We start from the raw sequence: 72,089 nt of genomic DNA, 5'->3' as shown, positions 1-72,089 counted from the left end.
AATCGTACTTTTTTGCAGTATATTTCTTCAGCCAAAATGTTTTTGATAAATATTTCTGCAAAAAAAATCTTTAGATCATGCAACTTCATACCTCTATTTCAATGCTGTTAAAGGTTTGTCAAAGTTATGGAGCTCACAAGACAATGTTGTGCTAATATAGCATATTGTACAGCTCTGTAAGCACAAAATTGGCATTACTAACCTCTGTATGAAGAGGAAACACTTTTTGCTTGAGGGTTGTATAATTTTGACTTTAAAAATTCAACAAACAGCGAGGACTGTAAGTGTACAAGTTGGTGCTCTATTGGACCCCTCTTCCGAACAGGCAATATAAACTTGTCCCATATGTTGAGGTGTCTCTACATTCTTAATTTACTTATGTATTCATGAAGTGTTTTTTCAGGTGTCAAATCCTCTTACACAGTCCTTTTAGAAGCAGCCTTTTTATAGTAAATTTCAAAAAGGAAACTTTACCATGGACATATAAAATGGAAGCCGGGCCAATATAATGTGAAAAATCATTGTAAAAGGTCCTTTTTTAGGTCAAATCCTAGCAAACAGCACAGCTGTCTGGTTGGTAAGATTTCTTAGAGACATTCTGAAAGCTGACCTAAAAAAGCATTCCGCCCATTGCTTACCATTGGCTTTGTGGTTTGTAACTCCCATTTGCTTGCTTTTTATTTGCTGGTGTTATTTGTTTAAGGCTGTCCAGCATGTCTTTGTCCCTCCCGTAGAGCATAGCCTCTTTAATTTTCTCTTCCACAAGTGCTCACTTTTTGTAAACAGGCCTTTAAGTTGTGTTCTTGTCTTATAACATTTGCTGTGCATTCAAAGGCAGAGGTCAAATGCCAGGCTCTGTCTTCTGAGGGAGTTTGGTGTTTAATTATCTTTTTCTGACTTCAAATGAAAAAGATGTATCTAACAATCTGGGGGTGTAAAAGGAAAGGTTTTTTTCTAGCACACAACAGTATTTAAATGTCATTAAATGAACTGTGCAAATATTTCAGAATATATCAGAATTAGGAAAGCACCTTTTAGTAATTCTGAAGTGTGCTGGAAACAAATGTTTTAATATGATCAAAACAAATAAATACATTAGGTGATGCCATTTTCACACATTATCGTTTGTGCACTGTACAGTTTTATCAGTAAAACTGTATGCCTGTGCAAATGTAATGCTCATTTCAATTAACAATGCTATCTGTAAAGCAGTGTACTACCACAACATGCATACTCCACTCTATGACACTCTGTTCAATGTAATGCTCATTTCAATTAACAATGCTATCTGTAATAGCAGTGTACTACCACAACATGCATACTCCACTCTATGACACTCTGTTCCATTCTACTCTATGCCACTCTACACCAATCTACTCTACTCTACTGTACTCCAGTCTGCACCATTTTACTTCACTATACGCTGCTCTAGTTCACTCTTTGGTGCTCTACTCCATTCTATGACACTCTACTCAAACTCTATGCCACTCGGGTCCACTTTATGCACCTCCACTCTAAGCTCCTCCACTCTAAACACTCTATTCCACTCCATGAACTGCACTTTATGACACTTTACTCCACTCTACTCCATTCCACTCTAGGCTATGACACACTACTCCACTATACTCCACTCTACACCACTCCATACTACACCATTGTATGCCACCCCACTCTGCAGCACTTTATGCCACTCCACTCAACGATGCTTTACTCCATTCTATGCCACTCTACACACTCCACTCTACGACATTCTGCTCCATGACACTCCACTCTACTCCACAACACTCCACTCTATGATACTCCACTCTACACCACTCAATGACACTCCTCTACACTCTACGCCACTCCACAACCATCCACTCCACTCTATGCCACTCCTCAACACTCCACGCTCCAACACTCTACTCCACTCCACTCTATGATACTCCACTCCACTCTCCTCTATGCCATTAACATTTAGCCATGCTGAACAGCAGCCACGCTGGTGTACAACACGGCTATAACACATTAGCAAAGCCAATAGCTCTTGCATAGGCGCCATCTATTGGCTATGCTAATGCTTGTTTGCTATCTCCTCCCATATACAGTGATCATGCATAACTACACCGGACCATCACAGAAATGTAATCTTTATGAGAGGGGGCTTTCCAAATAGTAGAAATATTAGGTAGAAGCCTTGTTTCAATAAGGGGCTCATTTTTCACTGTTAGTCCTGGTTAATTTTGGGGAAAATCACAGTTCTGAAATATACATATGGACTCAAACAAGGTCCAGAATTTCTAACCATGACCCTGTTGAAGTTTGGTTTCTAATTGACAAGGACATGCCTGGCTAATTATGAAGCCACGTAGAGATAATGGGAAAATTGGTAAGATTGAGCCTTCTATTGGTTCAGATCAGAGGACAGGGTTGAATAAGCCAAGTTCATTGAGGTCTGATAAGCAACAACTTGACTTCTATTCCAGAGGCATAGTCAGTACGTTAAAAAGAGAAGCACTGAAGGTTGAGTCTGTACATGGCAATTTTATCCCCAAAAGGATGCACTTTTGGGCACTGCCATTAATGGCAAACCATACCTTGCAGGTCCATGCCACTCTCCGTTGGAGAACACAGACAAATTATAAGGCAGTTGCGGTCAGCAGGGATGTAGCTTGGTGATTAAGATTGAGGGGGTGTGAACTTCAGATTTTCCAACAATCAAGATGGCATATAATGTCAAAATACATTATACGACAAGGAAGGCGCATGCGCGGGGCTAAAGGGGCAGTTTATTGGTAGACAAATGCAGATTGGTAGTGGTACTAAGGGCCATATGTACGAACACTTTTTCCCATAGACACAGAATGGGTAAAAACCTTTGTTACATCTGGTCCTAAGTGATAGAAAATAGAATATTTTGTAAAACGACCAAAATGTAAGTCTTTCAAAACGGAGAGGGAGAGAGTTGTGTGCGTTTTTGTCTGTGTTTATGTAAAAAAATCTTTGTGAAATCTGACAAACTCCTCACCATACCCGACTTAAAGCACCTGTACCCATCTATTTTCCAGAAAACACATTTATTAGGGGGATCTAACACCCTAAACAACACCCCCTGAAGCTTTGTCCCTCCCGGCCAGCAAAGTAAGGATCAGAAGATGCATAGGGTCTATTGTATAGTGTATTTTCCAAACCTTAAGAAGCCACACCTTTCAGCATTCCAGCTAAACACTTTAACATTATAAAGGGCAATCTTATGAATAATCGCCTATGCGCAAGAAAAGAGAACACGATTTCTGTTTATAGCTCCTGACGAAATAGCCATGGGTGTTCCCGTATATTCTGTGGCACAGGATTCTTCTTTCTTTGAGACGTCTTCATAGTCGGGCCGAAAACATTACATTCCCATCGAGTATGAATCATCCATTCGACTCACATTACTTTCTCATTGTCTATATTTTATTTTGCTGTCAACAGCTACCTACACCCGACTGCATATGTGTTTTCCTTGCCTCTGTGCACATAGAGTACAATGCCATCTGCAAGCGTTTCCTGTCTTTTAAGTAAATGCTCTATTAATATTTCTAGTTCACCAGGTCAAATGCTGTTTCGACATCCAAAAATGCAACGGCTCGCAGAATATTTTTTGCTTTGCTTTCTGCATAATCAATTTACCCAAGTTAGATACGAGCACCTGGTGAGGGGCATTCTGACTAAGAGATCTTGCTGATGCCCCGCTGGAGAAGGGCTACACTACCCGGCTGCAATCTTGATGCCACTTATCTGGAAGTTCTGGGTGCCCAGTGGTGAAGGATCTGTGTTACGAAATAGCTAAGGATACCCTACCTCTTTTAAAACATGGACATTTGTAGGTGGGACCCTAGCCATGGCGTGTACCATGCTTGCCCTAAGCAGGGCATCTATGTTAAACGTTTGTTTAGATACGATGGGTTTACTGTTTGGTTGGGATAACAGAGTGGGTGGGGGCGAAACTCTAGTTGGTTAAATGCTTTACTATATTAACCACAACGAGGAGCTTATCTAATACAGACAAAGTTGGCACTGCTAGCAGTAAACAATGTTCATGCACAATTAAATCATTCACTATGTTGGAGCGAAGACAAGGCAAACCTCTTAGATTAGTCTGCTGGAATGTCAGACAATTTAATAAACCCAAATGAAGCACTGCAGATGTTCGCATATCTAGATGACAGTAGGCACTAGAGGGAAGATTCTGCCACGTAGTATGTCCTCTAAACATACATACAACAATATGAATACTCCTGACTAAAGTGTACAGATACAATGTGTTCCCCTTTGTCACTGAGAAAGGAGTCCTTCTTTTATGACCTAAGCCCTCACCCAGATGTCACATGCTTCCTCATAGGGCTCCTCGCCATGTTTGCATTTGGAATAAAGCCAGCATGTGCTACAATTTAAGAGTGTGTAACGCTAGGCGAGTAAGTCTCTATGACAGTGGTATGAGTAAGATACATCAGTGGTGCAGAGGGGGAAATGGGATTAAGCTTGGCTCTTGGTAGACTAAAGTTCTATTGTTGTCCCCAGTGGGCAGTCTTAAAAGACGGGGATTCAGTTCATCTAGAGAGAGTGGTCGACATGTTTCTAGTTAGACACATGCAACACCAAATGACTTTTCTAGTGGAACGCCACTACTATGTAACTGTATTGGCATGAAAATATGTACATGAATTATACATATAATAGGTTTACAATAATAGTGAGTGAATCATGCACCACAGATGTATCTGGTAAATCAGCACTGCAGACAACAGTCCTACACTGGCAGGGCCTGAATTAGGCATACCCTGTATGAGTCAAGTGGGAAAAATACCATTCTGTACTCCCTCTGCTCACTCTGTGTTAGCCTTTTGCCAAACTGAACTATGTTAGTCACCAGACTACCACATTATCAGCAAGCAGCCAATGCCAATACAGAACAATGAGATGACTTCATTATTGTGTTTTTATCCATTTACATTGAACATTGAGGTTCCCGTCTCCACCCATGGAATATCTGGAAGGGCGCTGACCTTGTACATTCATCAGCACTGAATATATTGAACAAACCTTGGATAGTATCAACGCTGAAACAGCTGGGATAGACTACCTAACTAAACATAACATTTCTGACATGGGGCTGTTAAAGAAAGGGTACATCCTTAGGTCCAGAACAATTTACACAAATGTTACTACCAGATCCCTAGATTAAAGTATTTCAGAGGTCTTCATGCCATGCATACTTCACACATGGATCATCCTAATGAACTTGAAGGGAAAAATATAAGCCTTTGAGACTGTTGTATCAAAGGGTTTTATCTAGCCTGTGTCTCTGGGAAAATGTATTTGAATTTAAGGGTCTTTGGGCCAGATGTAGCAAAATTGCAAATTGCGACTTGCAATTTGCGAGTCCTTCCGACTCGCAAATTGCAAGTCGCAATATGCAATGCAGAACGGTGTCTCAGACACCGTCTGCGAGTCGCTATGGGGTCGCAAAGACCCACCTCATTAATATTAATGAGTTGGGTCGCAAATTGCGGCCCCATAGCGACTATGGGCACTCGCAAACATGGAGGCCTGCTGTAGTCAGCAGACCTCCATGTTCGTGACTGCTTTTAAATAAAGCAGTTTTTTTTTTTAAGTGTAGCCCGTTTACCTTAAAGGAAAACGAGCTGCACTTAAAAAAAAATCCGAAACCTTTAGTTTTGGTATTTTTTCAGGGCAGGTAGTGGTCCCTTGGACCACTACCTACCCTGAAAAAATAATTTGTGGTCCATTCACAAAGGGGAAGGGGTCCCATGGGGACCCCTTCCAATTTGCGAGTGGGTTACCATCCACTTCAAGTGGATGGTAACTGCGACACCATTTGCGACTGCATATGCGGTCGCAAATGGTATTGCATACCACTGCGAATCGCAAATAGGAAGGGAACACCCCTTCCTATTTGCGATTCGGAAATGCATTTTGCGAGTCGGTCCCGACTCGCAAAATGCATTTCTGCATAGGAAAGTGCGATTTGCGACTCGCAAACGGCAATTTTTGCCGTTTGCGACTCGCAAATCCTTTCCTACATCTGGCCCTTTGTATCTGGCAATACTAACTATAGAACCCAGGAGATAGGTTTCCAAAATCTTTTGTGCAGCTCATTCCCTTGGAGTAAACAGTGACACACCAGCCAAGTGTAAATGGGAAACTGATTTGGGCAGAGAACTTTGGGATGAATGTCAGAAATACTGCTGTATGCCAACATTTAAGTACCTACAAATTATAAGCACAGACTGACCCATTTTAACTTCCTACACCGTATAGACTATACACCGGTCTATCTGCTCAAATGACATCTGTCATACATCTATAACTGCCGTTTTACACATGACCTGGTTATGTTCCCCATAATGAAATGCTGGCCAAAGGTAATGGGGTCATTTCTTAAATTATTAACCATAATATACTTTATGACCCACTGACGATTATCCTGGGCTTTGTCCCAGATGATCTTAAAAGGGTTAGGTGGTTGGCTGCAATACTGGATGGTACGTCATAGTATCTGGCTTGATGATGCTGCCTTCTTTAATGAAAATGTTGAACTGTTTGCCACACTATTGCTCCCTGCATCTCACCATATTAGGTCCACTTTTGGACTAAGTACAATACAGGAGCATTGCTTCACCTTAGACTATCTACAGTACAGGAGCACTGCTAGGCCTTGAAAATAAACAGCAATGGGGGGTGTACTTTAAGGGTTCACTCTGTCAATGTCTGAGTGTAGGCTAAGAGGTAAACACGGGGGAGGGTCCAAGTTACCAATAGGGAAGTGAAGTCATAACTCTATGCCAAGTACTTAACTGAAATGATACTTCAGTGGACCTCATGGGTGGGAGGGCTCAAGATGTGTTTTGGCACATAGAATTATGATCCTGTGTTACCTAGCTAAGCTGTGCTATATTGGGGACTCCCATTACTATATATGGTGCCTGCTGGCTAGGGATCTCTAAATGTAGTCTTAGTCCCTCACTGAGAGCGCCCGCCGGTTTCTAAATGAATACCAAAGGCATCTTTTAGAGTTTTGGGGTGTGTGTTCTCCCATTTTATCAGCCTCACTTACAGGTGGGGTAACTACTGACTGACTGCTGGTAATACCACTGCCTCTCTGGCAGAAGTCAGTTCAAGGCTCTTTCGCCACTGCCTTTTATGCATCAGAAGTACCACTCTCTGACGGATGGTCCCACAGATGCTTGTTTCCCTGTCAGGGACCACCATGTGAGGCATGAAAAACTCAAGCAGGGAAAACGAACAATGGCTTCAACTCCCAGCTCCCAGGGAGGAAACTAACTACATGTCACAGACATTGCTTTTTCTTTTTCAGAAACCAACCCCACCTTTTGGAGTTCGAATCCAAAGACAAAAAGAATGTAGAGCGAGCTAAAAACATATGGGCCTTTGTTCTATACTCATCTTTACATTTTTTGCACGTGATCAAATGTGGAGACTCCCAGCAGAAGCACATCAGCATAGCTGTGCCCTCCCCGAGGCGTGGGGGAGTGGAGGAGCTATTTCAGGATCCTCTTAAATAGTCATTACCACAGCCTGTTTGAGACAGAACTTGCTCCTGCTGCAGAATCTGGAAAGCCCCGCATGACAGCAAAAGGTTTTGATTTTAAACAAATGTACAACATTTGACATTGGTATTTAGCCTTCTGGCGCACTGGACATGAGGTTTTTTTTTTTTCTCTTACACTATTTCTTCTTGATGTTTGAGATGCCTGCATAAATTAAGTATCCAGATTCATTTCAGAAATGTGCCTTGATAGGGTACTATACTGTAATGTCGCTAAACTATCACCACTCTTTGAAAGCCTTTACCAATCATTCTTTTTTTTTAACTTTAAAGGTTTCAACAGGTTGAGGAGGCGCAAATAACAGTGCTAGCAAAATTACTTAGAGAAAAGGAAGGTGGTTGATAGCGTCAAAAATGTAAAAACTGGATACATATTGGGGACCTGAGTGTGTGCTTACTGACCGACACAGTCTCAACAGTTTCACTTTGGGATTTCCTGCATAAATACTGTTTTGAACATATGTGTGAAACAGATCCCAAATGCGCCCAATCATTCCTACTCCATTTTGTGGCTGACAGCTTCTCTATAACCTACATTCCACACTTCGGTCTACTTAACCTATAAAGGTGGCGACTCTTCCCTCAAACCTGAGCATTTGTGAGTTGGGCTGCTAATTGAAAATACAAAATGTGTTATGAAGTGCAGCATGTACACATTTGATTGCCCTCGTCCAAGAATAGCACCAAAATAGGATCAAATGGAAACAGAATCCTCGTTATATCTTTGTTGAGACTGAGAATTGGTTTTCCCTCGTATCTCCTAGGTTTGCGGTGGCAAGACTGCACATGGAGCTGGGGTTGTACACACGGAGTTGGAATGGTGCGATGGGGTGCATGTTTCTCTGTTTCTCGTTCCTCTTTGCCTGCACAATTAGGAATACTCCTGGGGAAAATAACCTCCACCCATGTCCCCCTTGCCACATACAATCACAATCTGGCACTGTTCACCAGACAGCCCCACAGGTCGGAAGTGGTGTCCAGCTCTCATGACGTGGTTGAGGACAGTGTGGCTTTGAAATGTCCTAATGCCATGCCGAATGCATGACAGGACTCTCATTTCAAGAGACTTCGTTCCCCAGCAGGACCACCACACACGTCATATGGGACCTGCAGTGGTCTACTCGTGTATCGACTAGAAGAGGCGCTATATGTGGGACCGATTGTGTAGGAGTCAAATACAAAAGAAGAACCAGTTCATATGCACTGTCCTTTTTTTGGGGGGGGGGGGTTGAAAGAGGATTTTTTTAACCAGCGTTAATGCCCGATGTATTAGTCTGAGAGACTTTATTGAACCAAGATCCACTGCAGGAACCAGAATGCAGTGGTTTGTTAAATGAAGGCTCATGATCCTAAACGCGTTTTGTTTTTCACAGTGAGCGCTCATTAAAAAATATCCGATAAGATTGTACTCTATTCTGACTTGCAGATCTATAATTATCTCCGTGTATTGTATGTGTTGCAGCGCAGACACATTTTTAAAGTCTAACGCATGAGAAAGGAGGGTTAGAGTCAGTTCATCACCACATCCGCATGCAGTGGGTCACTGGAACTTACAATGTTTACAAAAACCTGTATGTGAAGCATGCACTCATGTGAGTCCTGTCTCAATCATGGTTGCTGTCTCAATCGCTGTATGTACTTGGGTATGGCAGTGTTCAGCCCATGAACAAAGCTGCTTGGGTTAGCCAATCAGCATAGCTGGTTGTTTTCACCAATCAGCAGTGACTTTTCAGATTATGTACGACTGCTACTACACACAGTCGGCAGGGAAAAGAAGCCCAGGAATTATTGATAATAGATTGTTTAATTACGCTCAATACATGACGTGGGATAGTAAGTCACTGCAAGCAATGCTCCAGTGGTAGTGTCTGTTTGAGATAAAATGGCTTCACCAAGTGTCATTCTGAGCACTGAGCTGCTGGGACAAATCTGGATCACACAAAATCTAAGCTGAAGTAAACTCTTGCTTTCTTGTTTTGTTACCCAGACAAATGGCCACCACTTCCAGATAAGAAGATAAGACGAGTGAGCAAAGCCGTGATAGGCAAGAACGCTTCTATGATGTGTCTATAAAAATGTGTCCATTTTAGGAATTGCCATCTATCTCTGGCCGATACAGGTACGAGCAGATGTATCACACCTTCTACTATCTCTGCATTTATGGCTTTCCCTCTTGGATTGATCAGAGGCCTCAACAAGGTCACCATATCAGTACTGAACAGGCATGTTTCCAATTGATTGAAGAGTCGATTTCGCAGGTTAGAGAAACGTTGTTACATGATGGTGATGTATGTATGTTTGTAGGGGGGTTATAGAATGCGCAAATGCCCGGAGGCGTCTCAGCTTTGGCTGGAGAGGTGAGAAAAGAGAAAGCTAAACCTGAAAGAGAATGCCCCTCATTTAGGGGTCGTAGATGCGACCTCTGGCACTGTCTTTGCGACCCCTGGCTTCAGAGGTGGCAAATTCAGTGCTCTCTTTGTTTTCTGTCAATTTTGTATTACACTAATAGTGAATAATAAAGTATTATTCAGTCTTATTATAATAAAAATGTTTGTAAATGTATGTTGTGTGCATGCTTGCGGGAGAGAGTGTGTTGATGTGAGAGAGATGGTGTGTATAAGTGTGAATTTGTGTGTATGTGTATGTGTCTGTGAGTGAAAGTGGAGGTCAAAAGGCTCGTGATGTCACTTCCGCAACACTTGGCCTTTTGGTGAATTGACACCCATGTGAAAGAGCCAAATTTTTATACATTTTATAAAACTGCATGCATCTAGAGATGGGACAAATCCTAAGAGGAAGGGTATTCCAAAAATATGCAACTGTGAATGATAAGGCCCTGCCACCTTATCGTAGTTTTTAAAATGTTGGGTCTGGACAGTTGAGAGGTCTGTTTTTGAATGGAAACTTGCAGAAATCACTTCCCTTCTCAAGAAGCCTGCAACCGACCCAAATCAACTGATTTCTGACCCATCTCCCCGCTTCTCTATCCAGCCAAAGTGATTGAGATGGGCATCAACAAGCAACTCACAACCCACTTCAAATTTCGCCATCTGCTAGACAACACTCAGTCACGATTCTGAAAGAACCACAGCACAAAAACAGTACTCATCTTGGCCACCAATGACAGTCAAATCTTCCTGAACTGAGGACAAAAAGTGGCCCTCAGCTCTCAACCTCTGTCTACCATAACACCCCCATCGGAAGACTCCATGAGATTGGCTTATGAGGATCCACTCACAAATGGATCTATTTCTTCCTCACAGGAAGAACCCAAAGGGTCAAGCTGCCACCCTTCTCATCAGAGACCAAGATATTTGCATGCAGAGTCCCACAGAGATTGTCCCTCAGCCACACCCTTCTACCCTTTTCAGCATGTACATGACACAGCTCAACAACATCATCTGATCACAAGACATTACCGTCATCTCCTATGCTAAGTCATCCTCTCCCTGACAGACAAAACAACCACCATCACAAGCAACTTCACCAACTGCATGACCATGGTAGCAGACTGGATGCAAATCAACTGCCTGAAGCTCAACTCTGACAAGATGGAAGTACTGGTCTTCTGCAACAAGATCTCCCCATGGGACCCCACCTGGTGGCCCTCGGAGCTAGGACCAACACTCACACCCGCAGACCACGCAAGAAATCTAGGGATCAATCTGGATGTCAAACTCAATATTATGACTCAAGTGTCAATGCAGTCTGCACCTCATGCTTTCACATTCTACCCATGCTGCAAAAAATCTTTAAATGGTTGCCTCAGAACATCAGATGGATCTTCACGCAAGGACTAATCACCAGCAGGCTGGTCTATGGCAACACTTCCTATGCTGGAATCTCCAAATAACTCCTACACAGACTCCAGACCATTCAGAACACTGCTGCAAGACTTATACTTGACTTCCCATGCCGCATCCACGTCATACTGCACCTCAGGAAACTCCACTTGCTCCCCACTCACAAGCACAATCAATTCAGACTTCTCACACACACATACAGAGTCCTACATAACACAGGACTAGAATACCTAAACAGCCACATACACGTTTACCAACCCACCAGGCACCTAGGCTCTGCATCACTCTCATTCTCATATATTCCCTGCATTTGCTAAATCAAAACTGGATGTCGCTCTTTCTCTTACAATGCACCCAAGACATGGAACAACCTACCTCTACACACCAGAGCCTCCTCCTCACTTCTTGAATTCTGCAAGAAGCTGAAGACTTGACTCTTTGTTTAAAACCACAAAATTACAAACTTGCGCAAGTGCCTGGAAACCCTCTCAAATGATTAGACTACACAAATCAATGTAAAATAACATATAAAATAACATGTTATGCACAGAATGGAGTGGAGTAGAGTGTTTTAGAACAGAGTAAAGTACAGTTGCATGGAATGGAATAGAGGCAGGTGTGTACAGTGTCGTAGAATGAAGTAGTGTTGTGGAGTAGAATGTTGTAGAGTGGAGGGGCTTAGAGTGGAGTGCAGTGGTAAAGTGGAGTAGAGTTTAATGGAGTAGAGCATCATAGAGTGGAGTATTGTGGAGTTCAGTAGCATAGTGTAGGGTGGTATGGAGTAGATTGCAGTGGTGTGGAGTGCAATGGAATAAAACAAACTGGCATAGTACTGTTTCAGAGTAGAGTGGTGAAAAGTGAAGAGGTTCAGGGTAGAGGGCAGAGGTGTGGAGTGGAGTTGTGTATAGTGCAGTGGCATAGAGTGTTGTGGCATAGAGTAGAGTGGGGTAGAGTGCAGTGGTGTTACATAGAGTGGTGTGGAGTGCACTGACATGGAGGGCAGTGGTGCAGCACAGATGAGTGGCATGGAATGATCCAGATTGTAGTGGCATAGACTAAATTGGTGTAGAGTGCAGTAGAGTGGCGTAGACTTGAGTGGTGCAGAGTAGAGCACAGTGGTATAGAGTGCAGTTGTGTAGAGTGTAGTAGTGTAGAATGCAGTGACAGAGTGGAGTGGCATACAGTAGAGTAGCGTAGAGATCAGTGGCGTAGAGTACAGTTATGCAGAGTAGAATGGAGTGGCACAGAGTGCAGTGACATAGAGCTCAATTGTGTATAACGGCGTAGTATGCAGTGGTATAGGGTGGCCCTGAGTTCAGTTGCAAAGATTGCAGTCTTGCAGATTAGAGTGTGGTAGAGTGCAGTGGCATACAGTGAAGTGGCTAAGAGTGCTGTGGTACAGAGCAGAGTGATGCAGAGGAGAGCACTGCATAGCACAGTGTTGTAGAGTACAATGGTGCAGAGTAGAACAGAGCAGCACTGAGCAGAGTAGAGGAGTGTGTTGCAGAGAGAAGTGGCATAGATTACAGTGGTTCAGAGTAGAATAGAGTGCTTTAGAGTACATTGACGTAGAGCGCAATAGTGTAGAGTGGCGTAGTGTGCAGTCACAGAGCGTGCAGCAGCGTAGAGTGCAGTGGTGCAGAGTACAGTGGCAATGAGTTCACTGGTGGAGAGTGCAGACTTGCAGAGTAGATTGGCATACAGTTTTGCAGAGCACAGTATAGTGGTGTAGAGTGCAGTGGTGCAGACTTGCTGGTGTAGAGTGCATTGATATAGAGTGCAGTGGTTTAGAGTAAAGTGGCATAGAGGGCAGTGGCGTAGAGTAGAGTGGTGTAGAGTAGCAAAGTGTAGAGTGGAGTGGTGCAGAGTGTAGTAGAGTGAGATAGAGTGCAGTAGCATAGAGCAGTGTCGTAGAGTAGATTAGAGTGCAGTGGCATAGAGTGGCGTAGTGCAGAGTGGAGTAGAGTAGCACAGAGTGCAGTGGCAAGAGTAGATTGTTTCAGAGTAGAGCGAGGTAGCGTAGAGTAGAGTGGAGTGGTGCAGGTTTGAAGGCAGTGGCAAATAGTAGTGGTGTAGAGTACCTTGACGTGCAGTGTTGCAGGGTAGCATGGCATAGAGAGGTGTGGCCTAGAGTAGAGTGATGCAAAGTATAGTGGATTGGCCCAGAATGGAGTGGTGTAGAGTGCAGTGCTGCATAATATAGTGGGGTAGAGTGCACTGGCATAGAGTAGAGTGGTGCAAAGTAGAGCAGAGAGCATAGAGTGAAGTGTCGTAGAGTGCAGTGTCATAGAGTGCAGAGTTGCGCAGTAAATTGGAGTGGTGTAGAGTGTAGTGGAGTGCATTCGCATAGAGTGCTGTACAGTGGTTTAGAGTACAGTAGTGCAGAGTACAGTGGTGTAGATTTCAGCGGCAGAGAGTGTAGTGTTGCTTTGTAGAGTGTTGTAGAGTGTAGTGATATAGAGTAGAGTGGTGTAGAGTGAAGTGGTGTTGAGTAGTGCGGAGTAATGTGAGGTAGAGTGCAGTGGTATAGAGTGGATTGGTGTAAAGTGCAATGGTGTGGAGTGCTGCAGAGTAAAGTGATGTAGAGTTGCCTAGAGTGCAGTGGCATAGAGTAGAGTGTTGCAGAGTTGAATATAGTGGTGTATAGTACAATGGCATAGAGCAGAATGGTATAGAGTGCAGTGGCATGGAGTGTAGTGGTGCAGAACAGATGAGTGGCATGGAGTGATGCAGAGTGTAGTGGCATAGACTGCATTGGTGGAGTGCAGTAGAGTGGTGTAGAGTTGAGTGGTGAATAGTAGAGTGCAGTGGCATACAGTACAGTGGTACAGAGTGCACTGGCATAGAGTACAGTGGTGCAGAGACAGTGGCATACAGTACAGTGGTGCAGAGTAGATTAGAGTAGTGTAGAGTTAAGTGATGTAGAGCAGAATAGTATGAAGTGGCGTAGCATGAAGTGGAATAATGCAGCATTACGTTCAGTGGTGGAGTGCAGTCCTGCACAGTAGAGTGTGTGACAGAGTGCAGTGGCATAGAGTTAACTGGTGTAGAATGCAGTGGCACAGAGTACAGTGGCGCAGAGTAGAGCGGTGCAGAGTAGAGTGGTGTAGAGTGGTGCAGAGAGCAGAGGCATAGATTAAAGTGGGGCAGAGTAGAACAGAGTGGCACAGAGTTGAGTGGTGCAGAGAGCAGTGGGATAGAGTACAGTGGTGTAGAGTAGAGCAGAGTGGTGTAGAGTGCTGTGACATAGAGGGCAATGGTGTAGAGTGACGTAAGAAGCAGTGGTGGAGAGTGCACTCTTGCAGAGTAGAGTCCAGTGGCGCAGAGAGAGTGACACAGAGTAGAGTGGCACAGAGTACAGTGATGCAGAGTAGAATAGAGTGGTGTGGTGCGCGGTGGTGAAGCATGCAGTGGTGTAACATAGTGGAACAGAGTGTCGCAGAGTACAGTATAGTGCTGTGGAGAGCAATGGTACAGACTAGCTGACGTAGAGTGCATTGGCAGAGAGTGCAGTGGCTTAGTATAGAGTGGGGTAGAAGGCAGTGGTATGGAGTAGAGTGGTGCAGAGTAGATTAGAGTGGTGTAGAGTGGTGCAACATAGAGTTGAGTGGTGCAGAATGTAGTAGAGTGATGTAGAATGTAGTTGCGTAGAATGCAGTGGTGTAGAGTAGGTTGTTTCAGAGTAGAGTGAAGTGGTGTAGTGTTGAGTGGTGGAGGGTACATTGGAGTGGTGCAAGGTATAGTGGAGTGGCATAGAGTAGTGGGTAGTGGCGTAGAGTGCAATAGCATATAGTAAACTGGCGCAGCGTAGAGTGGTGCAGAATAGGGTAGCACAGAATTCAGTGGCAAAGAGTGCAGTGTTGCAGAGTAGAGTGTGTAGAGTAGAGTGGTGTAGAGTGCATTGCTGTAGAGTGCACTGGCATAGAGTGGTGCAGAATTTATTCGAGAGTGCAGTGGTATAGAGTAGAGTCGCATAGAGTGAATTGGTGCAGAATGCAGTGGCATAGAGTGGTGCAGATAAAATATAGTGGTGTACGGTGCAGTGGTGAAGAGTAGATTGGCAGATTTCCATAAAGTGCAGTGGCATAGAGTGTGTTATTTTTGAGTAAAGTGGTGTAGAAAGCATTGAATGCAGTGGCATAAAGTGCAGAGGCAAAGAATAGAGTGGAGTGGCGTAGCGTAGATTTCAGTGGCTTCGAGTGGCTGAGACTGAGATGGCACAGAGTGGAATAGAGTAGCTTAGAGTAGATTGTTTCAAAGTAGAGTGCAGTAACATAGAGTGAAGTGTTGTGGAGTGCAGTGGTGCAGAGTCGATTAGTGTGGCTTACAGTGGAATGGCATAGAGTGCAGTGGCAAAGAGTGGAGCAATGCAGAGTAGAGTGGCACAAAATGTAGTGGCATACAGTGCATTGGCATACAGTGCAGTAAAATAGACTGGTGCGGAGTACAATGGATTGGCATAGAGTGCAGTATTGCAGAGTAGAATAGTGTAGAGTAAAGTGGCGTAGAGTGGAGTGGTGCAGAGTGGAGTGGTGCAGGGTAGAGTGTAGTGGCATAGTGTGGAGTGATGCATAGTGTAGTGGCATAGAGTGTAGGTGGGTAGAGTACACTGGCATAGAGTGGTGCATAGTAGATTGGTGCAGAGCAGAATAGGTTGGCATAGAATGGAATGACGTAGAGTACAATGGTATAGAGTGCAGTGGAATAAAACACTGCAAAGTAGATTATAGTGTAGCAGTGCATAGTAGATTGGTTTAGAGTGCCATGGACTAGAGTGCAGTGATGCACAGGTGAGGGCAGTGGTGCAGAGTGTAGTGGCACAGAGTAAAGTGGAATTGTGCAGAGGGAAGTGACGCTGAGTGGAGTGTCACTGAGTGCTGTGCAACATAGTAGATTGCTTCAGAGTAGAGTGCAGTGGTGCGTGGGTGAGTACAGTGATTCCAAAATTTTGGCACGCACTCTGAACAGTACATCAATAGCGTCAGAGATTCTGTCACTATTGCCCCCTACCCTGCGCCATGATGTACCATATTTTAAATATGGCGCACACCTGGTGGCGGTAGTGGGGTGCTAAGTGACGCAAGGAAAGTGGCTGTCAGATTGTCTGTCTGGGTGTGAGAGTGCGTACATCAGTGTTTTAGTGTATGCGTCAATGTATGCATGGATCTGTGAGTGGGTGCATGAGGGTGTCAGTGGGTCTGTGAGTGGGAGCGTGAGTGTCTGAGTGGGTCTGTGAGTGGATGCGTAAGTGTATGAGTGGGTGTGTGAGAAGGAGAATTGAAAGAGAGACAGAAAGACAGAAAGAAAGTGAGAGGGAGAGAGAGAGTTTTTTTATATTTGGATGTGTGATATATTTAGAATGAGATATTTGTGTACAAGTTAAAATAAAAAATGTATTTGTTATTTAAAAAATATATATATTTATTAAAACAAAAATATATATATAAAAAGGAAATGAGTCCTGCTGGACTGGAACCCCCATGTCTCAGTGTGAAGCCTGTGGGCTATCTGGAACTGCACTGAAGCCCTCAAGGGCTCATTTGCAGTCTCTACATTTGTTATTTTGTTATTGTTTTTTGTTTTTTTTTCCGTTTTTTAAAAAAATGCCCTTCACGGACTATCTGGTACTGGGGGTAAGCCTTAAGGCTTAAGCAATGTAATTGCTTCAGCAAGCATGGAGCTGTTTTCACAGCATCTCCGTGGTTGCTGAAGAATTTCATCTGCATGCGTGCAGGGAACAGAGATGAAAGCTTCAGATATTGACAGCAGGAACTGCTTTACAGGTCCCGCTGTCAAAACCCAAAGTGTTTGCTGTGGCTTGGCGGCAGCACGTCCCCCCACTCAAAATACAGGGAGGTGGTGGTCCCTGGGGTGCAGGGGGCTGTGCACCCCCCCCACTCACAATTCAGTGTAGCTCCAGGGGGTGGTGTTCCCCGGGGTGTGGGCCCCTATTGAGTACATTTATTGGCCCTGGGAGGTTGTGGTCCCTGTGGCACCGGGGGGGGGGGTTCATGTCCCCCCTGCATATTTAAGATTTGCCCTAGGTAGGTGGTAGTCCCCAGGGCAGGGGGGCCACGCAGCCCCCGCATATAACTCATAAGCCCCGGGGAGGTGGCAGTGCCCAAGGCAGTGGAAGGGACCAAGAGCACCTTATACAAAAGTCCCCAGGACTGGGCCTACCCGGGTGCATGATAGTAACAAAGCAAAGGAGGATGTGCTTCGTTTTTAATTTTTTTTTACTGCAGATCCACTGCGAGTCAATCTGTAAAAAAAAGGAAAAAATGCTTTTTAGCCCTGCGGGTTTGGGGGGGGGGGGCACCACCAGAGCTAAGGGGTCAGAGTGTCCTTACCCTGGTCCCTTTTCATTTTTTTCATACTTTTTTCTGGGACTAGGCTGCAGCTGAGGCCCAAGATGGCTGACACCACTTCCTTGTTTGAAGTGTTGTCAGCCAATCAGATCTCTACACAAGATTGGGAGGGGTCGCTAATCCTTTGCGTCCCTATCTGTACAAATTTGGATTTTCTTACATTTCTCGAAACCTACTGAACGGATTTACACCAAATAACAAAAAGGTCTCTTTCTGCACCAAGAGCTACCTTTCTGTCAAATTTGGTGTAATTCCGTCCAGTGTTTTTTGTGCTATGGCTGTTCCATTTTTCCTATGGGAATTAAAGTTGGAAACACTCTAAATTTCACACACCCCTTTATCTCGGCGTGCCCCTGATGGATCACCCCACAATTTTCCAGACAGCAGCTCATGTGACTGTCAAATTGTTTTGTAAAACGTCATGAAGATTCATCAAGCCGTGCCAAAGATAAAGGCAAGCAAAAAACAGCTTTTTCTATAGAAACTAGGTCCTAGCTATAACTACCTACTGGTGACATCCAGTAGATAATATACACACACATATATATATATATATATATATATATATATATATATATATATATATATATATATGTATGTATATATATATATATATATTTATATGTATATATATATCTGTATGAATATTCAACAGAAATCCCATCTCGCATCTTCTACTGACTAACTTCTCTCCTGCATCTCTATCTAGCAGGGTAAAGAAGGCAGAAAGACAGATCTGGTTCAGGTCAGGCTGCAAAAGGAACTGTGGAGGCTTCGGTTTCATTATAAGGCAGCATAATATGTCATCACTTCTGTAAACTGGCTCAGAGAAATCAGAAAATATTGGGTCACCGCACATGGCACAGTGGCCGAACCAAATGACAGATCATTGCCCCATCATGTACAATGAAAAGCTCGAGCTGCTCTCTACTGGCAGACAGACCTCTAGGAACTAGTTCGAAGAACAACTCGATTAGGTGTCATTTCCTTTTTGTGTGGTCACAAAGCAGCACTTCTATTTTGATTAGTATCACTCAGTCGTTTAACACTAATTTTCCAGGAGGGCTGGTCTAGTGCCTGCGTTGAGTATTGGCTCATCAGTGCAGACAAAAAGGCAAGGTTCCTCATTTCTGTTCAGAAAGGCGAGAGCAGCGGTGGTAACCTCACAGGACGCAGGAACTTCTGGTGCTTTTAGCATGTTTGGCAACTCCAAAAGAATTTGGACTCTACGAGGTACGGTTATATCTTTATTCTATTATTTGATCAGCTTTTTAGGCTAATTCAATATGGTGTGATGTTTTGTCCTTTTGCGCTAAAAGCTGTCAGCAGCCCTTCATGTGTTCAGATTAAAAGGTTGCTTGCACTGGTGACCGTGCCATTGTCTGGTTCTGTGGAGCATGTGACCAAGGTTTAGCGTCTGACTGATTCATTTTAACCAGAAATAGATCGTCCAGACAGGCAAACATGAAGGATCAAGGATTCATCTGCTGTTAATATGAAAGCTCTTTTTCTTGTCCAAGGCATTATTGTGTGGAAAATAGTTGAAATATATGGAAATTCATTTCCAGAAGAATATCTCGCAAAGCACAGAAAATCCATGTATATGGCACACATGAAGCGACTCTCTGCGTTCCCCGACTCACATAAACACTCACTCAGTGGATATGATCAACAATGTAGACTGTGCCTTTCATTTTATTTGTTGCTAAATGACTCACATTTCAGGCCACAAAAATCACTACTTCTAGTAGCCCTAGTGGTTATTCCCACTCCTTTGTGGTATGTTTTATACTGATCTTAGTGAAAACCCAATGCAAAAGAAAACACACATATCATTTGCTTTTAATTTGCATCTCTCGCACCCAACACACATGATGGCAGCCATTCCACAGGATTCAGTATCATTAAAATGTTCATCATTGCATATCTAAGGACCAACACACTGTGATAAAAAATTTAGGACGCACCTCATCTCAATCTGCTTAGCTGATAAAACTCATGTGTCGCTGTCTCAACCTCCTTGAGATATTACTAGTCCTGTGAAGGGATGGCAAAGGGAGAGGACATTTCTTTTAGCATCTCATAATATTATTAGGATCATATTTAAGAAAAGTGGCGCTGCACCTAGTGCAGCACCACTTTTCTTGTGCCGCATAGTGCCTCCCTAACGTGTGCGCCGTATTTAATATACGGTGCACCATGGTGGTAGTTAGAGAACTAACGTCAGAATTTTTGACACTGGTTTGGCGCTTTGCAGGATTAGCGTAAAAAATGTTGACGATAATCCTGCAAAGCACCCAGGGACCCATTGTAAACAATGGGAGCCTTCTTTTAAGGCCTGCTCAAAGCAGGCGTTAAAAGTACCGAAAGAAATGATGCAAAGAAATCTCTTAGATTTCTTTGCACCTTATTTTCAGCTCCCCTAACGGGGGAATGCCACCTTTGCATGCATTATGCCTGGCGCAGTAATAATGTAGCGCAAAGGGTTGCAAAGAGGCACAATGCATGCATTGCGCCACTTTGTAAATATGGCACAGTGTTTTTAGCCATCTAACGCCACATTAGCATTTTTAAAAATGACGTTAATGTGCTGTTTGAATGGCGCTAGGCCCTCTTAAAACTGGGTCTACTGACCAAACAACCTCTTCCTTGCCCACATTCTGCTTCGCTTGCTTCTAATAAAATCCAATTTTTGCTTAACATTTTCTATTTTCCCTAAAATCTGCTGTTTTCAAGCACCACCAAATCATTGGAGTCCAGTATACAATATAGGGCCTCTGAACCAATGACGATGTGCCAGTTGTGTTATCTCAAGGTGAAGTGCAAGTTATTCTGTTCCAGGATACTGAGGAGGCTCTTTGACTTCAGAACGCAGGCTCGGGTCTTGTTGCCCAAGAGTATAGTACAGGTTCTGCGACCCCATAAATTAGTACAAGTCTACTCAACCCCGATATGCAGTGTAGAAAATATGACTCAGCCACCTCAGATCGAGTGTGTTATTAACTTCTCACATCCCCAAGTGTACTTGAAAAGCTTGAACTTCAGAACACACTATCCTGTATCTTGTGATTCCAGAAAAAAGTGAGACAATAAGTGTCCCAGTAATGCAGTTCAGGCCCAGAATGCAGTGGAGCTGCTCCCTTAACTCTAGGATTCGTTTCTGGTCATGTAACTTTAAGGCACATTGCACTTGGTTTCATCGGATCTACATTGCAAAGGTTGCAAGTCCAAGTCAGGCCCTGTGAGCCTCAGCTGCAGTGAAAGTCAGTGTCCCAGAATGCAATGCAAGTCTCTTGAATTCCGTATGCAGTGCAGGTTCTTTGAATCCAGAATATAATCTGGGTTCTGTGACTTCAAGATAAAGTACATGTCTTTGATACCAGGGTCCGGGATGCAGTGCAGATTCACTTACTCCAGGATGCTCCCCAGGATATATTATACGTCTTATGGCTTCAGGGTACAATAGACGTTGTTCAGCACCAGGACACCATACAGGCAGTGAATTTCATGATGCAGGGCAGGAATACTTCTCCAGCTCCAGAATACAATAATGGCCCCCTTTTTACCTCCAAGATGCATCTAAAGTTCTGTGGGTGCAGGATACAGAGCACTGTTTGGAACATCTGGATTTAGGGCCAGATGTCGGAACCATCGCAATGCTGATTCACATTTTGCGAGTCGGTACCGGCTCGCAAAATGTGAATCCGACTTGCAAATAGGAAGGGGTGTTCCCTTCCTATTTGCCACTCGCACTGCAATGCAGAATTGCTTTGTGACCGCGAAAGCGGTCGCAAAGCAATTCGCAGTTAACACCCGCTTGAAGTGGGTGGTAACTCATTCGCAAACGGGCCCCTTCCCCTTTGTGAATGTCGCTGAAAATATTTTTTCAGAGCAGGCAGTGGTCCAATGGACCACGCCTACTCTGAAAAAATGAAACCAAATGGTTTCATTATTTTTTTGAATTGCAACTCTTTTTCCTTTAAGGAAAACGGGCAGCAATAAAAAATAAAAAAACTGCTTTATTGAAAAAGCAGTCACAGACATGGAGGTCTGCTGTCTCCAGCAGGCCACCATCCCTGTGAGTGCAGGGACTCGCTTTGGGGTCGCAAATTGCGACCCACCTCATTAATATTCATCAGGTGGGTCTTTGCAACCCCATAGCGAGTCGCAGAAGGTGTCTGAGACACCTTTCTGCATACAATTTTGTGAGTTGCAAATTGCGAGTCGGTCTGATTCGCAATTTGCAAGACGCAAAATTTTCTGTTGCTACATCTGGCCCTTAGTGCGCTGTATCCAGGATACCCTGCAAAGCATGAAACTCCAGAATACAGTGTGTGCCCTGTGTCCTTTGATTTCGGATGCTGCGCTATGCAGCATCCGAAAATCAAAGGACACAGGGCACACACTGTATTCTGGAGTTTCAGTGATCTTAGGATGCAGCGCAGATCATTTTACCCTTGCATACATTGCGGTTCCTTGCAATGTGGTGCTGACTCCATGTACGTTTGGACCTAATTATGAGTACTACATTGGGATATACAATTAATTATCGCACCTGATCAAAGTCGAAACCAGGTTCATTAAATTCGGCCTTTCACGAGTTGTGCCCTAAAAGTGGGACTTAACATGGGAACCTTGGTGCTTGTGGCAGGTTTGATCTGCTGAACTGTAATGTGGGTGCAGAATTTAATGCGTGGTAAAATTCGAACCACCTTTAATTGTGATCCCTGAGCAAACACGTGTTTGTGCACTGCTCACTATTATACAACCCACTTGTAATCAAGGCCTGAGGTCCAATGATATTATATTACTCCCAAATAAAGCTCAGTGTCCTTGACTCCTAGATGGAGTGTATGTGGCTCCAGAACAATTAATGTCCTGTGGCTCCATGGAAAGCTTCAGTGTTTGGTACAAGTCCTATGACTCGAGCAGTCAGTGCTGATCCTGGGAGTCTAGAATTCCAGATTCCAGGCTTCAATATATAGGCCATTGCCCCTGGATGCAGTGCATGTCCTAAAATGCTGTTCAGACCTCCGGCTACAAGATGCTGTGCAGTTCCAGGTTACAGAACTGGTCCTGCAAGGTTACAATGTATGCAGCCCCGTCACTCCAGGTTCTTTTACCCCAGTATATAATTCAGTTTAGTAAGCCTGAGGAATGTAGTGCTTGCATTGTGACACCCAGGAAATGTGCCGAGCTTTTAAAATAGAGTACAAAGAAGAGCCTTTGACCCCTTGCTGCACTTTTCCCTCTGTTTCAAGCATTCAAAAGATACCCCATGACATCCAGGACCTGTTACTTCAGGATCAGGACTAAGAACATAAGTTTCCAAGAAGCACAGTCCACAAAGACAGTATTTAGACGTTGTCAAGCATGATTCAGACATTAAGAATCCAACAAAGTGTGTGATTCCTCAGTTAAGGCGGCCCCATAACTACTTAATTATAAGCATGTGGCTTGGGAATTGAGGGCTATTGCTGCAGAATCCATCCTAGCCTATAAAGGCATGACTCCAGTGAGAATTGTATCTGTTCTTGTCCAATAGTCTGAGTTGTTCATTTTTTTCTCCAGGTCTTTTTTGTAGGTTTTGCATGCTGTCTACCATCCTAGTGACAACTAGTTGTATCCCCTGGCAGAGGCACAAGTGGCAGATCTTAAATCAAAGTAAAGCCAAAGCTGAATCAATGGAGCAAGAGGTCAATGAAGTCTTCACATTCTATGTAAGTACGCAGCCCTTCAGCTCTCATTTTCGTCAAAAGTGGATGCGCTTTGAATCCATCATCCGACACCCCAACTTTTCACAAGTTTCACTACCCATGTGCAGAGAGTAGGGCTGCCTGCCTGCCTGTCTGTATTTTTTCAGGTTACAGTAATTCAAAGCCAAAAATAGCCTTTCTTTGCACCAATAATAGCCTTGTTTTTCTGTGATGTGCATTAAAACCAAGGAGGGTATCTATACCTGCTCTAAGTACATCTGCCTACTTGGAGGCACCCTTATTATTCTATGAAAATTACGTGCAGTGGTTATTTTTAGCTACTTAACCTTTTTATTGGAAACATATAGCTTCTTAGGCCGTGTCACCCTTCCTATTTTTGTGACATATGCTAGTATTAAAACATTTAGAAAGTAAATAACCATTGCACAAGCTTGCTAAGGTCATACCAATTTTCTTTGCCAAATCGTATGTTTCCCTCCTTGTATACAGTTCTAGTGACCACAATTTTTAACTCTTGCGAGGGGGACAGAAAGGCGCATATAAACCAGAATAAAGAGAACACAGATCTCCTGGCCCCTGAAATCATGGAGGTCTACAAATTCTATATAAGCATTAAAACCTATGTATATGTCTCTGTAATACACTGTAGCGAGAAATCCTGAGATAAAAGTCTATCTCCAATTTCCATATTATAACTTCTCTAGTCACCTGTAATAATGTAATGACATAGCTCCTCAACTATAATAAATTAATACAGTTGAGTTCTGACATAATAATACCTGCTACCAGAGCCGGCATGGGGGAAAAGCATGCCAGGAAGCATAATTAAAGCTGCAGTTTAAACAGTGAAACCAAAACCTAGCTCTCATTTCTTCTGAATACATTTTCTAAATAAATAGTGATCAGTAGGAAGGAGATCCTTATGGTAACATGTTTATTTTGTAGGCAATTATACGAAAAATAGTATTTTACAATTTTGTAGGCAATTATACGAAAAATAGAAAATCTTTGCAAGAGTCGGCACATTCTAAGATTCAACGTTTTTTTCTTTAAATCTGACTTGTATGAGACCGATTCTATACCTTTTTGCAACAAATATACAACTGCTTTTTGTAATGTTTAATTTTGCACTCCAGAAACAATAGGGCCTATACACTTTGTGGTACACTTAATAGTACTACAGCAGTATTGCTCATGTTCTACAAAATACTATTCTATTTTTATGATTTATGTCTGCAAACATCATATCTCTTCAAAATGAAAGAGCAACACACCAAGGAATTAAACTGTATGTGGGAAGGGGGGTGGCATAAACATGTGTTATACAGAATAAAGTATCCACTGAATAACATTATAAGGATATTACATGTCATCCTGGAGTTCTGTAACCTTATAAAGAGACTCAGTTATCATCATCATTATCATCATAACACATACTCAATAAAATAACTACACACAGACCTAACCATTCTTCAACCATCTATAAAAATGTACTTATGCTAATTGTGGATTGGACAAAATGAATTACAGCCAAACCAGTTGTAGGAGAAAAGAGGTGTTGAATAAAACCAAGCCAAGTCTGCGATGCCTTGTATTTACTGCACATCACATAGGCTGTAAATACAGTTTCCTATGGTACATATATATTTCATGAAAAAGCATAAAGTGCAATGTGCTCTGAGAGGACTTTTCATCACATGGGCAACACGTGAGTTTCTGAAGCAAGACACTACTCTTAGGAAAGTCACAGAAATTAATGATATTCAATCTAAGACGCGTGAGATAAAAACAATGTTGTGAATTGATTACAAAAGAAAGATAGGGCTCCATAATCCCTGGGGTTGAAACATTAGCATAGGGATCTCACCGTAGGTTTACTGCATTTTTTTGTAATTCTCAATTTGTCACAAAATGTACAAAACAAATATTTTATTAAAACTTTAATTGAGGTATTTAACAAATCAGGTTTGTTAAATAATGCAGGAAAGCCCCAACTGGGAGCAGGCCCTTCTAATGTATGATAACCAAGGGATTTTTAATACATTATTCAAAGCTAAGCACTTTTGAATTATTGAACTCTCCTCAAACTTCATCCATATTGATATTGTTGGAAGAAGTGGACCTAATAAAAAAAACTGTAAACTTCACACTTGTATAGTGCACTACTCACCCATTAGAGTCTCAAGGAACTGTAGGCATACTGCTGTGGAACCCCTCCTCACTTTTTCCCTGTGAGGCACCCACTCCTGGGCAACCCCCAGGGTGAAGCCAGGAATCCAAGTGCTGTCAGGGTCTGTGGAGATTAAGCAAGCTATTGCACAGAGTGGGACCCATTAATTAGATTAGACACAAGGCAAGAATTACCTTGTCCAAAGGAACTGAGCCCAAGATCTGCTGAGGTGGGAATTGAACCGTGGTCCCAGGCCACATCTCTACATCAAGGTCTGCCACTCTAACCATTGTGCCACACTTCTCCACATAATCTAATCATATCTTATATAGGTAGTCCTCAGTGCAATATGACAAGTTTCTGAGTGGGTACTATGCACAACAGGCAATAATCTTCATAAGAAGATACTCTTGGCCTTTTGTAGATCAGTTATAGCTGTGTATCTCCAGAGATCTACACCTTAGGTTGCCACAGATATAAATTGAATTTTGCATATTTAGAGCATTTCATTCATGAGCCTTTTACCAAGTTTAGCTACAAACAGAAAACAGCCGCTATTATTGCCCACCCCAGAGTGTTATAATTGTTGTTAAATGCAGCATCCCACGTTACAGGCCCAGGGCACAGGCGCAGTGGCGTAGCTATCAGTGGTCCAGCCACTACACCAGCTGCAATTATTTGCAACTCTGCTCGGTGCCTTGTCTGTATGAAGCCCATTGCTGACTGCCTGGCACAGAGAGACGGCTGGGTTCTGTTTGTAAGTGTAGCTGAGAGCTAGTGGAGATGATGACAGATTGGCTCAGTGGCTGAGATTTGTCACAGTAAGGGCCATACACTGGCCACGTGTGCCCTGTGTCTCCCAAATCATTCCAGCATCCCAGAAGGCCCAAAACGATAATTGTTCGATTCGATCCACCCTCCCATGTCCAAGTGAGTCAGGCCAATATGCCTACCATTCCATATATCCCTGGACGTGTCAGTTTACCTGTCTCCAGGCGTCCACGTCAGTATGAGGCTTCACAAATGTTGAGTATTGACAGTTTAATACACTCCAGTCACCTTCCTCACACGGCTGCCCTCTTTTCAGGCAAATGCTTTACAGCACAGAAATGAGTAGTGTAGGGTAGAAAAGGTCACTGTAGTAATTGTGTTAAAACTGTCAGCAGTAGTGCCAGTTCTGCAAACTCTGGCCAGGCAATAAAAGTCCCAGACACGTTTTCTTTAATGTGAATACACGAATTAGGTTCATATGCGCAGTTTTTGGAAGGTGAACCAGAGTAGCTTCCGGTGAATGACAGAGTAGGTCATGCTTTGTAGTGGTAGTTGTTCTTTCGTATTGCTCACTGCACTTCTTCTGCAGATGTATCAGACTCAGGAAGGCAGCATTGCCAGCCCAGATTTGTTACCTTGTTGTCTGCGTCTGTAGAGTCTATGACAGTACTAGTACGTTTGATTTGTGCAATAAAGTACTGATAATATATTAAAAAAATCTAGCAAACATTTTTAAAAAAATAACATAAATGCATCCAGGAAAAATTGAGGCCTATTCACTTTGGACTGTGTTTAGTACTACTACAATAGTACCACTCACGTACTACACAATACTATTCACAAACCTGCGTGAGCCTCTTCTGTCTTTCCTATGCAGAGTTGTACGCCACAGTTGGGAAGGTCTTCACACACGCACGGATGGGTTTTAGTAGGAAATGTGCGAGGAACCCATGGGTGTTGCTAGAAAATGGGGAATATTTACTACAAAATGGGAAGGGATAAGGAAGGGGTAAGGAAGTGTTTAGGCTGTGTGAGGAAGGAACATGTAAATACAGCCACCCACCCACAAAAGAGTAAGCACATTGCTATTCACAGACAGCACTTCTAAAGATACTACAACCAAAACAAGCATTTGCAATGAAAAGGGTCTTGCATTTGCTCGAGTTAGAGCTATTAGCGTTGTAAACTCCTAACCGGATGTTTCTTACCTCACAAATTAAAAGAAGAAAACAAATCGCACTATGTAAAATGCAGCGCAATCGCACTGAAATTGAAAATGGAAAAAACGGAGCACGATCGCGCTATGTAAACCCAAGCGCGATCTCGCTGCGTGGAAAATAAAAGATAAAGTATTCCGGAAACCATGATGAAAACATTGAGCCTCGTATGACTTCAGTAGTTTACCGGTGCTGTGTAGGTGGGCTACACCGGAAAAGGCATGACGTATGCATTCCTTTCACGAATGAAAGCAAGCGGATTTTAAAAGGCAAGCCCACGAACCAATGGAAAGTGACTGATCTGACATGGGCGTGGTTAGAAGCCCAAAGAGAGATTACTGCAGGGGACTGAGCGCTTTGCGCTCTCCCCTACAAATGACCCAAAAACATAAATTGTAAACCTAGAGTACTTCAGCATAGTTCCACAGAACACATGTATATAAATGTATATTTTTATATATATAAAATGTGTGTGTTGTTTCAATGCTAGTGTAAACACTATTTTCAATATAAAATTATTACATATTTAAAATAAATTAATATTAATATGAAAATACCTATTTGAGAATAAATATAACTCAATAAAAACAGGAATTAATTCAAATTAATTATTCAAATGATAATTAATTCAAATAATGGGATTCCAAATGTAATAATAATGTTAATTCTAATTAATTTACTTTATTTATTTGATTATTTATTAAAGACTTAATCTTATGAGTTATTGTGCTGTAAAATTTAAATTGGTTTAGTTGTAGGTTAATAATTTTCAGAAATTAATTTAAATATAGTAAATCTATATGTGCAAATATACCTTTGAGGATATGGCCCTAACATTGTAAAACTCAATTTCATTCGCGTCAAACTAACTAGTAGCAGGTTCCTGATAAACACTGTCAAAAAAAAAAAAATACACCAAAATAATTCCTAATTGCCAATAACAAAAACAGTAAATTTCATTGTATTGTACCTTTAATGTAAGAAGAAAAAACAATATACATTTTCATTCACTATATTACAGGTCCCAGCTATCTCCCTTATGCTGCCAGGCCTTTTCCTTGTGCTGCATTTCTTTGCGCTTTTCTCTGCTTCGGCTCAGTCTTGTCTCTTGTGATAATTTCCTGGCTCTTGTGCTTCTCTTGTTCTCTCTCTGTTTTGCTGCTGACTCTCTGAATCTTTTGCTTCTGTTATTCTCTCTCTGCTCCTGTGCTGACTCTCTGACTCCTGTGCTTCTCTCTCATTTCTTCTTGGTTTCGGGTCCCTGTGCTGATTCTTTGACCCTTACACTTCTCTCTGTTTTTGCCAAGTCCTAATTCCTGTGCTCGTTTCTTTAAATACTGTCCCTTCTCCATTTCTGTTTGTGCTCCCGCCCGATTTTGCTGACGAAACTCCTCTCCTGATCACTGCCACCTCCCACCTAGCCCCACCCACCATCTTCAAGCACCCCTTCCTCCATCCAAGACCTACTTATTGGAGGCTGCAGGGCAGCTGACACGCGCTGCAGGAGTGCCTCTGGTGCGACAAAGGCATACCAAAGGCAAGCACATCTGTGCTTGTTCGTGCCTGGGCTGCACCCAGCACCAGGACCCATGGTCCCCAGCTCTCCTAGCAGGTACAATGCCTCCACACCCTGAACACTGGACACCCCAGGGAACACTGCTAACACACTGCATCTCATGCTATGGTAGGACTGTTCTCCTAAGCCAGATGCACCTTCCCCTGCACTACCACCATTGTGCCACAAAGCACAAAGCCAACCCCCTGCCAAACCACGTCAGAAGAGACCCACCTACTCCACTGCCTTCTCGTCAACACAGGATCTATATGCAAGCACTATACCGAGCTATGGGACCTTATACCCACCCTCGCACCCGACATCGTCTTCCTCACCTGGCTCAACCCTGCAACTGCCCTTGACATCGCCACAGGAATCCTCATCAGGTACAAAATCACTCACCGGGATCGCATAACAAATCTGGCGGGAGGTTTAGCCATCATCCTCAAAAAGACCACAGAGTGCACCACCATCACCGACAATACCACAACCCTCATAGAACACCTCAATTTCAAGCTCCACTTGACAAAAAGACAACCATGAGACGCACCCTTGCATACTGACCCCAGACTTTGTTGCACCCCTAGCCCTGGACTCTATGGACTACATCTTCTTCAGCGACCTCAATGTCCACATCGATGACCTCAAAGACAATAACACCACCCACCTCCTTGACAGCATGAGCAGCCTCAGACTGTCGCAAATCATCTATGACCCCACGCACAAAGCAGGACACCCCTGGAGCCCATCTTCACCTCAAACAACTGCTTCAAATACAGCCTCATCACAGAACTCACAAGGACTGACCATTGCATTATCCACTCTAGCACCAACACCCCCAAGATGGCCAGCATCCCCACCACAGATGGAGCAAACCCACATAGACCACCAGGACTGACACCCTCAACACCTCTATCCCAACCGCCTCCACCAACCTGGAAAAGGTAATCAAGAACTTCAATGCCTGGATCACCAACTGTGTCAACAGCATCACCCCCATCAAAATCAACAACCTGAGATGATCCTCCAAATAGGCCATCTGGTATACACAGAATTCAGAACTGTAAAATGTGACAGCAAACAGCAGGAGAGAAAATGGCACGCCATCAACCACACCAATGACAGGGCAGCCTCCAAGACCTCCTTTAATGACTGCCACAGACTATTGAGAGAAACAAAGAAGACAGCTCTTGCCACACACATCGAAAACAGCACCAAAAACAGCAAGGAACTTTTCAAAATCGTCAAGTAATCCTCCAACCGGACTGCAGTGAAAACAACATCATGCCCTAACATTGCTATGTGACGACCTTGCTGATTTCTTCCATGACAAGCTTGCAACCATATACAGAAATGTCAAACCAAAACCCACTCCCACGGACTTCCTCAGCAGATACACCCCAATCACAACCAACACGAACCACATCTTGAACCACCTCTCCTCCCAGGACTTCACCCCCACCATGAAATACATTCACTTGGGAACACCCACAGACCCATGTTCGCACCACATCTTCAACCTCAGTAACCAAAGGATCTGCTGCCCATCTCAACACCTAAATTACCACTGCAATTTTCCACGACACCTTGAAACACGCCAAAGCCAGACCTCTACTCAAAAAATCTTCTGCCGAACCCAGCGAACTCAAAACCTTCCAACAAATATCCTTGCTCCCATTCCCAGCCAAGGTGCTAGAAAAGGCCATCAACAAACAACTCACAACGTACCCGGAGCAGAACCAAGTACTGGTCACGTCCCAATCTGGCTTCCGCAGCAATCACAGCAACAAGACTGCCCTGATTGCAGCCACTGAAACATAAAAACCCTCCTTGACCGTGGAAAAACAGCAGCTCTGATCCTCCATGACCTCTCAGCAGCCTTCAACACCATATTCCACCACACGCTGACAGAAAGACTCCACGACATTGGCATCCAAGCGGACGCACTGATATGAATCACCTCCTTCCTTAGCAGAAGAATACAGAGTATCCGCCTGCTACCTTTCACCTCCGAACCCAAAGATATTGTCTGCGGTGTCCTTGCAAGGCTCACACCTCAGCCCCACACTCTTCAAAGTATACATAGTCCCTCTAGCAAACATCGTCCAATCTCATGGCCTCAACATAATATCCCATGCAACTGTCATTCAAATCATCCTCTCACTCACTGATGACTCAGTCACCACCATGACCAAACTCCACAGATGCATGAAAAGCACCACCGACTGGTTGAAAAACAACTGCCTGAAGCTGAACACAGACAAGACAGAAGTACTGATCTTCAGCAACAACAGCAACCCATGTAATGACTCCTGGTGGCCCTCAGACATTGGACCCACACCCACCAACCACACCAGAAACCCTGAAATCATAATTGATAACAAGTTCAACATAAAATCACAGATCAACGCCATCTCCTCCACCTGCTATCTCGCCCTGTGCATGCCACAGAAGATCTTCAAATGGCTACTCTGCACACAAGAGACTTGGTGACAAAGGCCCTCATCACCAGCCGGCTTGACTACGGCGACGCTCTCTATGTAGGAATCGTCACTCACCTCCTAAAGAGACATCAAATCATTCAAAATGTCACTGCCAGGCTCATCCCCAACGTCCCCCAATGAACCCACATCACACCCCACCTCAGGTAATTCCATCGGCTACCTGTACAGAAGAGATGCCAATTCATACTGTTGACCCACGCACAAAAGATCCTACACAACCAAGTACCTGCCTACATTACCCACATTCTGAAATTTCACCAACCGTTGAGAAGATTACGATCTAACTTCCTTTCACTCACCCCCACTCTTCACATCTACTGAAGCAAAAGTGGAGGACTCTCCTTCTCTCATATTGCAGCAAAGACGTGAACAACCTCCCACGCAGCTCCGGACCATAATCCACTCCCAAAATTACGAAGGGCTCTCCAGACCTGGCTGTTCGAATGAGCCCTCCTGGGCCTGCAAGCACCTAGATACCTTATTTGGTGATTAGCTGTACTATATAAATCCTTGATTGATTGATATCAAAGTAAACTAGTTATATAGACAATCTAGACAATACCCTTTCAGGCTTAGAGTGCTGCATGTATTATGCAACAAAGGAAGCAGGGAACTCTGGGTAGTTCCTACATTTAGGTGTAGAGTAGCTTCTTTATATGGAGCACACTACAACACTATCGGCATTCTGAATCTACACACCTCAAATGACTGTTTTTCTTACAGAGTTTTTAAACATAGGATTAGAAGAGTGCCATGCATCTGGAGCTAAAAAATGACAAAAGCCTTTTACCACTTCAGACAGAGTATTAAAGTTTTGGGTTTGTTAAATACCACCCAAACCAAGTTAGAATGAATAAAAGGACCTCTGACACATGTTAGCTCATCAGAGAGGTATAGCTTTATTCCAACACAAGGGAGCACCCAGTGTAAGTCAAGAAAAAACTATTTCAGTGATAGAGTGCTGCATAAATTATGCAAAAAATATGTAAAAAAAGGAAGAAGGGATCTCTGGGCTGATACTAAATATAGGTGGAGAGCAGCCACTTCCTAGAAGACCACTGACATAGAAATAGAATAATATCTGCTGTTCACTGTCATGGTGTAGGAAGAGTGCAATGGAGGATGGAGTTCACTGGGCTTGGTGCTTTGACACGTAATTAAGTGGACAGGAGGGGGGGAACTCATCTGCTCAGTAGTCCCATACCTCGATGATGGTTCTGCGTTTTGAAAAGTGGTGTGGCAGACCTCCATAAAGCCATTCTTTATGTCGTAACTCACCAATATTACACTAAATGCCGATCATGGATATTGTTACTACAGAAAACAGGGTGTTGAGTTTAGTATGGGTATCGAGGTATATATTTTTGTGCTTACATAGGGCCCACCCCCAGGCAATGCACACTTCCATAAGTGCTGAGGCACACTGACCCACTGGGAAATGTGTAACACCTTAACAGCCCAATGTCTTAGAGCAACCTGGATGTTAGGTACAGTCTGCCCAAAGGCAAGCGAAGCCGTGCTTTTTTAGCCTCATTTAGATATCCGTTTGTAAACAGAGAAATTGGAATGGTCAGTCACATGGTAGGCTGTGCATAATTCATGATTGTGTAAGCCCCAATCATGCCAACCAGTCATAGCCTGTTGTCACTGACTCTGACCAATCTGCCAGTAGTGTCAGCCCATGGAGCCATTTTCCAACAGACAGGTGCACTTCAGCACAAGTACGTGCCTACTAGGCAGCCCACAGTCCATGTCCAAAGGTCGCGACCTCACAAACACCGCACAATCTCTTATAAGGAAGGAAAACAGAAAAAGGGAAGTTCTCACATATACATGTGTGCGCACATGAATAAGGTAACTGAACAAGTATTTGTTTGGAATAAGTCAATGTGTGTTACTTCTTCTCATTGATAGTGTATAGCTTTTTGAAGTTACCCTTTTCTTTCCTCTGCAGCAGTTATGTTGCTCTCTTTGGTTAGGTAGGGTTACTTTCCCAAGCACTCTGGGGCAAGGGGCTCGCGGTACCATATTTACAGATGTGTTTTACAACCCTACCGAGGCTTTAGAGGGGTCAATTTTTCTTATTCGCACTAACACCAACGGCATCCTTGCTAGCCACTGCATATACTGAGATTATAATGGGAGAGACGTCATTTAAGAACTGTTATAGCCTGAGGCAGAAGGCATATCATGCTACTAAAACATTCCATCGACTGGGGGTAGAATAATTACAACTAAACAGGGAAAAACAGATAAAATGCTTTGGAATGTTGAAGCAGAAAGCTTGTATCAGCCAACATTGGCCATTTACCACTCCATTTGTCTTCAGTAGAGCTCTCAAAATTCAAATTTTGTCAAAAAAGTATTTAGCTTTTAGATGCACATATTTAGAATAGTAAATCTCATACATCAACGAATATACAACAGAAACAATATCGCATGTCAAACCTTGTTCCAGTCTGAATAACTGAACACACATAAAGGAACAAATTATTATAAAGTATTTTAACAACTTATTTTAGGTGGGACTATATTTTTAATATACACTTCAGAAAATATGTTTTTATTTAGTTTAATATATTTCAATTAATTATGGATTTAATTCAAATTAAGTTAATAGCAGTGGGTGTAAATCCACCCTTACTCCTCCCTAAACCCCTAACAATTTGGAATGAAGCATATTAGTTTTTCCCAGTCACTCTCACCGTCCTTCCCACATTTCCTATTAAGCAGTAGATTTTCATTTATGAGGCTCTCCCCGTAGACATGATAGCAGAGGTGGAAGTCGAGGGAGTACTGGTTTACTATTGCAGTTTGTGAAAAGGCCTCAATATGTTTGGTTAGTGTGATGGTGGATATTCCAGATTTTCAAACCTTTTAGCAACAAGAGGGAAGTTTTGATAGGGATACTTTTTTGCCCACTTATTAGTTAATTGACCGGGTTACTTTCGTTCAATGTGTTCTTTTCCAGCGGTTCTTTGTTGCTTATGTTTGGCAGGAATGGATCCGCTGGTGAAAGAGGGCTTCACTATTCTATATTATTTGTGCAAATGTGGCTGCAGATTTCACAAGCAGTCTAAATAATACTGGTGATCAGAGGAAGCATATGGGGTTCATAATTTCGATAGGCTGAATAATCTTATGACTGTTGCTGGGTTTTAAAGGAGTACCGTAGCAATGTGCTTGGGAGGATGTGTAATCATGGTGCATGCTTGTTTGTGGGCTAACAGCAGTGCCTGAAGGTGAAAAATGTGCAAGGTAAATGACCCAGAATCACGGAGCCACATGCGAAAGTGGAAATGGTAATTCTGAGACCGGCATTTTTTTCGAAGATTCCGAGCTTGGAAACAAGTGTGTACGATTACTGGAGTGAGATACCACCAATAATCGTTAAATCCAGCCCTCGTACCGTCCACTTAATTATCGGGCATCCCATAATAAGGTGCTAGCTAAATCTATTGGGAGTTATTTAACTGTCCTGTTCTAGACAATATCAATTTACATGCCTCTGCCATTGGGCGAGTTGGTATTCTGGTATGTATGAGTTTGAGGGTGGTGTAGAGTAATTCGAGGATCCTGAGGTATTGTCAAGCAATGAGGCATAACTTAAAGTCTATTGGAGTAAACGTTTTCCAATAAATTGGCAGAGTTTCCACCCTCCCACACAGATGGTTACCTCTACATCATTTATCAATGAGCATCCACCAAGTTTCCAACAGTGTTGCCTCAGCTGGCTCTCCCCTCGAAAACCCTTGACTCACCCAGCTCTATTAAGGTGTGATTACTCCCACTGATTTCTATGGCAGGCAAAACAAATACCCCGTATAAGCAGGGAGAGAACTCCCTTTGTGTCATGGAGTTGTTTTTTTGGAGGAGGTTTTTTTTTCCCCCCCAAAACTCCCGCTTCTGAACTTTGTTTTTGAAAGAAGGGAATGCTGAACAACACATAACAACATGGCAGGCCCTTCCACCTTCATGTTTGCAGAAAATGCTTCCTCCACATTACCGGATGCACTTTCAGTAAACAGATTCCTGCTAGGCAGGTTAGGATCTATCAATATATTTATGTAGAGGGCAGAAGGGGCTGAGGCAAGGGTGCTGCTGACCTGGCGGCTAGCAGGCCTCCGAGGAAAGCTTAGACTCTTTTTACAAGGTTAGGATGGCAGGCTTCTGTGTCTGAATCCGAGTATGTAGTTCCACTTTGTGACCTGTTAGAGACTCAATATTCAACAAAGTGCTCTTTCCAGGGCTCTTCTGTCCATTTGGGTTTATGGAGGACTGAAGCTTTTTCTCACTCTTCACATCTTTGTAATCCATGTATCATTCAGCTATCTCCGCTGTTCCTTCATCGGAAGGATACACTCCGCTCTCACTGTCTGTCCTCATCTGAATCAGAACACATCCTGGTCTCATTGCTAGCCCCATCTCAGTCAGAATACAGCCGCATTTCATTGACTGATCTTCACAGTCAGCATATGGGTTGCTCTTATTGCATTTACAGCCATGTAATAGGTGATGTTTGTTGTATACAGTCCGAGTGATCTGTCCTGTACTTGTAACTCATGACAGGGGCGCAAACAGCAGATCCAAAAACCGAGTATGGTCAGCAAGACGGAACCAATGGAGTCAGAGTTGAAGCATCTCTTCAAACTTGATGTAAGTACCCGCTCTGTCTGTTCATCTTCCTCCTGCTGTGTGCCGGCCTCGGAACGAGAGAGAGAGATTAAAAAGGAGAAAACCAAAGAAGGCAATGCAGTCATTTTGAGGTTCCTCTGAGCTGGGCCTGATTCACAAAGGTAACTTCTACTAATGTTTTGTTTTTCACAAACTAAAAGTGCAATTGTATTACTAGTAAGTTTACAAGTAGTAAAATTGCACTCGTAGTTTATGAATAACAAAACAGTAGTAAACCTACTAAAAAGTGTAAATTATGTTTGTGAATCAAGCCCGTGCACCTGATTCACAAAGATAAGCTTAAACTTCCATGTAAGTTTACACTTGCTGTAGTAACACAAGTGTAAGTTTACCTCTGTGAATCAGGACCTCTATGGGAACGTGATGCCCCCCCCATATTGATTGTGCATGCATCCTTTCAGTGCCCTCCCCCACCTTCCTCACCAATAGCAGCAGAGGGTATATGCGGCTTAAAAAGCAGAGTCCTGAGTGCTGTGGTTACAGTTGCAAACTCGGCATTGAGGCAGGTGTCCATAGTTTGGGCCATTATTCATCCTCAAAAAGATCAGTCATAATGACCAAGGACAGAAGATAGCATCCTGGTGGCATATTTGCAGCTGCAAACATGGGACATGAGCAGATGTCGGCTGTCCTGCTCCTCAACCCAACTAAATGAGGATAAGGGAGACCGGGACAGCTGCCAAGGCAGTCTATTCCCAATTGTGAGCATGGCCCTGGGGCAAGAGTCAAATTCGTGAACATCAGTGAGGGGGCGAGTTATGGTTACCTTAGGGCGTGAGTTATAGTTACTTGAAATAACTCTATAACAGTTGAATTTCAACGGTTTCGAGTAAATTCTAACGTCCCTGTAACCTTTGGTATTTAAGTGAATTTCTATGTTTTTTTAAATTCTATTTCCTAACTATAACATTCCTGTAACCTTTGTTTTTTCAGTGAATACATATATATAATTATATGCCAGCAGCGCTGCCCTCCAGATTATGAGTCCCCTTTCCGCCAGCCTTTGCATGGCGGTCCGACCACCAAGCAAACGCTGGCAGAAAGGGGTAGTTGGGGACCCCATAGGGGCAGGCGGAGGGATGGACGCATGGGCAGTCATTCCGACGCGAGACTCTGGCAGGCGGCCTCCGCCGCCCACCAAAGTCGTAATCAGCCCCTGTGTGTTTATGCTTATGGTTGAGATGTGATGCAGAACTCCCCCTCTCAATAAGTAATATATTTTACGTCCTTTCTACCGATCTAACATGCCAGTAAACTGTAATTTTAATTCATGACAGAGAGACATACAGAAGATCTTGAATCAGAGCAGAGCCAAGGCAGATTTAATGGTGATGGAGATCAAACGGCTCTTCGATCTCTTTGTAAGTACTGGATGCCTTTGTATGTCCTCACTATGTCATCGCAGTGACCATATGCATATAAGGAACAGCTCAGGCCCCTCTCTCTTTCTTGCTCTTGCTCTCTCTTCGGTGTATTCTCTTCACAGTGTGAGTACTGTCTGTTCTCTCTCATTGTAACCCTTTAGAAGCAGTAGAGAGCCTGCTTTCATCCTCTGCACTGTCAGAACCTGCACACCGTGTGCTCTGTGTCACATGTTAAATGCTACCCGTTCGTGCCGCTCGTGTCTGCCTTAAAATATAGCCTGCTCTCCTTGAGCTGCTGCTCTCAATCAGGACACGTTGTGCGTTCAGTGTCATCTCAACTAAAGATACTCAATGTAGTACCGTTGATTCCCTTGTGCCTATACGGATAGGATTTCCCTTTTCTTTTGAAACAGTGCTAAGAAACATGTCCAGGCGCTATAGGCGGAAGTGAAGCCCCAAAAAACCTATCCCCGCTGCTTCACTTTCTTTCTCACTTCCTGCTCGGAGAAAATATTCAGACACCGATAAGTGGAAAGGGCAACAGGCCTTATGAAGAATGGGAGAGGCTGAAGAAGTAAGAGTTACTGCGGCAACTAACATTACCACAGCCTTCACCCCATCCTCCCAATGCTACTCATAGGAAGACTTTCAAGTATGAAAGACTCTGGGGCGGCCTCAAAATACAGAATAAATATAGCATAGAATATAGCCTTATAGCCTGCTGCTGAAGGCTATACCTGTTGTTAAGCTATAGGCCAGAGATGCAGGCAAGGGCCTATAACGAGGGGGAGGGCCTTTAACAACTGGAATAGCCCGAGGCAGAAGGGCTATAAATCTTTGAGAACATTCCATCCACTAAGGGTAGAATGTTCTAAATTAAAAAAGGAGAAACATGAAAACAAACATTGCAATGTTGGAGCTCTGGGCTTATACCAGTCATTATGAACCCAGAGCTACTCCATTGTTTTTAATGGAGCTCTCAACATTCCAATGTCCTAAATATTGTTAAAGTAGGTCGACCAATTTCCCAATGTAAATAAAAATGTGACTAGGTATTTGGCACATGAGAATAATGATTATGAGGTCCTTGTGCACAGGGATAACTGGTCGTGTGGGATGAGAGAAAAAGCACAATTGCAGAACTCACTCCATTTTAATGGCTTTGTGACCACAGACTTGAATGCCATGTGTACTAATGAATTCCAACCGATATTCACATCCAAGGTAGAAAAAGGGACTGGAAATTGTATTTTGCAAAAAATATTACAATTCGGTTAGCTGTAAAATGCGTGGTAACTCGTGCTGTTGCACATGTCGCAGGTAGGAGTTCGGAGGCGCACACTGCATTCCCACAGAAATTTAACTGGGCAAAAATGCCTTATAATTACTGGGACATAGTGATTTTGGTGGGTTACGCCTCAAAATCAGGGACAAACTCATAGCTAGCAGTTATTTTTCTTACCAGATAAATTCTGCCCCTCTGGAGTCGGTTTTATTGGGTCCGAAAAATACTGGCCTGAACACCAGGTCACTCACAATGAAAACCTATAGCATAAAGCAAAGAGCTGAGCCTTGGCTTCTGCCCTGTTAATTGATGGCTTCATTGTGGACAACTTGAGTTATAGCTAAGTTTATTGCACAGAGGCCTAACTAATTGTCGGTTTTCTAATCTCGAAGGAAACACCCAAGCCCAATGAGTGAGTGGAAGGTGGGTTATATGAGCTTCCTGTTGGGAATTGCTCTTTTGTCAGTTACTGATTGCTTCTCCCAGATTCTTGGCACACCGTGGAGACAATCAAGCCTTTTATATAGAGAAGAGCACTGCTGAGCTAGATCTTTTCGAGTGGATAAGAGAAGATTTAGCTAGGAGCAACATAGGGCAACACTGTATGAACTCATTAGATAAGGATGCTCCGTGAATGCAGTAATCTATGTCGAAGTAAATGTTGTGTGCATTCCTATGAGTCAAGTAGGACAATGTGATCATACATATATTAATATCTTCAAGGTATTTAGATGTGGACCTAAGAATAGTACATTTACACTTAGCTACATAAACCTACATTCGTTGTATGTTGGCAGTTGATATTCTGGCTATGATATTTTGTAACATGATTTTTTTATTATTATCACTATTCTGTCATACTAACTGCTGTACTATAATGTCACTGTAACACAATACTCTTTTTCCTTCAAACTTCATGCAAAAAAATATTTTATTAATTTTCTCTTCATCTTTTCCTAATTTTAGGTGGTTGAACAAGCGCTGGGGAGGAATCTGAAGCTCTGTGATGAACTAGCAGAGTGGTTCCCCCAGAAGGATATACCTAGTCTGCCAGAGATACAGATGCTGCAATTGATATACTGGACTTTGGAGACTATGCACAAGGCCACCACCTGCATCATAGGGCAGCAGAAAGCTCTTCATCCAGACAGTTCTTTGATTCATGCTCTGACCTCTGTTGAGCACAGTACAGAAGGGCTCCTCTCCAACATTTACTCTGTCCTATACATCCTACATGAAGTGCCACCTTCTGTTAACCCCACCGATATGCCAACCCCGTACAGCATCTTAGACCAGAAGATTCAGGGCTGCAGAGTTTTGAAAACTGAAGTGAAGTTCATCAGTGAAGTGTCTGCAGGGCTGAAGAAACTACTCCAACGTGGCTACTGGCAGCGTAGAAAGGATACGAGGACTACGAATTTTTAGACTACTTATTCCACACAACCATCATCATCTATCCAAGAACCTCCAAAGTCCAGCTTGTGGGGCTTGGGTAATTCTTTAGCTCGTTTCTGTTAGCACTAAGCATCAGTGCATTTAATGTCACAGATATGTGCTTACTCATTTAGAGCATGGAGTACCTCCTAAGGGTCTACTAAGTCCATCTTTCTTCATGTTTTCAATTGGATAGCCAGACGTTTATTCCTATGGTTATTAGAGAGTCCTGGTTCATTAGGTGGGAACAGGGAGCATCAACCCGAAATTCACAGACTGCACGTTATTTATGCTGCAAACCAAAGTGTCCACATCCGTGTGCAACTTTGTGCTAACATTTTATTCTATACTCCCCGTTCAACTTCAATTAGGCTTAAATAAGGACGTTCACTGTGCGATTATTAAAAGGCTAAGGACTGGTAGTCCTCTGAGGCCTTTGAAAGTCATCAAACTATTGAAAAGGGGAATGCTGTAGAGGGAATCCTTGGAGGATTCAACAGATAAACTCAAGGTGTAATTCAATTATCCAAAAAATCAAATGACCTCAGTTCAGGAAAATGTCTGCAAATAATTTGAGGTTGGCCTCGAGGAAAAATCTTCAGGGGAAGGTCCCTAGGCATCTCACGAAGGTACTACTCACATGAAAGTAATTGTGTTGAAGCAATCGTTTAGGACTTTGAGATTCCAATAATAACATTTTTACGTAGCACCCCTAATGTAGATTTTGCTGGACTGTGGCAAGTGTTAAAATTACTGAACTGAATTATGTTTGTTTTGTAAACCTCAGAAGACTCACGCCAGCCAGGTTGAGATTGAAAACTATTGCCCGTCGGTTGACAAAGGCCATCAGTGAGTGCTTAACTTTGTCCTTGGTATCTCACAGGAAAATTACCATAGCTGAAGATCTCTGACCTAACCTGAAATGGTAAACCATGAGCTAAACTTAGTTTGTGTTCACTTGTGCTAGTCTCAAGCGGAAGTTCAATAACTATTGTCCACTTAAATGAACTCATCACCTCCACGTCACTCTTCTAGACCCTGATGTGATGAAAAATGTCCAGGACATTCCATGGTGAGCTTGTAAGTTAGTAGGGCACAGAACACATAAGTATATTTTCTTGTGTTAGGAAAATTTGCAAATAGCAAATGATCATAACAAAAAGACTCCCCACTAGGGAGCACAATCAGATCTCATTTCTGACTATCCTTGCAGAGGAGCCTGGCTATAGGTCCGGCAGGAGAAGATGGCTTCAGGTATCTAGAAGTCACTGCTCTCTCCACGATGCGCTCATGAGGGGCCTTGGCTTCCAGAGGTCAGCATTAAAATGGTGCTTCAGAGCTATGCTGTAGTAGAGCATTTTCCAGCGGGTAGCGACAGCCACCTCTATGCTGGCTGCTTTACTGGACTGACTGGAATAATTTATTATTTGTGATCATATATAAATATATATACAGACACATATATATGTGCATATATATATAGATATACATATATTTATATATGCTGTTAGATTATATTTATATACATTTATGGACGTATTTATTGACAGAATGTATTTGTGTATTTAATGAGGTGGGCTAGCCCAAATGAGAGCCGCATAATTTAAAGCCTCGAACAGATGCCAAGAGCCTAATGTTGAGGTTGCAAGGTTTTTCCTCATTCTGTGTGTGTTAATTGAACATTTTCATACTTTTGCGCTTGCTTGTTAGGACCAGCTTTTGGCTAGCGTGGAAATCAAACCCAAAACCAGGGTGAGCACAATCTGTGTCTAGCTACTGAACGCAGGCAGTGCAAACACACACACGCATATCATTTGCCGCTGTTTCTCATCACTGTCCGGGCTTCTATTATGCAGTAAGAGTGAACAACTTTGAAAAAGCTAGAGCTAAAGTAGTCAGTGGTGCTCGGAGGAGTAGGGGGGTGAGGCACAGATGCTAAACCCGGTACCCGCTCTTTGTCATACAATTATGTGTTTTTTCTCCCCATCTTCCAAAATGAACCACAGTTTGAATCCTGCAAGATAGACTTTCTTGTGTCACTTGGCAAACACGGCCTTTTAATGTCAGTGGCCTGTACGTCTGTCGGAAGGGTGCTAATTACCACTAACATTATTTCACCCTACTCAATATACCAGACCCACTTATAGCATTATATCATCCCCACTCAGTATATCATCCCCATTCATAGCATCATATCATCCCCACTTGAGTTAAACTGATCACTGGTCACACTGGGAGTATGTAGTTATGGAGCATATTCTTTAAAGAAAATCTCTATAAAATATGTGTGATACAGAAAATGACCACAACAAATGTAGATTTGAGGTTACAATATTGAAAAAACGCAAGTACCACTGAAACTATATTTTTCTTACTGCCAGGTTTTAAAAAGCATATGTGCTTTAAAAGGTGCATGGTAAAATTAACTAGAAGGGCCATGATCACTGTTAGGATTAAGTGGTTGTAGAGAGCCTAATGTGTGAGCTACTGTGTCTTGCCTCGCTTTGTACATCTATTTATTCTAAATGTTATAAGTATTACTTTGTGATATGTTGTTATAGCATATACCTCTGATAATGTTCAGTTACCATTCCATGCTTAGATTCAATAATAGTCTTCCAAAAGCAAATAACGCTATTTATTTGTGATTGCGCCATTTTGATTTTGTAAGACTTCAATAAATACCTTGAAAACATGTCTTTTGTTGTTATTTGTGTGCCTCCTTTTGCCACTTTTGGGCATCATTACATTTGCCCTTAAAAGGTGTGTGGTAATACCACACTCAATAAATACTGACACTGACTGGTGTGGTATACACCAGTTGCAGTACTACTGTATCTCTCTCAGTTCTGTATGTTGGCATTGGCTTAAATGTGGTAATACTGCTTGTTTCCCCAGCTCCAAGCTGTCTAAATTCGCAATGTGTGGCTTTTACCTGCACGAATCACATCCAACTTTATCTGGTGAAAATCATGCAGCCAAAAACCCAGGGGTGGTAACGCAATTCCACGGCAAATTCCTATCTGGGATGGCATAACTCTACGCAGCCTTCACTAATGCTGTAGCAGAACATCAGGCACACTGCCCTACGTTCCTGATTACTTTTTGTTAAGTTTAAAAGCAATATTTGAACTGAAATTGGATGGTACATATGTACTCGGTTTGCTAAATATCTACTTGCAACACAATGTTGTGTGGTACAATGTCTCCTCTTTTCTTACACACAGAAGCGTAGCTTATCCAGTAAGATTCGGGTGCTATGACTCTCAAAATTCTCAACTGGAAAAGCAGAGGGCCAAAGAGTGAATGGGTGGGATAACCGAGGTTCAGATGGACTGCTTCCACAAGGGGCAGAGTCAGGACGGAATTGCATTAGGTGTGCCTCTGGGGCTGATTTAGAGTTTTGCAGATCTCCATTGCAATGGCTGCTAAACTCAACGTCCGCCCACCTGAACTGATAAAATTTACTCCAGTGATGTAAAACGTCCTCTAACAGTCCAATGGAGTAGGGGTCATCGAAGGTCAGTCATCCAACCACTGCCCAATATTGAGTGGACAGTTGGATAACTTTTTCCCTGTCCCTCACATCCAGGTGTGGTGAGGGACAGTAAAAACCAATGACCTTCACATCATGTAAAGAAACGTCCATGGGGCTGATAGACATCTTTACATTTGGTGGGTGGAGTAAAGGCAGAGTGGCAAATGTAAATCCTCTGCAACACATTCTTCCTCTACTATGTTGCCAAAGGCTAAATCAGGCACTCTGTCTAGTGAAGCACAGTGGGCAGCCCACAAGGCTTCAGAATACCACCCCAAGCACATGCCAGTGGTGAGACTATTTGCTAGCATTTGTCCCATCACCTTGTGAGTCTTTGATTGCCAGTAGCATGCCTGGAAACCTGGGCTGGCGCAGCTTTCAAAACCCCACTCCTGCCAATGTTTGTGAATTCCCAAAAGTAGTAAAATTGCATCCATTCCAGGAGTACGTCTATGGGTGCAGATTTGCTACTTTTTTGTAAACTGGACATTATATATATATTTAAGTTCCTTACCCCAAAAAAAGAACAAATTAAAACTTCTAAGTTAAATCAGGACAAGCAAAATCAGCAGAGACACAGCAGACCCGACTCAGCGCCCTAAACCAACTACCAAGCCAAGAAAGCAGTTATTTGGGAGGTGTCACACCACAAACAACCCTCTCCCACTGCCCCACCAAAGCTACTCCCCTGCTTGCACATTTGTGGAAGGGTGAAACACGGGGCGGCTCCTCCATAAGGGTGGAGGAGCGTTGCCCCCCGTCAGCAGCGGCATCTGCAAACCTTTTCCCCAAAAACTATAATAAACTAAGTTTATCATAGTTTTGAGGGAAAAGGGGCGGGCCACGGGGGTGATGAGCAAAGAGGGGGAGTGCTCAGCACTCCCCCTCACTGCGCATGTATGTTTGGCTGGCCGTCTCGGGCTGGCCAAACACACATGCGCAGAAGGGTCACTCCAGCTCAGCAACACAGTGCTGGCCTGGAGAGAGCCTGCACTGGCTCCCAGTCTGCCTAGGAGCGCCCAGCCAGGGTGCTCCCAGCCAATCCCTGGGAGCCTTTGCTGGAGCGAGACGGAAGAGCTGAGGAACGGAGTGGCGCGTTGCGGGAGTGGAGGTAAATGTTTTTTAAATATATTTTTTTAATGTTATGTGTCGTCGTTGAACGGCCCCACCCCCTCTAACCATCCTCCCCATACACCACCCCACCCCCTTGGCGAGCCGTGACTGGTGAAAGAGAGGTTTCCATTCAAACATTTCACCTAGGTGCGAGCAAGATAGGAGAACCCATGATTACTTTACTTTGAGTGAAATGTCCTGCTGAGAGTGTGGTACAGTTTCATAAGGAAAATAATCTAAGCTGAGGTTGCATCCTATCCTGGAGCAGGAGTAGTTGGGTTGCACACACCGTCTATGTCCTGTCCAGCCATAGGTATCCTTTAGACAACTGCAGGCTTCTAGTCAAGCCTTCTGGAAAACTTGCCAGACCCCACTGAGTGTAGTGCAGGAGTGAGGGATTGTATATTCATGATGCTATTTCGTGACTAGAGAGTTCACTAATAACTGGTGTCTATGAAATTACATTTTACCCTCCATAAGTATTCATAGGTATCCATCACCTATGCCTTGTGAATTGCTAAGCATCACCATTGAAATGGAAAAACTAAGATCTTGTTTTCAGTACACTAAATGGAAATGTTAGGGTATTCCCTGTATATTTTTACGTTGTATGTAAGATAAGATACGTTTATTGTGGGTTAATTAAAATAACTACAACAAGTAAAACAATTCTCATTAAAAATGCAGTACAATAGAGCCTTCACATAGTTTAAAAAAATTCTAACAGAAGCTAAAATAACAATTAGGCAAGCCCAACCACCAAACCGGTTTCAATCTCAGAAAAGCAATTCATTGACCAAATCAGTTTTTATATGGATATATCCAAGGTTATAATAATTAGCTCAATAGTTGTTCGCATCTAAGGGAGTGCCCTTTGCCTTCATATGCTGAATTCTAAAAGGAATAAGTAGTAAATATCTATCTCTTTTACTAGTCCTTAAACAAATCGCCCCTTTGTGGCAACATGCGGTGATTAACTGCTTGCTCTAGTCCCCAATTTTCAAAATATGGATCACAAAATTATTTGACCCTCATTCAGTAACTCGAGGCAAATACACAAAAGCAAGTGCAGCATTGAACTGATACTTTCTTAGCGCCTCACAACCTACAGAAATGACACTTACATTTTGCCTGAAGTTGCCACATCCTTTGTTATGTCGGCGATAGGAAGCCCCTGAAGAAGGGAGGTATCCATATTGGAGGCAGAATCTTTGGCTTTGCAACTAGTCATTCTTCTGTTTTTTCTATGTATGGCTTGCAGTGAAGAGATGTATTGTGCTTGCATTTCATTGTCCTGCAATTATAATAACAAGAATGGATCCTATATAGTGTTTGAGGCTTTCAGTGTTGATAGTTATTAGTATCATTAATGAACGTATTGATTGAGATGAAACTTTGTCATTTTGTTTAGACAATTGCATGTTGAACTCCCAATTCAAAATTTAACAAAGCGAAAAAAAGAGCTGAAGAGAGAGAAATTCAGGTAAATTGTTAATAAATGGGTTGTTCCTACAGAAGGTGATTGAAGAGGCTTAATTTTGATGGGTTGTCTGCACTGAATATGGTTTCTGTGGTAAGGAATTCAAAAGTGTAGAGTGCTTTTGGCCAGGTAATGTTACCAGAGAGGTAACTTTGTAGATGAGATGCATTCACGGAAAACCTGATCAATTACATCACAGTTAACCTAGAGCATTGTGATCATATCCAAGAATCTGAGGTACTTTTAAGGATTAACAATAATGTTGATCGCACTGTACTCTGGTTGAAAAATGCTATTACAACATCAGCAGATAATTCACCTTTGAACAAGATCCCACATAATAACCAGTTTCATCGCTTTGAGATGTATATGATTTGGATTTATCAAATGTGAGTCCATTCTTTTACTGTGATCATAGGATCCTTAACTCTGATTGTTCAGCCTCATGAATCCAAACCAGATACAGTTTGTGCCCTTAGTGGCCATCAGTGCCCTCGATTTTCTGGGATACAACGCAAATTCACTGGAACCAAGGATCAGATATCAGATGCATGAACCCATTTACTGATCACAAACCATGCGGTTTTGTCAAGCATAGGGTTTGCAAACAGTGGATTTGTTTTTCAAATGTGCTTAACCCATTTTGCAATTTGGTAATAGATTATCAGATCAATAAATGGTTTAAGTAAACTATACTGAATTGGTATTTGAAAGGGGTATGTTTAGGGCATCCCTTCCAAAGACTGATTCCTTATGGTACATAGTAATGTTTTGAGACTGAAATCCAGTCGTATAGCATTAATATTTTACAGACTACATGAAAAAAGTGGCAATCATTTGTAAACAGGAAGTGGTCCCTAAGGGACCTTGTACCTTTTGTGAATGTTGACAAAAACATTTTTTTTAAGAGTAGGCATGGGTTCCAGGGGCCACCACCTACTCTTCAGAAAAATCTGTAAAACTTCTGAGTTTATTTTTTAAACACATCCATTTTCCATTAAGAAAAACGAGCCTACATTAAAAAATATATTGGTTTATTTAAAACCTATCACAGACATGATGGTCTGCTGACCCCAGAAGGCTCCATTACTGTGATGTAAGGAAACCACAGTGGGTCGCATTTTGTGGCCTACCTCATTATTATTCATAAGTGAGGTCGGCTTGCGACCCACCCTAATTGGGTATTTTGTGATCCAACCTATTAGTACATAGGTCGGTTTGCTAAATACCACAAAGGTCAAAAATTGCGACCAGTATTTTGCAAACAGTGTTTAGTACATGTGGCCCAAAGTGATTGTAAAAGGATTAAATCAGATCTTTTTACCTAAATAAAACATGTGGCTATTTCTAGTGCTAAGCTAGCAAGGAGGAGGTACAGAAAACGCATGCTGTGTAAACAACATTATCAAAAAAGGCTATTACAATGTTCATTTAGCTTCAATGGAAACTAGCACTCATGGCTTCTAGAATCTGGTCACTTCAGGAAATCAAACAGTTCTGATTCCAGACAATCCTTGCTTATCCAACTTTCAAGTGGTTTATATTTCATCTTCTGCTTTGGATGTCTGCCATGCATCTGATCTGATCATGCATACGGAAGCTGAGCCATTTACATTGCAGGAATTTCAAGTTGTTCTCACAGGGACACAAAGCCTTAAAATGCCAGGCCCTGATCATCTCCCTTTAAGCATTTTCTAAAATATGTTATTAGCTTTTCAAAAGAAAAAATAGTTTTGTAATTTAACACATTTCATCTGGCACATCGTATTTCCTTTTACATTGTAATTGGTTCCTTATCCTGACCCTTTTCCCCAACCGAATTAGAGTAAATAGAACATTTTCAATTCTTATACGTCCATATAAGTCCTCGTTTACCCTTGCCATTTCTCATTATACTTAATCTTGAGGGGTTGAGTCTGGTTCCCATTACATTCACAGTGCTCTCTGAGTTCTGGAATATGCCATTTACGGTGTGTTGTTCTGTTTGTCTATCAAAGGTTTTCAGATTGCACTAAATCTTTGTCCTTTGTCTCTTAGAACGTGTGATCATTTCCATCACCATTAGAGACCATGGTTTCCTGACCAAGTGTAGAATATCAGGTGAAGTTGCATATTTCCAGCTTTATGCTCTTCCTTGTATGGCAGCTAATACTATATGTGAGAAAAGCGCCCAGCCCTTTTGTGGTAGCCTCTCCCAAGACAGTGAACAGTACCAGAATTACCACTATTGGGTCATTTGCCATAGGAACCTATATCCCTTTTTTGATATGACTTAAAACGTCTATCCAGTATATCTTGATTATTAGGCACATACATTAAATGTGAATCATTGTTTCTTCATTTCCATACTCCATCCAACATATCTCTTTCAGATTGTGTGTATAATTGTGGTCGAATTATTGAGTGGAGAGAACAAATATCAGTTAAATGTAATTTTATACCATGTTATTCTATACTGGACTACATGTTTTGGCTTATCTCCCAGAAATCTTTCTGATTCTTCCATTGATACATCGTTCCCTGCCATCTACACCCAGTGGTTCATGAATTTTATCACTGAGTAGATATTGGTGATTAGGTGGCTTCATAACTTATGGACAATTTTCCGAAGGAGCTCTTTAAACCCTGCAAGTTTGTCAGAGAAAGTGCCAGGTGATGGAGCTGCAAATATCAGAGCCTCACCTTCTTTTTTAACCTAAATTCCTCCTTGTACATCTCAAACGTTTTGATTTCTTGGTTATGGAAGAGGTCTTTGAGCATTCTGCATTCCCCTAATTTGCCAATCGGAAAATTGCTTTCCTTCAATTGTGATGGTGAAATTTGGTTTCTTACGTAGTAGAGTGAATGGGAGGTATGTTATTCACTTAAATGTGCCCTAATTTCTGTAAGTGATTGTGTTAGATCAGAAATGTATGCCACTTTGGAGCTGGGTTGTTTACGGAGCCATATTAGGCCTTAATATGTTCTTCCCAGAATTGCCAATTCCATATAAGGGCTATGTTTCTCAATCTTAGGGAAGTATCATTCACATTTCCATTCTCAGTTGGGATAGTATATGGTATTTCTCTAGATTTTGAAAGGCCGAGTCCCTACCCAATTTTGTAGCCCTCTGTTATAATACTCTCAACAGTTGTGATTGTACCATATGAACCTGTCACATGCTGTTTGTAATTGGGACGTGTCTTGCAACGGGATAGCTATGGGAGGAACCTGGAAGGACAGAAGTATAATAGTCTGAGGAGTAAATGTTCTTCTGAGTCTGCAGTTCTATCCAGCCATAAAATGAATAGCAGTCCCCATCTTTATAGGTCACTCTTAATTTCTCAGGGTTGTTTGCCTTGTAGACACCTTGCATTTTCAGTGTAATGAGTACTACTAAGTAGGTCATAGTTTTCGTGGCCCATTTAAATGATGAAAATGCATTTGGGTTACTTCCAGTAGTAGGCTGATCTGCATCCAAGTAATTTAAGAATTGCTAAAGTTCACTGAAGCATTGCTTAATAGGTATAATTGCATGTGTTGATTGTTTTGGATTCTTGAGTGCCAGTAAGATATTCTCTATGAATAAATATAACTTTTGTGTATAGTCTCTGAACTCAATGCCCGCTATGTCTGGTATTTGTTTTATTATTTGTGCCAGCAGATCAATTGAAAGTGCACAAGTGAGCGAGAATAATTGCAACCCTCATCTTGTGCCTCAGGAGAGATGGAATTGTTTCATCCTATCACCATGTATCACTATTTCTATGTTGGGATGTACAGCTTGCTAAAATATAAATAATTGCATCACTGGTCCAATGCCAGCCATGGTCATGGTACGGTTTAAGAAAGGCCACTCTATCTGATCAAATGCTTTTTCAGCATCTGTCAACAAAATCACCCTTGGTTTGGACCATTAATTTGATTTTTCTATCAAGTAAAAGACTCTTCATATATTATCAGTTTAGCAGTTCCTTATAAACCCAGATAGTCTAGGTCAACTAAGTGTGGCATGCATTTTTCCAAGCTATTTACTAGAATGTTTGTGTATATTTTGAGATCTGCATTCAAAAAGGAGATAGGTCTATATGATGAACTCAGTTCCTTTAGTTACTGGCTTTGTGCATGAGAATTATCTCAGCTTCTCCCATGGTTCTGTCACCCTGTCTGTGTTTTGAAAGGTTTTGTATTATATTGCTACATACAGTGAAACCAATGAGCAAACGTTTTTATAAAAACATGTATGTATCAGATCCTGTGGGCCTCACAGTTTAATAGAGAAAAGATTTAATGATATTTTCTGCTTCTTCTATTGATAACTCATTCGCTAATTCTTTGTCAGTTTGTTGGGGCAAAGACGACATGTTCAATGTCAACTGGAATTCACTTGTTTTTTGTTCATTTACATTTGTGCTCAGATTGAGAGTTTGGCAGTATGATAGGAAAAGTTCAATTTCTCCACCTTTTGTGTTTGTCATTGAACCACCTGTATCCCTAAAGTTGGGGATCCTCGTGTGATCTTTGCCTTGTCCTAGTGTAGCTGCTTGTAACTTATTTGCATTCTTTGCTTTTTCTTAAAAGGGTTGACTTAGTCTTAGCAAAGCTCTTTCAGACCATTCTTTGAGGAGCAAATCGAGCTGGCATCTGAAATTCATCAGCTCTCTCAATAATGTTATTGTATTTTTGTGTTTGGAGAATATATGTAATTTTAAATACCAAGCTACATAAATATTGAGTTTTTAATATTCTGACATATAAATATTGTGATGCAGAAATATCAATTCTTTAGGTAAGTAATATCGTTTTCAAAAATATAGCTGTAAAAATATTGTTTTTTTAAATATCTTTGGGTGTTTTCATTCATACGTTATTGCATATGTTATATATTGTTTGTATAATTGTTGTTAATATTTTTAAATATAGTTTTTAATTTTAAGTTATTCACAATTTTTAATTTAATATTTAATAGTGATATATAGCGTTGTGGTGGGTTGTGAAGTTGGCAGGGGTACAGTCCGGGAAGTTAATTATGCATAATTAATCATTAATTAATTTTTCATTAATATTCATTAACTAATGGATAATTATGTAAATTGTGTAATTATAACATTTTTAAAGTTATATTTTAGGTGCAGGTTGTTTGGTTTGTAGGGCTATAGGGTGGGAAGTTAATTGAGTAATAGTTGATTATCAATCAATTATTATTTTGTATTAAAATATTGAATTGATTTATAAATATGTAAATTGTTTAATAATTCTATTTTTATGTGATATATCAGGCTTGGTTGTTGTGTTTGTAGGGGAATATGGTGGGAAGTTATTTATCTAATAATTCATTAACAATTAGTTATTCATTTATTAATACTTATTTTATTGATTACTTAATATATTACTTGTGTTATACTTTTTTTTATTTTAATTATGTTTTATTTGTGGGCTACTAGATGTGGCAGTATAGTGTGGGAATATAATTAAAAATCAAATAATAACATTTTTATTTGATATTAATAATTAAAGATGTTAATAATTATGTAACTTGTTTAATTGTTTTTTACATTGAAATATATTTTTCATTTGATATTTTTGGTGAATTAATAGAGTTATTAAAATATGTTATGTGTTTGAAGTGAACTACTTTCTTTACTGCTTTACAGAGTGGAGTGGGAATAGTAAATGTTACCCTGCTGGAGTCCTATGCTTTCCCTACTGCTGCACAGACTGGAGTGGGAATAGTACATTTTACACCTACTTAGTCCAACGCTTTCCCTACTGTTGCACAGACTGTACTGGAAATTGTTAATTTTACTCCTCTGGAGTCCAATGATTTACCTACTGCTGTACAGACTGGAGTGTAAATAGTAAATGTTACCACCTCTGGAGTCCAATACTTTCCCTACTGTTGCACAGACTGGAGTGGGACTAGTAATTTTACTCCTCCGGAGTTCAATGATTTTCCTACTGCTGCACAGACTTGAGTGTGAGTAGTAAATGTTACCCCTCCGGAGTCCAACACTTTCCCTACTGTTGCACAGACTGGACTGGAATAGTAAATGTTACCCCTATGAAGTCCAGCACTTTCCCTATTGTTGCACAGACTGGAGTAGAAATAGTTAATTTAATACATCCAAAGTCCAACGCTTTCCATGCTGTTGCATAAATTGGAGTGCAAATAGTAAATGTTACCACTCCTGAATCCAACCCTTTCCCTACTGCTGCACAGAGTGGAGCATGAATAGTGCATATTATACTTCTGGAGTCCAACACTTTCCCTACTGTAGCCCATACTGGAGTGGCAATAGTAAATTTAACTCCTCTGAAGTCCAACTCTTTCTCTAGTGTTGCACGGACCGGAATGGGAATAGTACATTTTTCTCCACTGGAGTCCAACATTTTTCCTACTGTTGTACACATTGAAGTGGAAATAATACATTTATTTTTCACAGACTTTACTACTTTTTTGATACTGTTTAAATATATGTAATATTATTATTTGTTTAATTCGATATTATCTGTATATATGTATATTATTATTTATTTTTTATTTAATATTTTTAGGAAATGTCTTTTTATTTGTTAACTTATTAAATCTGTTAATTTTATGTTTTAAGCATATATATATATATGTTTATATATGTGTTATACATACCTTTTATAGTAGTAAGTTAAAAAACACAAAATATTTAATATATTGTAAAACATATTTTTAATAATAGTGTTATGTTATCTATATGTATATATAAACAAATATCCACATATATTTATATGTGCATGTGTATGTAAGTATATATTACTACATATCATTAAATGTTACATAACTGCAATATATTAATGTTATATATTGAAATATTTACGATTTACTATTTTAAGCTTTATATTTATATAAAAAAATAGCATTTTTGTATGTTTAACGATATTAATGTTAAACAATATTTTTACCTTTATAAGTATAGGAAACAACATTTTTGAAATCGATATTCTTGTCACAATATTTATGTCTCATGATTTTTTGATTGATATTATGTCATTGATCCATTTTTTTCTCTGTAGAGTTGTTCTTCGGTTTAGTGTTCCTCCTCCAATGTATTTTTCATTTAGGACCATTTGTGTTACTGGTCTGTTTTTTTAGCTAAACATGTTTGTTTATGCATCTTAGTCTCTCCTGATTGATTCATAAATTTATTTGGTGCCTCATTTCGTATAGACCATTATTTGTTATGAATGTGTCAAATCTCCCAGATCAGCCTTATCTTGCTGTTTCTCCTCATTAGACATCACATATTAACGGGGCGCAGTTTGATAATGTTACCAGGCCAATCCCAAGTTTGTATGTCAGGGGTATTAATGAATCTATCCAAATCATATCTATTCTTGAATATATCAGGTGACTTTTAGGGTTGGGCGAAATATTCTGTTTTGCTGGCGGAAATGACAGAATTTTGGCAATGCTGAGTTCCGGTCAAAGTCCGCCAATCACTGCTTGATGGACTTTTTTCTTGAGCGCAACTGCAGAATGATGAATTGGTGAGCAACATTTGGCATCCCCTAGTGTGATTTCTGGTTGCTAGGAGGACATCCTAGTCGTTGTGGGTGGTCAGGACCATATGGGGTCAGAAGGCTGCCGCTCAAGTAGAAAATCTACTACAGGGGCAGGAAAATCAACTCGACTAGCTGTGCCCTCTGGTCCACTATGTGGTGCCATTCATGCAGATTTTTCAGTGCAGAACACTCTTCCTGCGTTCAGGTACAGCATGAGCAGTGCGATATGCCTATTTTCGTATGTTCACAGAACTCCGCAGAGATCCAACGATCAAATTCCTTGAGTTCCACCCACCCCTAATGGCTATGTGAAAACAAGGTAAATTCATTATCTGTTGGATGTAATTGGATGTAATTCTTATTAGATGTTCCAGAGACATAGCTCTTCTTGAGACATCCCAGTCTGCCTACCTGTGAGTGGATGTCTGCATATTTCTGGTGTATGTCCTAAATTAAAGCTGCCCAACCGTATAAGTACACCTAGAGCTTTATTACCTAATAATTCCAGAAACACATTTTGATGTATTTCTTGGGATGTATTGGGATATGACTGTGACCTCTCAGTTGTTCAGTCTTTTCAAGTGATAATATATCTACTCTCCTATGTATCAAAGGTGCTCTCTGTCAGGGTCTCACCCGGATTTTCTGAAGGAGTGAACGGATGAAGCAACGTTTATGTCCAAACTCCACTATAGACAAAAAGGATCAAATGACCAAGTCAAAGCCACTCCAGTCCAATGGGGGAGAGGGGAAATGGGAGTAAAACAAACACTGCTCCTGTCTTGAAAAGTTTGTTGAGGTACGCTTGCTAAACTTTGATTGTCTCCATATTCAGTACCTATAAGATAAATAAGAATAAATTTAAAAAATCCAATCAAGTATTATACAAGGTTGTTTCTATAACCCTCTATAGTTCCCAAATATCACCTATTCTACCTGAATATCCCCTTTCTCCTGCCTATTGACCTTTGTAGAAAATGAATGTATTGAAGAACTTCTAAGGAGCAGGAGATGAGACTTCTGGAATTGATCATGCCCACTTATGTGCTACAATTGATATCAATTAGTTACATATTTTCAATCACTTATTTATTCCCTTTGATAATAATACACACCTACCTACTTATATGAAGAGCCAGGGTATAACTTGGAAATATATCTACTATGAAGTACACAACAAGTAGATAGCCACATAATATATATAAACAGTAAATAAGGAAGAAATTAATACATCAAAACACAGCAGAAAATAGTCCTCACAAAAGCATGAGAAATTATAGCATTACATCATGCTTGTACAGTTACTTAAACATGACTTGTGTCCAGAATTGTATGACTCTATAGTCCCCTTTAGTCCAAAGTAATTGGTATAATGGGCGCTTAGTATAATGTTTACTTTTTATATTGCAGGTAAAACCTAGAATGGAAGATTCCACGAATATTAAAGATTTCAGGAGATTCCCAGAAATAACAAATACTATAACTTGTTTGATACTCTTTTTAAGTCCACTATAGCTTTGACTTCGAATTCAGGCTCACCGTTTGCCAGCATTGCTGGTAGTTTTCTCAGAATAGGCATTCCCGGGATTACTGGTTTCAGTAAGGATATGTGAAACACAGGGTGTATCTGTAATGCTGCTTGTAGTTCAAATTTGATAGCCATGGCATTTATCCTCTTAACAATTTTATATGGTCCTCTATACCTTGGTTGGAATTTTCGGGGGCGTATGTTTTTTATACAAATATTATGTGTGCACAACCATACTTCCTGACCTTCCTGAAATAACGGACTTAGTCAACAATGCTTGCCAGATTGCTTCTTACTTGATTCTTTGTCTTTAACAAGGTTGTCTTGTGCACTTAATTGTATGTCTTGTAAATGATTAAAGAAACCCTGTACTGCTGGCACCTCTGACAAAGCTTTTGAGGTGATCGCTAATATATTTGAGGATGGCAACCATAATTACAATAAAATGGAAAAATACTAATTGAAATGTTCCCTGCATTGTTTTATGCGAACTCAGCTGCCCAAAGATGATCAACCCAATCTGAGGTATCATGCAACAATTGACATCTTAGATATTGCTCCATATATTGATGTATCCTCTCTGTCTGTCCATCAGTTTGGGGTTGATGACTAGAGGATGAACGAACATCCATACTTAATAGGTTACAAAGGGCCCTCCAGAATTTTGAGATAAATTGAGAACCCAATCAGAAATCAATACAGATGGGAGCCCATGTAAATGAACTATTGCTTGGAGGAGGATAACTGCAAGTTCTTTGGATGCAGGTAGGTTTTTTAAGGGAGTAGAATGAGACATTTGTGTTAAATGGTTTACCGTCACCAATATAGAAGTACACCTTCTTTCTGATTTAGGTAAATCTACCACAAAATCCAAAGAAACTATATGCCAAGGTGCAGGTGCAGTAGACAAGGGAGTTAGTAAACCAGTTGGTGCTTGATGTGAACTTTTACTATGGGCACAAACAACACAATTCTGTACAAATTGCTTTATGTCAACAGACAAAGACAGCCACCAAAAATATTTCTTAATCAATTCAAGAATCTTCTTTTCTCCAGGGTGACCAGCCTTTAACTCCGTGTGACACCATTCTAGCACTTGTTTTTGCAAGGTACTGCTGGAACTGTATAAACCCACTTAAATGTAAACCAGCTCATTGACTTTTTGCCCCTGTGTTAGCTTGAATAATGGTTTCAACCTAATTTGTTTTCTGTTCAATGGATACCTTTGATACAAAAGTTATTTCAGTACATAAAATCACCTGAATTCTTTCTGCAGGAATAATATAAGGCGATTTCTTAGTCTGTTCAAAATCCTCATAACCCAGCTGGGATATGGTGTCTGCTTTGTCATGCGTGTTCATGCTGGCGGTCAAACCACTGACCACCAGCGTCCCTGGATCCCAGCTACATATATTCATATAACCCAAATTTAGTACAGAAGGCTGTCTTCCAGCTGTTGCCCTCTCTAGCGCACATTAGATGGCAAGCTCCTCACAAATCCAGTTTCGTAAACATTGTTTTTAGCATTTTTGACTTGATCTATCAGTGTAAGTGATAATGGTAGAGGGTACATGTTCTTAATTGTCACTGCATTCAATGCTCTATAATCTATACAGTGTTGCAGTTCATCCTTTTTTGCAGACCAAACAATAAGGGAGAAGATGCCGGTGAATGAGAAAACCTGATGAACCCTATTTTTAACATGTCATCTAAATGGTCTCATAGAGGTTTTCCTTTTCTGCTGAAGCATAAATTTGACTGCAGGGAATTTGAGCAATTGATTGTAAGTCGATCTGGCAATCATAAGGTTGATGAGGTAGAAGAGTGGTAGCTTTTTGTTTATCAAATACATCTTCCAATTCATGATACCAAGGGGGTATTTTTGATTCTTATCTACAGTTGTTTCTATAGCACCAACCTGTGCTACCTCTACTAGAGATGATTTCCAACAATGCGTTTCACAAAAAGCAGAACATAGGGTGAGAGTTAGATTGACCCAATCAATATCAGCACTATGGCCCTCATTACAACCTTGGCGGTCAGACGAGGCCGACCGCCAAGGTTGTACCGTCAGGCGGCCGCCCATGCGGCCAGAAACCCACTGGCTGCATTTGAACATCCCCGCTGGGCTGGCGGGCGGAAACAGAGTTTCTGCCTGCCGGCCCTGCGGGGATATTGGCCGTAACATTGCAGCCGGCTCCTAATGGAGCCGGCGGCAATGTGGCGGTTCGGCGGGTGCAGCAGCACCCGTCACGCTCAGTGAAAATCGCGACAGGCTGTGCCTGGGGGCCCCTGTACTGTCCATGCTAAGTGGTCTCTACCACCATGGACAGGCTGGCGGGAAGGGAAGTCAAAATCCCCAGGGCAGCGCTGCAAGTAGCGCTGCTCTGGCAGATTATAACTGCCAGGACAACCATGGCAGAAAACCACCAGTCCCGGCGGTAGCGCAGCGGTCAAAATATGGCGAATTGTACTGCCAGCCTGTTGGCGGTACGATCACCACTTCAACCCTGGCGGTCTCTGACCGCCAGGGTTGTAATGAGGGCCTATCTGTCTGTAATCAAGGTGTCCCTAGAATTGCTTGAAATTGAGGGGCCTTAATTAAATCGAAACACACAGTTTCCCTATGATTTCTTTGAATAATTAAAGTCAAAACCTTGGTAGAATGGGTAATAGGCCCTGAAATCAGGGCATTATCATCAATAGTTTTTACCTCATCAGATATTTTTTTACGTAAGAATAGGAGACCTTAATGAGCTGATAGATCAATATCAATAAAATTACCGTTGGCCCCAGAATAAAACAAAATGTTTAATGTTAGGGATTTGCCTTCTGATGTCAGCTGGGCTGGAATATAGAAATGTTGATACACATTATTTTCACTCATTTGTGCCACAGTGCTAGAGAATGTTTTGACATCTTGACATGAAAAAAATTGTCCCCGCCGTTTTCAGGCAAGCTAGTGTTCTGCTTCAGAATTTTGTCTAGGCTTAATTACACAGTTGTGCAAAACATTTCCCTTATTGCCACAATAGAGACAGACTTTCATATCTCAACATCTTTGTTTTTCTTCATTACTCAAAGGACCCTTAATACTCCCTATCTGCATAGGTTCTGGATCATCGGATTTTGTTGGACTCTGACTTTTTCTCTCTAATTAACACTACTCTGGTGTTTGTCTGAGAACCCTTTATTGTGTCACTGTTCAAATAGACAGTGATCTAATTTCACTACCCAGTCAATTAATTATTCTCAAGTTTCAGGGGGATTTACTACTTGGGGTAACAAGTCTTTTAATTCATCCTTTAGCCCCCTGTAAAACAATGAACTATGTTTGTTTTCTGACCACCTTGACTCAGCGACCAGTCTATTAAATGCTGTAATATATGTCAGGAGGCCCTTACTTCCTTGCCCTAAATTCAAGAGTTCATTGTCCACTGACTTCATGGAAGCATGACGATCAAATAGTTTCCTTATTTCTGCTGTAAAAGAGGCATATTCATAAAATATAGGATTGTCTCATTCCACTAAAGGAATACACCAAGAAGCAGCCGTGTACCCAGATAGGACAGCACATATGCCATCTTACATTGTTTATAATAGAAGTATGTCAGTTTACACATAAAATGTAATTGACACTGATTAATAAATGTTGCAAATTTGGCGGGTTTTCCTGTAAATCTTTCTGGGGGAGCTAAAGGTATTGCCCTAGGTGAAATAACAACATGAATTACTGGATTCCCTGAAACCTGAGTGTTTCCAGGAGTGGCTTGTTGTGGAAAGTTATTACAGGATGCTTTTGCACCTTGACCATTTATCCATAAACTTGTTCCTGCCTCACCTTGTTCCTATAATGCATCCACTCTTTGTGCTAGAGCCTGTATTTCCTTCTGAAGGTTGCCTATTATATTTGCCCAAACTGACAAGGTCATCTCTTGCGCCCCCATCTCAGTCAGGCAGAAACTCCACATAGGCTTGCCATTCTGTCAGGATCTCTCATGGATTTCTGCAGGAGTGAGCGGATGAAGTTTATGTCCCGACTCTACTAGACATAGAGGGCCCAATGACCAAGTCAAAGCCCCTCCAATCCAAAGGAGGGGAGGGGAATTGAGAGTAAAACAAACACTGCTCATGTCTTTGAAGGTTTCTTGAGGTATGTGTGCTAAACTTTAAGTGTTTCTGTATTCCATGCCTATAAGATAAAAACAATTAGTAAAAATCCAATCAAGTATTATACAAGGTTTTTTTCTGTAACCCCCTATAGTTCCCAAATACCACCTATTCTACTTAAATATCCCCTTTATCATGCCAATTGACTGACATAGGAAATACATGTATTGACGAACTTCTTAAAAAGGAGGAGATGAGACTTCTGGAATTGATCATGCCCACTTATGGCAAACAAATGATATCAATTAGTTACATATCTTCAATCACATATTCATTCTTTTTTTGTATGTGTTTATAATAATACACAACTACCTACTTATATAAAGAACCACATTATGACTTGGAAATATGTCTACTATGAAGTACACAGCTAGTAGATAGCTACATAATATATATAAACAGTAGATAAGGAAGAAATGAATACATCAAAACATAAAAGAAAATTGTATTTAAAAACATAATGATTTATAGCATTACATCATGCTTGTTTAATTACGCAAACATGACTTGTGACCACAATTGTATGATTCTATAGTCCTCTCCAGTCCAAAGTAATTGCTATAATGTGAGCTGAATACAATGTTTCCTTTTCATATCGCAGGTATAAACCAGAATGGATGATTACACAAATATTAAAGATTTCAGAAGATTCCCAGAAAGCAAAGATGAGTTTTATTTGCTTGTGAGCGCTGCTCACTACTAAAATATTGAGTTCTTCTAAAATGTTCTTCTTTGGCAGAGTTTGACAAACATCAACACTCCAGGTGAAGTACCCTGCCGAACAGGAGCTGCTGAAGATGGCGACACCACTGCGATGACAAACACTGATGCCAACAAGCTGAGGATCTAGGGAGGAATCGAAGAAGCCGATATCAGAGTGAAGTTCAAAACAGGAAAAGTCTCAGCTGCTAGAACTGTAAACAACTTCCCAGGGTCGAGCATGGATTTGTAGCCGGTGCCAGTCCTCCCTTCATGATGGCCACTAGACCTGTGGGGTGGCGGCAATGTAGTCTGCGGCAATATCTGGCTTTGCTGTATGCCATGCAAGCTTGACACTCTTTATTACCTCTGGTGGTAATGCTTTGTAACTCACTATCATGACTCTGCTTACTTCCATTTCCTGGGCTGTGGAAAACATTTGCATGGGGTAGAGTTTATGAGACATCAGTCTAGCGCCTTTGTTATAAAGTGAGATTCTCTAATACATTATATAACTGGGGATGCCCTTATTATAGCTGTCCATATTGTGTGTCATTTCTTTCTTCATTCCATGTTACAAGGCATAACATTGGATTTATGTTTGTCTAACAGCAGTTTGTCTAAGAAGTTTGTCTAATGGTCTTGGATCTGAGTAATCTTGTTTCTTTTCGGTAATCTCCCCTCCCTCATCCTTCCATCGCTCCCTAAAATGATACAATTGGTTGGGTCATTGTACATTTAAATATTTTTATTTCATTGCCTAGCTGTACCTTTCTCTTTTTCTACTGCTGCATGTGGATTTCCGACATTGACTGTGGCCAAGTCGTTGCATGTGCTCTTCACCATGTGGGTCCAGCTTGTCATTCTCTGTTAATCGGAGGCATTCCTTGCCTTCTTTGAAAGATCTGATTGTTCTTCCCCCCCCTTGCATTGTTAACACCAGAGCAAATAATAGGAAAGCATATCTATATATGATATGTCTATTTCTGAGTTCTAGGCTACTTCTTAGAGGCCTTTGTTCTTACTCAGGGTTGCTTGTGATATATCCTAATACAAATGCATTGTAAATTCAATTAATTCAATAGTTCCCAATCATTTTTGAGATTTGAACGGCCTAGTTTTGCTTATATGTTCCTTGTTTGAGCTCCTGGTTCCGGGTGGACTGGATTCACTCTATGGGCTCTTATTGTTCTAATGCTACTGACGGGCCAGATACACATAGACATCTATTTGAGATTTCCTTATTGCAAATCTTTGCGATTTGCAATTAGGAAATTGCAAACTGTGATGTACAACAGTGTCTCAGACACTGTTTGCGATTCCCAATTGGGTCCCAAGGGACCTGTCTCATGAATATTCATGAGGCAGATTGCAATTTGCGACTCATTATGGAATGGCTACAATCACAGGGATGGTGGCCTGCTGGGGTCTGCAGACCACCATGTATACTGTAAACGGAAAATGGGGTGCATTAGAAAAACAAAAATGAAAAGCTTTCTTTTTATTTTTTAATAGTAGGCAGAGGTCCATAGGACCACTGTCTGCTGTTAAAAAATGTTTGCACCCACGTTCGCAAAGGGGATGGGATCCTTGCTAGTATTTTGCGACCGTATTCCAGTCGCAAAACATTCATACATGTCCTTGCGACTCACTATTAGGAAGAGATGCCCTTAACATGCCCCTTCCTAATAGCGACTCACAAACTATTTTGTGATTCTCTAATAGATTACCGAATCGCAAAATAGGATATGTACATAAAAAAGGCTTTTTTTATGGTCTCAACGGTCCGTTTCTGTGAATCGGACCATTTGCAACCAGAAAAAAGCTACATACATCTGGCCCTGGGTTATTATTCTCCCAGGATTTGCTTGAACTGCTGCACACAAAAGGATATCATATATGTGCCCTCTATTGTTTCTCTGACATCACAAATGCAAATGTTATCCCTTCTGGACTTATCCTCTATGTCCGCTCATATCTCTGTTACCTCATTCAACTCATCAGTAAGTACTGTAAGGGTTGCTTATGATTCCTCTATGGTGGCTTGCAGCATTAATATATTGTCCCCGGTGCTCATTCTGTCTTCTCTTGCTTGAATGTCTTTTGCAATTTCTGCCATTGTAGATTTAATTTATTTTTTAAAGGCTTATAGTTGTTTAGTGAAAGTCTTGCCACGTAAGTCTTTAATATCTGCTAAGCATGTCAATAAGGCCTTGCTGGGACAGAAATGTCCCTCGCATGGTGATGAACATGCACCCCTGTTCTGAGCGCCCCAGATAAAATGATGTCTGGATCCCTGGTTATGATTTTTGTTGTCATGGGCAAACGAATAATGCATATAAGCCACAACATAGGTCTATCTTACAGAATGCAGTCTTTTTGGATTGGGAGGGGCACCCAAAGCACTATCCTCATAGTGGTGAAAGGCTACTACCTTTGCCAGGAATTAGGAAGCACTATGGTGGTAGTATACCACGCAGTGATCAGCAGACTAGAGCAGCCCATTTTACATGTATCACTGGAGTGAGGCCTGTAGGTTCCCTCATATAGGCCCAAATTTAAGAAAAAGTGGCACATCAGCTATGATGCGCCACTTTTTCTGCTCCCCCTACCAGCACCTAACGACACCATGGTTGCACCATATTTATAATATGGCACACCATGTCGGTCGTTAGTACAAGAGTATCAAAAGTTTGACGCTATTGTGGTGCTTTGCTACACTAGCATCAAAAATGTTGATGCTAATTTAGCAAAGTGTAAGAAGGCCCATAGGTTTCTATGGGTGCGTCATTTTAATGCCTGCTCTAAACAGGCGTTAAAAATGACACATAAAATGGCGCAGTGAAATCTGTTAAATTTCACTATGCCATTTTTGCGGGCCTCCTGGTGCCGGAAAACCCCCTTACATACATTATGCCTGCCGCAGGCATAATGTGGCGCAAAGGGTTACAATGTGGCACAATGCATGCATTGTGCCACTTTGTAAATATGGTGCAACAGAAAAGCCACTTTAGTGCTGCCTTAGCGTAAAAAGAAATGATGCTATGGTGACACTAAGGTGGTGCTAGGGGCTCTTAAATATGCCCCTCAAAGTTCTACTGCTGTGTGCTTAACTCACTCTTGGCTTACATCGGGCTGGTGTGTAGTGCAGTGCAGTGCAGTGCATGTGTGTTATATATGTGCAGGGTGTAAGTTGCCTGGGAATGGTACAATGCAGGGCTGGTGCAGTGATATGCAGTGAGTGTAGGTTATATTTATATCCTGGGTATATTTGTGCCTGTGAATGGCATAGTACATGAAAGAGGTAGTGCTGGGCAATGGGTGCATGTCATATGCATGTGCTGGGTTATGTGTGCCTGTGAATGGTACAATAGATGGGAAACTCTGGTTTCCATTTTGTGATACGCAGGGAACACAGGAGGAACATGAGGAGGTAAAGGAATCCCCCAGACAAATTTGTGGATTGCTGCATTCCTGTGAGCTGTGTGGGACACAGAGGAGGAAGGGTGAGCCAGACTCTTCCATACACTTCAAAGGGTGCTCACTACGAAGGGGTCTGGGCACATCTCGGTAAGGGGCTGAGAAGAGAATCATAAAGAGTGGGGCTGAGGCCCTGGGGTAATCTTTTGATACACATATAATTGCAGCCGACATCCAGGTATGAACCTCTCGTTACTTCCATGGCCTTTGTTGTGGATTAGAAGTGGCTCCTGCTGTGACAGACTGATTTCTGGAGAAAGGGCAAGGCATAGGAGAGGGCACTTAAAAAGGAAGCAGAACCCTAACATACACTTCAAAGACTCAGACCCTAAATCACATTTGGTGTCTGGAAATAGACTATAAGAAGGTGAGCAAGAGGCCCCTAAAATAGTCAACAGTCAAGCAGCCAGTTGGGCTGTGTGAGGAGGAGAAGCTCTGAAAGACTTCTGCCGGTGACAAGGACTTGGGGTCAAGGGCTGACAGTCTCCCAGCTGGGTGAGGGAACATCACTCAAGAAATTTAAGAACACCTGCCCTTGGAGCATCAGTGCCTGTCTGCTTGCCATGACCAGTGTGCCCTGTGAAGAAGAGGATAGCATTGATCAATATCGAGTGGGGGTCCCTGGCAATTGGATCTCTGCAGTTAGTTATGAGGAGATGGCTGCTGCATCAATTGAGTCATTTATTGTTTGCAGGGTAAAGTCAGAAAGCCCCATATGCCAGAGGATGGCCGCCATAAGATAAGGCACAAACTTTGCATCACCCATGTGATTGCCCATGTGCAGGTTTAAAATTGCCAACCATGTATGCCAGGTGTGGGCACCATGAACATTGTGGCCGTGCCAATCAGGCCATTGCCTATGTGCAAAGTGAAATTGTGAACAAGTTTGCCAGGTGGGACCCCTGTGAAGATTGCTGCAGTTCCGCTCGAGCTGCAGTGTGTGTGTGAAGTGAAATCGACACTCCGTATGCCAGGTGGGGCCCAGGGAAGATTGCTGCTGTGCCGATTGGCCTGTAGCCTATTTATAGAGTGAGGATGGTGACTCAGTATGCCGCAGGGTTCACTGAGACAGGCAAGGAAAGTAGTCTGGTCGACACTATAGTCATAAGGAGGAGGTGGCACTGGTGATCTGAGCAGGCCCAAGCTGTGAATGAGGACCAGCACCAGGCGGGACAACCCCCAACTGGTGAAGGATTCCATAAACTTACCAATACTGAAGAAGTATCAAGGACCCTCTGGCTTCTGCCACCTCAAGACTGCGTGAGGAACTCAAAAACAACCGAACACTGCCTCTGAAGAACTTACCAGAGACAAACACTGCAGCTTCAGCAACCATAAAGGGGGCATGTTGGGAGACACTGGTCATTTAGATCCTCCTAGTGTGGGTAAGACTGATTTATGAGTTTGATGGCCCAGGGGAACCTGCCTGCCACATAGCGCTTCACCGCCTGAACACTTTTGACTTTAACAAAGAGTCAATGTGGACTCCTGAAACTTGGACTACTAGTGAGGATTAACCTGAATGTCTCCTATAGTGAATGGGGAATAACCACTACCACTATCAAAAAGGGAGTGGGGCTCAGGAACATGCCTATAAAACATTAGAGACCTGACCTCAGGGGATTGTGTGTATTGTTTGTGAATTATGTATTTTACTTTGTGTTCATGTATAAATACTATTTTTTTCATAAAAGCAAGTATTTGACTGGACAATCATTTACTGCTGCTGAACTTATTTGGAGTTGTGAGCCTGTGTTCACCCCCTGTGTCTACTTACCCCACCCCTGAGAAGCCTTGGACTGCTCGACCCACACTACCACTAAAAGACAAATGCTGAAGGGGTACTTGGCACAGTTGCTCATGATTCATAGTATGTTGACCCATTAGAAATCAGGAGTAAAACGGCTCAACCCCATGGTTCCTCCCAATAACTCCTGCTTTCCCCATGGCCCTTTGAATGGGGTTCTGACAGGCCTCCTTGGTGAGTTGAGTTGGTAGTTTTTCTAGTGGATCGCTGTCCTTGATTCTCCCTCCAGTGAGAGGTTAGTAGGGATGTGTTGCCTGCTTTGTGTATTTTTTTTAATCGTTCCCTTCACCTACCCAGCAGCATATCAGACTTAATGGACTTTCCTAGACCCTACTCACTTCATGAGCTATGGGTCTAGTGTAGAAGCTGACTGACTTAGCTTATAAGGCTACCATTAATATGACTCAGGGACTTATAGTGGCATTTGTTTGAGCAGAGTACATAGTGTTTGGTTGAGTTTATTTTCAATATCAAAAGTGTTGTCTTTTTGGGTCATGAGTTATTTAAGCTACAATTCTAGCCATTTATGTGTCTTGTTAATGTTCCTCATTGTTATGAATTTTTGTGTGAGATTGCACAGTAAAGCAGTGTTAAAATGTTTATTTGGTAAACGTATTGGTAATCTTGTCTGGGGATGCCACAGAGCAAGCTCTTGATCTTCAGGAGAAAGGTTTGCGCCACCTATTTCTTCAGATCCCTCGTATTTCAGCAGTTTGTTCATGCAGAGTCCGATCACCCAGCTTTACTTTCCTGTCTTTGTGTGTTGTGTGGCTTCAGGCCTTTCCTTTTGTCAGACACTGTGCTCTCTTTCTCACCACAGTGGTCCAGATTTCACTTTGCGGCATGTGTCCTTCAGATCCGTGCTTTAAGGCTCAAGATTGCTCCCATGGATGGGAAGCCATAAGGGTCCTTTGGGGAGGTGCAGCTTAACTGCTTTGTTTTTGGACTTCGGATATCTCTGCTTAAGTGGTTGTTTTGGGGGAGGCTCATGGGAACACCATGCTAAAGAATCCACATTGCTCTAGGTCCAGCCATGTCCTGCCCCCTTTTAAACTTTCTTTAAACATGAGCGTCTGGTATGGGCAGTTTTCATTCTTTAGGTTGCGAATAAGATACGTATGTATGAATGTAACAATATTTGCTTAGCCCATGCATGGCTAGGAAGTAACATAGCGGTGCTACACACAGAGGCTGAACAACAAGACTTACCAGAGCATTGATTCAAGGTTCACGGATGACTACAGGAATCCCCCATGCATATAAAAGGATATAATTTCAAATCTAGGGAATTATCAGCCTCTATTCTTCACTGACTGCAAGAAAAAAATGTTGGAAAGCCAGCCCAGTGTACAGGGTATGGGGGCCCATAAGATGGTTTCTACTACTCAGGCAGGGTTTTGTAAAAGTCTAACCACTACCGAGCAGACATTCCTTGCCTTTCTCACCCTCAAGTATGCTTATGATAACGATACGTCACAAACGTTAGTGCAGATCATTAGCCCTGAATCGGTAAAATGGGCTTCTTGGCCTTAACAGAAATTGCGGTCCAACCAATTTACATTTTACTATGTTTATAAACGGCCAAGTTTCTACTTAGACAGGCATGCCTTTATGTTCATACTGCATGCTGACAATGTCGTTGTCCTTGCATGCTCAGCAAATGGTTACCCACCCAGTGGTCAAAGTGGGTGGGATCAGTGGGGTACGATGTGCCCTTACTTTTTTAACTTATGAAAAAGCGTTCCCCTACTGTTTTAAAAAAAAAACAATCGTCCAGGGACTGTTAATTCCAATATTAAAGGGCATATTTACAAGAAAGGGGAGCATCGGTCCTGATGTCCCACTTTTCTTGCGTGCCCCTACCACTACCTAACAACACCATGGTGCACCTTGGCGGTCGTTAGCACAATAGCGTCAAAAATGTTGACACTATTGTGGCGCTTTGCAGGATTAGACCCAAAAATTATGGCGCTAATTCTGCAAAGTAAAGGGAGATCCATTAAAAACAATGGGATCGTCATTTTAGACAGGCGTTAGAAATTACGCAAACAATTGCGTAGTCAAAGCTTATAAATTTCACTGCGTCATGTTTATGGGCCACCTTGCATACATTATATCTGGGGAAGGTATAAGGTGGCGTATGGGGGTACAAAGTGGCACAATGCATTCATTGCACCATTTTGTTATTATGGTGCGAAGAAAAGGCCACCTTAATGCCACATTAGCGTAAAATATGACACTAATGTGACGCAAGGTGGCATAAGGGGCTTCTAAATACAGCCCTGGATATTTCTGCTAAAGTGACATTTGGGGAGTCTCCAATCCTGTGAAACTTAAGGTGGGCACACAGCTTAACAGTAAAAAAGCCTTTTTGCCAAGATGTCTGCTTGCCTAGAAGAAATGCAAATGTGTGCAACTGATTAATCTGCAAATGTAAAGGGTGCTATAGAGTCAGTACTGGGTTTAATGGATGGAATCAATTGAAGCTTTCGGATGACAAAGATTTACTCTGTTTGAGTGGTAGCGCAAGGGAGTTACCAGCTGAGCTGTGAAGTGCTTGCTTTTAAGGGACAGCTATATAAAAAAATCCATCATGTGCTGTCTGGGTATTGCAAAAAACTATATTTTAGAAGCACCAGCCTCGGAGATAAATAAACAAGAGGTTGAGAGGTGTACCGGTCAAGGGGGGGAGGGCGGCTTCGGTCTGCTGCCCGCATGGATAGTGGGATCCAGCAAGCAGCAACGGCTGGGCCTCATGGACTTAGATGTTACAATCACAGAGAAAGGTAAGATTCAGGCCTAAAGTGGTGGTATAGGCTGAGGTTGAGAGGGAGAGAAGAAAGAGACCAAAATAACATGGCAACTGAGAACAAAAAAGGGGGGAGAGGGGAGAGGGGAGAGGAGAGAGAGAGAGAGAAAGAGAGAGAGAGAGAAGGGCAATGTGGAATGTAATGTACATTCACAGTAGCGTGGATGGTTGGGGGGTGATAACATAGAATGGGAATGCAAAGAAGGGACTGCATAGGACTGACTTCATCAGAGTCCCCATGGCCGATGACCCCCAATAGGCACCACTGCAAAAGCACATCCACCAGCAGGGCCAGTGAACATTCAACCACAACAGTGTTGCCACTGCTTAGCGAGCTGGTAAACCTGGCAATGGCTGCATCTAGATGGGAGGTCTGGCTGGGATGGTTCAACAACTACTTCAGAGTGACCTGCGAGACGGATGTGATGGTCAGCACTCCCTGCTGCTACGCTAGGTAGGTATGAAAATGTACACGCTGTTCACCAACCTCCCAAGAACAGGCATAGACAACGACTAAACCCTGACTTTTAACACTTCAAGTTTCACCAAGCCAGTCAAAGGGAGGACGAGACCATTGAGGGTTTCAATGCAATGCTGAAGGCTCTTGCCAGTATGTGCATCGACGACCAAACAATCCAAGGAGGTGCTAGTCCTACTGATCCAACGGTGTTGCTCGTCAGTCCTGTGCTGTATGGTCCTGCACCAGCCACAAATAAAGCTACAGGACATCCTGATCCTGCAATGTCACATGAAATCTCTAACAGCCAGACTGAAGAAATGATATGGCGCTCGCTAAACGATTGGTGCCAACCAACGCGACTGTGCCATTCAGAATAAAGGAAGAAGTCATCGATGCCATCTAATGGAGGCCGAGGCATGCCCTGGCAGCCAGATATCAACTGGCAGAGGAAAATAAGTGCAGAAACTGTTGTCTGGACCCCCAGCTGCCTGTCGTGCTTCTAATGTGGTAAACGTAATCACTTCACCCATGTCTGCCAAAACAGTGACGGTGGCCAGAGGCCCCAAACAGGACATGTGGATACCCAACGCTCATAAACCTCGCGCTTGTGGATGTTCTGCCTGATGAGCCAGCAGGTGGCCCAAGAGGGGCAACCATAGTGGATGACAGTGTGGATGATGAGGCTTTTATGATCTCCTACACCGTGCAGAGGTGTGTAAAGGGAAGAACCCTTCTGATGTGTTACATGTGGGTAGGCAGAAAGGCTACTCAGGCCCACAGAGATAGAGGGACGTTGCTCAAAATGATAGAAATAAGCCAGTTCCAAACCCCCAACCCAAGGCCACCCCTCAGGCCCACCTTCACAAGCATGTATGCATTCTGGCAAAGCAAAAAAACTGTGGCTGGAAGGTGTCATGGACACAGAGGTGACACATGAAGGTACCACCAAATGTGTGCTTTCACGTAATGGCAGAAGAAACAGACACTACTAGGGTGCCACAGAGAGCAGCAGAGGACCTAGAATTAGTCTTCTTTATGAGACACATCTACCTCAGCCAGGTCGAAAGCCTGCTGAAGGTTTTTCCCCCACCTTTGATGGCCTGGGACTCTGAAAAGCAAAAACAATTAATCAGCCCATTTATCTTCCAGTCAGCCCCAATGCACTCAACCACTGGTGTATACCTTTTCACCTCCAACTACTGATGTAGGAAGAACTCTACAAACTGGAGCAGCAAGGGGTTAAAGAGAAAGTACCAGGACCTATTTGTGGGTATCACCGGTCAATTGCCCTAAACCCAAGCAAGCAGCGGAATCTGCCACTGTATCGACATGAGTCTCCTGAACAAAGCCATGAAATGGGAGAAGCATTTAACGCCGACCATGACTGACATTAAAGCTGACCCACATGGAGCTCAGCAATTCTCAAAGCTAGATCTCAACACTAGCTACTATAATTTGGAACTCGACCCGAACAGCTGCTATATAACTACATTCTCCATGCATTTGAGCTTATGACACTACACCGCCTTTCAAGACATCAGATGAGCACTGCCCCATGGCGCCACCATGGCGTACTTCGATCCATTGTGGTGGACAGAACTGATCGTAAATGCCAGCCCTGTAGGTCTAGTGGTGGTATTGACCAAGGAAAGGGGCCATGGAGAATGGATCTCCATCACATATGCCAGCAGAGCCCTAACTGGGACAGAAACCCACTATGCGCAAATTAAGCAAGACGTGTTTGCCGTCCAATGGGGGTGTTGCCACTTCCACTTTTATGTGTATGGGAGGCACATTCGGGTGGTCATCAACCACAAATCACTAATGTCACTGTTCACAGGAACCTCCAGGGATCCACCACCGCAGTTTGAAAGGTGGGCAGTACAGCTGCAATTGTGTCATTTTGAAGTAGCCTATTGGCCCAGAGTAGTTGACTATCAATTTCAAAACTCCCCTACAGGTGAGGGCAGTGAGCCATCCGAAGGGGCGACCTCAGATGAGTTCATCAGAAGCATCACTTAGGACCTTGTCCCAAAGCAGTGATGCTAGAGGAACTATCAGTAGTGATGATGGGAGACGCCAGCCTCCAAAAGGCATTGAGGAGATGAAACATCACTACTGTAAATGATTCCAAAACACAGCAACAAAGGAAGGTGACAGAAGGTGGATTGTGGTCCCGCAGTTGTGTTGGCTTGAGTGCTGTAATTGGCACACCAAGGACACCATGGTGTGGCGAAAATCAAAGTGAGGTTGAAAGTGTGGTTCCAGGGATGGCCAGCATGGTGGAGAAAAAGATGATGCTGTGCAGACCATGCCAGATCAGAGGAGGGAGCTGGAACCCAGCCCCGATCATGACTGATGAGCCATGCTCACACCCGTAAATGAATTTGAGCATGGACTTTGGGAGTTTTCATGATGACTGATCCACTGTAGTGACCATATACAGTCATTTCAAGTACCCTGTAATGGAGCTTATGCCCTCAAACACCTTCCATAAGATAAGGCTCATCCTCAAGAAGGTGTTCGCAATGTTTGGCCTGCCCATGGAAATCAAAATAGACAATAGTCCCCCCTTTCAAGGATCAGAATTCACCAACTATCTCACTATCCTGAGCATGCAACATCGGTAAATCACCATACAATGGCCCGGGGCAATCGCAAGTTTGAGAGCTTCATGCACATGCTCAACAAGGTGCTTCTGATAGGGGTTGCTGAAAGTAATGCCCCCGAGTGGTGCCTGCACCAGTTTTTGAGGTCTAATCAGCACATGCTGCAAAGCACCATGTTGTGCCACCCCCCTCCATTCAGCTGTATTTTGCCGTTTAAAGAGACATAGCATCCCGCCTGGTCTCACGTGGGATGCAGTACTGATTGACCACACTCACACTCAACTCAATAGGAAAGCCATGAAGGACAAGGCCAGTGAAGCTCACTGAGCCAAAGCCCACACTCTACGGGTGGGAGATCATGTGGTAATTAAAGATAGGCACACAGG

At 42.2% G+C, this 72,089-nt stretch overlaps 1 protein-coding gene across 1 annotated transcript; it reads left to right on the top strand.

Annotated features, from left to right (window-relative positions):
• Positions 1 to 18,831: 18,831 nt before the first annotated feature.
• LOC138266159 (uncharacterized) lies at positions 18,832 to 43,190 on the top strand. Its single transcript, XM_069214618.1, has 5 exons — positions 18,832 to 19,016; positions 23,355 to 23,503; positions 36,287 to 36,373; positions 37,690 to 37,773; positions 40,028 to 43,190. The coding sequence occupies exons 1-5, from the start codon at positions 18,980 to 18,982 to the stop codon at positions 40,484 to 40,486; spliced, it is 816 nt and encodes a 271-aa protein (XP_069070719.1). The 5' UTR covers positions 18,832 to 18,979; the 3' UTR covers positions 40,487 to 43,190.
• The last annotated feature ends 28,899 nt before the right edge of the window (positions 43,191 to 72,089 follow it).

Source organism: Pleurodeles waltl, chromosome 11 (assembly GCF_031143425.1).
Source record: "Pleurodeles waltl isolate 20211129_DDA chromosome 11, aPleWal1.hap1.20221129, whole genome shotgun sequence".
Lineage (NCBI taxonomy): Eukaryota > Metazoa > Chordata > Amphibia > Caudata > Salamandridae > Pleurodeles > Pleurodeles waltl.
Note: the sequence above shows the minus strand (reverse complement) of the source record. Positions and strands in the feature narration are given on the sequence as shown.

Coding starts and splice junctions, on each gene's coding strand:
- LOC138266159 (XM_069214618.1), top strand. CDS start 18,980: ATGTTTGGCAACTCCAAAAGAATTTGGACTCTACGAG. Junction 19,017..23,354: donor AAGAATTTGGACTCTACGAG/GTACGGTTATAT, acceptor TTTTTTCTCCAG/GTCTTTTTTGTAGGTTTTGC. Junction 37,774..40,027: donor AACGGCTCTTCGATCTCTTT/GTAAGTACTGGA, acceptor TCCTAATTTTAG/GTGGTTGAACAAGCGCTGGG.